Genomic DNA, 72,089 nt, shown 5'->3' on the forward strand with positions numbered 1-72,089 from the left:
AATACATATTTATCTCCCTCCGCTCCCTTGTTTTCATTTGCAATTTATTTAATATACAAAGCAAAAGACAAAAATGAAGTTTTATTTAAAAGTTTAGTCTTTTATAGAATGCTGAAAATAATCATCTTTGATTTTTATTATACTAAATTAGACAAGATATTAATTTATTTCTATTGCTCTTTATTTTAGCCTTTAAAGAGGAACAATAAAATCCTTTATAACATTTTTCGATTTTAATTTATTCCTATTTTTAAGTATGTAACTCGTTATTCAAGTTAGGTGCCCAACCTGGTCGTGAGCATATTACGGCGTCAAAGAATTTCATAGACATATTAAGCATTGATTACTTATTATTAAGCCACAAACGGTTTATTAACAATTATATACTGAAACTCACTTGTAGCAATCGGGAGAAAGCTCTCTTATAAGAGCACACCGTCTTGTTTTGGCTTAATTATTTAAAAGGATAGAGCATTCATTCTTTTATTTGATTGACCAAGATAAGTTGATGGCTTGTGAGGTGTGTAGTAAATATTTACAAACTAAATCGTGTTATTTATCTAATTTTGTTATATTAAATTCCTAATTTAATCTGGAACCAGCATTAATAGCTATGGCCAATTGAATTCTATTTTAATAATGAATTATAAAATAATGCATAAAATGTAAATTAATCAAAACTTGACTTTCATTTAAACGAAAATGCTTTTTTTGAAAAAAACCAATAAATAAAAATATCTTAAATGATAACCCTCAAGAAGTATCGATATGATATTCTCTATATGTTAAAAAAAATATGAATAAAAATAAAATATATATGAATTTGATATTCATAACTAAAATTATAAATTTTTTGATTGGCATTTATTTTTTTGATCGGCCTCAAAAAAAGACATTATCTTGCGCCTCGAGGGCAAAATACCCAATTGGTCTTATGGCCAGTCCGCCTCTGGTTACTAATTGTAAAAAAAGAATTGTAATTATGGAACTAATTATTGCCTACCTGATCCATAGTAATTTGTAAAATAAACGCTTGAATAATATATAACAGAAATCTGATTAGTTTAATAAAATAAATACTATTTCGATGACAAATAGCTAAAAATTAATGTTCAAAATAATGGTTTGATAAGTACACAATTATATTACATTAAGTATTTGGCATATAAAAATAAAATATTTAAAAAATTTATTAGTTACAAGTCGAAAAGATATACAATTTTAAACTTATTAATCATTTATTTGACAAAAATGTATTTCGATGTCATAAGAATAATTTTTATTAATTAAACAATATGAAGACTAGCAATACTATAAAAGTTATGATTAAAATATATAAAATATCTATATACCTAGAATTTTATATCTAATCAAGATAAAAAATATATATGAATTAAAAATAGGTGATAAGATAGGATTAATATCTTCAATGCACAATAAAAAAATAAAATAAATAATCTTAATATACATGGTAAATTATATTTGAAATGTTTCAATAATATAAATAAATTATGTTTAAAAAATTAAAATCTATAGTAAATGTTAAGTTTAATTTCAAACAATAACGTAAGAATTGTAATATTGGTTTAAAAAGTGGTTATTGCCTTTATTAATTATGATAAATATTAAAACGATTAAAACAAGTAGGCATATGTATATAAATGCCCTTTTAATATATATCGGCGTTGAATAAATACGTAAATTGTCCTTATAAATATTAATTATAGTTATTTGGCTTTTAAAGTCTCGATGGTTAAGGTTTGTGTCACAAGCCTGGCACAAAGGAAAGTATAAGGAACTAATATGTTCCTGATCTTTAGATAAATTAAAGTTGGCAGCCATTTTTTCAGATAAATTTGAACCGCTATAACCGTCCGTTACGACATATTGAATGTATTGTAATATATCATTATTATATAAGATGTGAACATGTTCAACTCCAGGAAATGTTTTGTGAATAATCAAATTTTTATGCTCTAAAAATTTATATTATTTTATAATAAAATAGATTTTAATCAATATTTAAAAAAGCAAAATAAAAGATGCAACCTATACCATTAACACTATAAACTAAAAAAGTATTTTCGACGATCCTATTTAAATGGATGAAACTTGTTATTATAGTTATATATGGTGTAAATTTTATTATAATCCAAATTTTAAAGAACTAGCTCAAACAGATCCATAGATATTGGCCTTAAAAATGTTCAAATATACGTTATCTAGCTTCAATTATTTCTCAAATTATTAGGTAAATATTTATGCTAGTCAAAAATTATATATTAATTTGTAGCCCTTAAAATTATCCCTAAATCTTTTAGTAAAATGTTACTTCGGGTAAAATAAATTTTTTGAGAGGAGGCGTCTTTTAAATTTGAAAATCTGATTTTACAGGAAATGTATTCTATCATATTTGGAATACCTGCCCTATAAATGTCAGGCAATTTCGCCATGAAGTTTTTAACCTAATATAATTTACATTTGTTTTTCGTGATAGGTATTTCAAACATGCTAGAATACATTTCCGGTAAAATCCGATTTTTGATTTTAAAAAACGCGCTCAAGAAATGATTTAAAGTTGAAAAAATAACAAATTGCAGGAAAAAACACATTGACGCTAACATATATAATATAAAAAAATTGATCTCCATTAATTTTATTTTGCAGATACCGACTATGAGTCAAAAGTCATTTTAGGATCACTTTCCGTTATTATTTTGAGATGTTTAAAAAAAAATTATTATTACTGTTATTTTGATAAAAGCATGTTTTGGGATATGGAATCTCTCAGGATTCAGAATGCCAAGGTGAGGATTAGAAATCTCAAATTCCCGTGTTTTTTGGAATCTTTTAAAACCCATAAGGATTTGGCGTAGTTATAAATGAAGCTTCTTTTGCATGATAAAATGAAAATTTTATTTTTTCTTTGATAATTTACAGATTTTTATTTTATATATTAGTATATTTTAAAGTTTTTATGATGAATCTTAATGGACAAATTTATTTTTTTATGTCTTTAAATTAGAAATAACAATATATTTTTTTATATTAGCAGATAAAAATTTGTTAAGTTTGCGATCTAAAGTTTTTTTTAATTTGTTTTTAAACAAAATTTGAATAAAATTATTGATGTTTTCAAATTATGTAATCTATTTTTCTTAAGTTATAGAGGATAAAAAAATTTAATTTTATGCGCATTGTGGTGTAAAAAATTTAAAATATAATATACGATAAATCATTGAACTCAGAATAAATATGTAGATTCCTAATAATATGTTAAAAAAAATTTTAATCGTGGAATATTAAATTAAGGAATGTTTGATGTTGCTTTATATTCAGGAGTTAATATAAATGGAATGGATCTCTGGGTTTATTAGTGAGCAGTGGTGATTGTTTAGAGAGGAGTAGAAGGAACAGAGCCAGAGAGGATACATTTTGTCCGTTTACACTATGGGATTTTAAAAGACCATCCAAGTATTAAAATGGAATTTTTACATTGAGGGGAAAAAAAATTTCTATCCAATATAAAATACAGATTTACATTATGAGCTTATATTGTATTTTCATTATATCAACTATCTCATGTAAATGATTCAAATGAAGAAGTGATAATAGTGTATTATGTAAAAGATCAATCATGTTCACCCACTTTTATGACACCTTTTTTATAACATTATAATAATTATTTTATATTCGATCTCAATTAGGTGCTATTATTCTAAAAATTTTTATCATCTACATATCTATATTTCATCCCTGAGAATTAGATTATTCCATCTTAGAACTTGAAAAATTTTTAAAAGAAATATCTTCACATCAAAGATTTTTCTTTTTAAAAAATATTTATTTCTACCAAATACTTTACATATTTTTACATCTTCTTTCTTTTTTTTAAAAAATGAAATTATTATAATTGTTTTTATGAATTTTTTAAATATAAAATTGGAAATTTTAACTAGGGCTTTTAACAAATATCCTAGAAAAAGGGAGGTTTAGATTAATATCCATTCCATCTTATATTTTTTCTTCATTTTTGGCATTACGTTTGATGAACAACGCCATGATATCTTTCACTCACAAAGATAATCTTTTAAATTTGAGCTTGACTGCTTGGATATCTTTAGCTCTCCCTGTAGCAGTTTTACCCACAGTTTTAAAACATTAATCAATTCTTGAATCTTTAATTTAAATTTTTTTTTAAATATTCTCATCAAACCCCCTTTGGAATATATTCGACTATTGCGAAATGCTGAGTGTACTAGTGGTTATGAATGGTTGGAAGCATTAACAAAACCTATGTAATTTCTTATCAGATGAACAATCAAGATTTGCCATAGGCCATCGAATTGGATGTAACATAGTACTACTACATACATGCATAATGTAAAATATCAGTATTGAAAAGAGAGACATCTTACAAAGCATCCTGGATCCTGCTAATTTATCATCAAATGATGGCCTAAGGCCAGATTTTAACTTCTGGTCTTTAAGTAAATCCTTAATTTGGGACTTCACATGCGTCTCTTCATTTCCAAAAACTGTAAATTCTGACCTGGTTGATATACCCGAGAAAAGAAACAATTAAATATACGAAATTAACAAATTACATTTTTTTTACCAATTGCAATCTCTTCCCCCTTGGACATATGTCAACGGAACTTTAAAATATTTTAAAAATATAGGTAGTAAAATAAGAGGCCTTATATCAGAACCCAAGGAAATTTATTTTTCAAACAAAATATTTAAATTACCATTTTAAAATATAATTATTGGAATTGGTTATATATATTATAAATTAATAAGAAAAAAAAATGAAAGAAAAAAAATAATCATAAGAAAACAAGATATTATATTTTTTAAGCAACTCATTTTGGCCAGAATCAAGAAAAAGGTAGATAATAATTTATGATTGTTTTAAAAATGTAATTATTTTACAATTTATGATAATAAATACATCAAAACAAGTACTCATCAGTAGAAAAATTCCATATATTTTAAGTAAGATATAGAAGAAAACAAGATAGGGCTAATATTATAAATATTTATGATAAAATAATCAATATTTTCCAAAAGTATATTTTATAATAAATTTTATTTACATATCAGTGTGAGTAATCTATCAAATTATAAATTAAGAAAACTTTTTCATCAGAGAGTTGTGATATGAATTTTTTTTTAAATATGATATTTAATAATATTAATGATAATACAGATTGATACATAGTATATTTTATAATCATAGCAAATTCTTATTAAAAGAGCGAATATGTTTGCGCGAAGTCATTATCGCGAGCGCATTATCGCGAAACAATAACTATTTAAAGGAAAACAACATATTATTTATTATTTGATGTTTTTTAATAAAAATTGATATGCTACTATTGTAATATTATTTTTGTTACAATTTATTAGTGATTTTCAGGCCCAAGATTTTAAGTAAAAAATATTTCTTGAAGTTCAATTTTTGAACATATTTTGATAAAAAATTTTAAATCTTCTTTGTAATATATCTTTTTGGAAGAATTCTTTTGTGAAATTTATTATAAATATAACAATTTTTAGGTGAAATCTTTAATAGTTTTTTTATCATTTTTGTAAAATTATCTATTTCTTAAGTATACTAAAAGAGGTGGGTTTTCTAAATAATTCTTTTTTAAATATTTATATTTAACTTATTTATCTTATTTTATATGATTTTTTAAGGATAATATTTTAATGTGACAATTGTCATATTCGTTATTTTTTAAAAATATCATTTATATTGTAAAGATGTTAAATAAAATTCAATGAAGATGTTCCTTGGAAAAATGGCAATTATCATAATCGGTATTTTTAAACATATTAGATTTTTTTGACGCTAATATAAATTATGTATTTTTAACATGTTACATTAAAACTTCAATTAGGATGTACCATATAAAAGCGACAATTGTCATAATTGTTATTTTTAAAGTTTTTTACATTTTTTTGACGTAAATGGGCAAAAATAAAAAATGTTACATGTTAAAATAAAATTTCAGTGAAGATGTACCATAGATATAAGTTACAGTTGTCATAATCGTTGTTTATAAAGTTTTGTGAATTTTTTTTGTTGCAAATGGGTAAAAATATAGATTGTAAACATGCTAAATTAAAATTTCATGAAGATGTACCATTGAAAAGTGACAATTGTAATAACCGTTATTTTAAAGTTTTTTGACCAAAATGGGTTAAAATAAGTATTGCTAGCATGTTTATTCAGTGAAGATGTACCCTAGATAAGTGACAATTATCATAATCATTATTTTTAAACTTTTTTTGACGTAAATGGGCCAAAATAAGTATATAATAAAATTCACAAAAGAATTCCTCTAAAAAGATTTATTTACAAAGAAGTAGGGCTGTGCCGATCCACATATTTTTCACCGATCCGATATTTATACTGATTTTTAATCACCTCCGTTTGAACCAAATGTAATTAAGAAATCAATATTTTTTATGCAAAAAATCGAATTATGAATTTAATTTAATTTTTTTATTTCTACAATTAAAACTATAATAAAAAAAAATATATTTAATATATCCATTTTATATTCGTATGAATTATAAAATTGTAATATTTAATATATAAAATTATAATATATTAAATTTTTTAATAAATATGAGAGCCTCCAGATTTTCTGGGAATAAGCTTCTACGATATGGACTATCTATATCTCCTGCCGTACTGAAGGCAGACTCTGATGATTCCGCAGATAACGCATTTTGCAAAATTATCTTTGTCTTTTGTAAAATATTTTCATAATTCAGATACCATATTTAAAATAATTCTTTTATTTAAAGTATAAATAAAAAAATTGGCGTTATTTAAAAAGATTTAAAATAAATAAAACTTTGGGTGTTCCTTTCTATTTTTATAAAAAAATAATTTTAAAAAAAAAGAAATTAAATTTAAAAATGTTTTTTAGAAAATATTATAATAATGTAAAATAAATATACATAACATAAAATAACAAAAAAAAGAAAAGTAAAAAAATCGGATCGGGTTTTTACAGGTATCGGTCCGATCCGATATTTTCGGAAAACGCTAAATATCGGTACCGAACCGATCCGATATTTAATATCGGCACAGCCTTACAAAAAGATTTAAAATATCTATCAAAATATGTTCAAAAATTTTTTTGAACTTCAAAAAATATTTTTTGTTTAAAATTTTGGTCGTGAAAATCACTAATAAATTATAACAAAAATAATATTACAATAGTAGCATATCATTATTTTATTTAAAAAACATCAAATAAAAGAAATCCATTTTCATTTTATATTCTCATTTCATTTCAATAAAAGTTTCGATGAATTGACATGGAACCACAATATAATCTTAAAAAACACAGGTTTTATAATATATGGATTGGATAGACACATTCTTGCCCTGAATTCACTCGTGGAAAATTCTTTTAGATTTTAGGGTCCAAGAAGATAAAACCGTCAATTTCTGAGAATGTGTTAAAATTTATTTTTCAAATGCTTAATAAAAAAAAAAGATTTTACATTCATGTTTTCAAAACATTTTATTAATTTTTTACTGAATTTTCAATTTTTTTGAATAGGATATCTTTATTAGTTTAAGCGTTTCTTCTTAATTGGTGTCTGGACCATTAATGGTAATGAATAAGTTCCAAAGCAGCATCATTAATATATTCCTCATGAAATATTAATGTTGAAGGAAATATGATACTGGTTGGAGCATGTAATTTTATATAGCAGATAATACAAATTTTATCGTCAATTGTTACTGATTCATTCAAGTAAGTATATTCTTAGGTTTTCACACCATATATGTTTATCCAAATTAAATGGATTGTAATCTACTGTTTAAATAAATGCTTTTAGGAAACGAAATAGAAAAACCAACCCCAGAACCATTCACTACTCTTTTTCTCCACCTCCGCAAGGAATTACGAATTTCTCGAAGCCTTCACATGTAAATATTTTGACCAGATGTTAAGCAAATATGAGTTATGTTAGTCACGCTATAGGCCAATCGTGCCGAGATTAATTCCTCGGACACTCAAGGTCCAATAACACTATAGTCAGAGCCTTAAAATCTGCCGGTATTTTATCAACCATTGAGCCCAGTGGACTATGGCCCGATGGCAAACGGCCAGATAGATCTACATTGAACCCTTGGAAAAAGGCGAATCATAACCTAGGATTTTTCTTACATTGATCCTCTAACGCCATCAATGGCGATGCTCTAGAAGGCGTTGAGTTGATTAAACTGGCCAAATTTATGTCAGCATTACCTAGTAACTTAACATTCTTACCCATAATTGCGAGATTAACGTCGTTTTACCTTTGTCTCTTTTAATTAGGGCAACGAATTACATCTGCGAGGATTTCAACGAGGGAAACTAGATATGGCAGAAGATATCGCTATCTTATATTTATATGATCGATCAATTAATCCATAAATAAATATAAAGATATTTATAAACCAAGGGGAATGGAATGGACTGTATAATAAAAATAAGCATATCAATTTTTATTGAGCATCAGAATATAGAATTTTCTTTATCTCCATATCATGATTTTTATTATCTTTATGGCAATCAAATTCATATTTACCCGATCGTTGAGAAACTTCAACATTATTCATATAAACTCAATCATGAAATTATCATAATATCATATAATAAATTTTGGCTGGATATTCTTTGATAATTATTATATTATTACTTAAAAAATGAGAATTTTGATATGAAATTAGTAAAATTATATTAAAATATGTTTAAATAAAAAAGTTTTTAAAACAAGATTTATTTGCCATCTCATTTCCAGGGATATAACCCTCCTTCTAAAAAAATGGGTTCGGGTTTGGATTCAGTGAAAAATATCTGAACCCAGTTCGGATTCAGGGTTCGGAGACCAGAAATATAATGACTTATTAAAATTAGTTAAAATAACAGAAACATCATTTTTTTTAAAATTTATTTTAATTAGTATTGCCATAATGTTCTTTATATTATATTATTTTTAACATAATTTAAAATAAATAAAATGAAAGTTTAAAATAAAATTTTTTTAAAGCTTGAACCCTGTACCCTAAATTTTAAAAAAGGGTTCGGATTTGGGTTCAGCGAAATATCGAGGGTTTGGGTTCTCATTTCAGCTATTATATCAGATGTCAACAAGAGATTAGCAGGGGTTGCATTTCCATTGTCTTAAGCTGTGGATGACAAACATTTACAGGTTCTAAAAGATATAAAAGGAACGTACAGTGTGAGGGCAAAATTTGTTCTCACAAAACAAATTTGTCTTCTTCAACTTCTATAAGTAATCATTCAAACCTAAAATACATATCCGTAATTTTATTTGTGTAATGGCTAAGGCTTAAGTATATCCTGTTTATCTACCTCTAAAACCACTAAACCTAAGTTCTCTGTGATTTCTTATCCTGTACTAATATCGGTAATATTAAATAAATATTAAATATTGCCATAACCACACCAGTTCCGGCTCTAATGATAAATAAAATGGTCTTTTAAAATGAGAACATTTAAGTATGAAATCCGTGTGATTTGTTTTACGTATAAAAGTATTCATAATTTTCGTAAGTTTTTTCTGACCTTCTTGAAGTTTTTTTAATGAGTATTCGATAAGTTTTTTAATTGGGGAGGGAGGGGGGGGGGTTAACGAAATATTTTCTGGGGGTTTATATTCTAAGGTCTTTTTTGATTTTATCGTAGAATATGACTTATTTTAGTGATATAATTACAAAATCTAAAATGGTTAATAAATATGAAGAATAGATAAACGCTAACGCCATTTGGATTAAGATTAGAATTAAGTATATATTACTTTAAATACATAATATATACCTTAAAATTTATTTTACAAAAAAATTATGTATACCATGTCTAGATCCGTAAAAATTTAAGCAAGCAGAAAGGCTTCTTAAATTAACCGACCCATCACCATCGCCCTGTAAAATTAAAGGTTGTTTATCAGGAAAATCTTGAGGTTTGTTCCATTTTAGTAGTTCTGGGGTAGGTACAGATATACCATGTAGGCAATGTAACATGACTCCTATACTTTTATCAGAATTATGATGATGTGAGCCATTATAATCCATCAAGTCCATCAAGTTTTTATTATCAAACCACATTTCATAAGCTATATTAAAAAATATTTTATTATTTCGTGATTTTGTATTAAAAAAACAATGATATTACTCAAATCCATATCATCTAAAAAGTCAGACAAGATATTTTTGAAAAGATAATTGATTACGTGAAGCATTATGCATCCCCAAACTCAAAGGATGATATTTAGCATAAGAGAATCGATAAAAGATAATCAAAAACAAAATTTAATATTAATGGAGTTTAAGATAAAAATTAGAGATATCCTTAAATTCAACGATTTCATAACAAAGTTAAAAATTCTAGTGAAAAATTAAAGTTAAGCAAATCCTATATACCTAAATTTGTAAGCCATTCTTGGCTTCAACAAATAATTGTTTTTAATGTAACATTATAAAAATAAATAGAATAGAAAAGTAATGTATATATGCTATTTGAATTTTAAAACCAACTGATAAATTTGCTACATAATCTTATGCATCATTTTAAATTTAGATTTAGTTAAAATTAGTGTTGTATAAATTAAATAAAACCATTAGGTAGTCCCAAGTCAAAGAAAAAGGTTTCTATATTATCCAGAGAATAGTTTTTTAGTGGGGTGGATATTAAAGTTTGATTCGGCTGCCAATATCCAACATGAGGTAACAGCCAGGATAAGCTAGGAAATGTTCTCTGGCAGTCTCTTATTTTTAAAGCATTCAATGGATACGCGTCTAAATTATCACCTAATTTTAAAAATAATTGTAATATAATTAAAAAATAGTATTGGAGATGAATCTACCTGATGCGTAAATTTTTAAGGCCTTTACAGTCCCAGCCCACGGAGCAGAGAGTGTTACCCAAGCTTTCAAAAAAGTTTTTTTCCATATTAAACTTTGAGTTTGCAAAAAATACTTTGTATAAGAGCATCCCATACTATGACATATTATAACGACAGGCAATTTACCATTACTATTATACATTTCTTCAATAAGAGTCTTCATATTATGCATCATTTCCACATTTTCAACTATTCAATGTTAAAAATATTGTTTAATTAAATATCAAATAACAATTTATGTCTCTTTCGCCACATCACTTTTCTTACTCACTATAAGAGATCAGCAAAGCCTGTGCCGATAAAAAAATTGCAAAAGTTGTCCGGTCTATTAAATATTTTACCCAGCCCGGCCCATTATATTTTTTAAAAAATTTGCAGGCCCGTTAAAATTTTACGAAAAGGCCGCCCCGATAGGTTAATTTATTTGAAAAAAATTTTTCAGCCATCACATTTTTATTATCTACATATATTTTTTCCCCAATGTTAATTAAGGCTCTTATATCTTTCTTATATGGCTATCTAGGCCGAGTTTCCATAAAATTTAAGCTGGGCCTTATTTATCGTAATTTTATAACGGGCGAATCGAGCCTCATTTTAGTAAAAATGAGTCGGGCAGGGAAATTAGTAAAAAAAAAGTATCAAGCTAAGCAGGGCCAGAGAAACATTTAAATAAAGGTCTGGGCAGGGTAACTTTTGTTTTATAATATCAGAACTGTTTTTAGTTATTAAGTTTAAATAAAATATGGTGTAGTTAATGATACAGTGATAAGATTCAAAATAGGAAGTTAAAAATATGAATATTACTGAAGAAAATTTTTTAAAAAATAAACATTATTAGCAAACATTGGTTCGGAAGCATATAATATTATATATAATTTGACACATTCTCAAAAATTTCAAGAAATAATTGGCATCCTTAAAAAAATATTAAGTTAAAACAAATCAGAGTTCGGCTAAAATCATAATAAAAATATTTCCAATTTGGAGAACAAATAAATACTGTGTAACTAGATACATTTATAACAGGGTTAATAATTTCGTTATTAAATAATTATATACCGAAAACCTAACATGGAAAGTTGCAAAATAGAAAATATAAATCAAATGAAAACGGTCATTTTTAAAGGATGAAGGTGTAAGTACTGTGGGAGAAAATCACGTGAAAGCGATATGTAAAATAAAATTCTTAGCTTGCTATAAATGTGGATTTAAAGATTTAAAATGACATTTATCCACTGTGTCGGTTGCAGGGAAATGGGTATAAAATAGGAAAAAAGGAAGGGGGTGGAAGACAAAAAAATGAGAGTATAACATGTTATAAACAAATTTGAAATAAAATTTATTAATATTGTACATTTAGTAAACTGGAGAGGCTGTATCGTTGTTAAATATTAAAACGTTGAGTTTATTACTGCACATACGTTTACAAGACAAATATTATTTTAAAACTTATAAAAATTCTAAAATAAATGTGATAATTTTAAAAATAAAAAACGTGATAATTTTTGTGGGAAAAATTTTAGAGATAATATTAAAAAAAAATATTTCAATATTTTAAAACATATAATTGATAAAGCAAGAATATGGGAAACTAATGAAATTGAGAATAAATTATAAAGAAAAATTCGACGATTTATTTAATCTAAGCGTAGAGAAATCAATCCTTCGTAGCACAGGTAAAAAAAATAACATAAAATTATAGATGGAATTCCTTCGGAATTTAGATATGCTATATCTCCGAATTAAATTTATTTGTAACGCTTTCAGATTTAAAACATATATTAAATAAACTCTAATAAAAGTGACTTTACTGTTATTTTAAGATTTTAGACAGATATTGCCAAAAGAGTCAAAAAAGTTACATATTTTAAATATCACTATGATATAAAAAAAATATATAGATAAAATTGATTGATGTGTAAAAGTGTTTATATGCTTGGTATATCGATGCTAAAACAGATGACCAGGTGGGGTCTATGCAGACCTCAAGCTCCAAAAAACCATTATAACTCATGAACTACCTAATAAAATGAAAAATAATTTTGCATATTACCTAAAAATATTAAACTACTAAAAGATCTAGACAAAAATATAGAAAGAATTTTGAGTAAATGATTGTGGTTTGCCTAGTCCTACCTATGCTATGAAGTGTTAAAGAAAAAAAATAATCGTAAAAGAAGACGCAAAAGAATGGCTTTTTACAGACTGGCCATAAAACTAAGTGGGCATTTTGCCCAAGAGGCCGCGAGAATGTCGATTTTTGAGGTCGATCAGTAAAAAAAATGAAAAAAAGAGGTTTATCAGAAAAAAATACATATAAGTTATGACTTTCCTCTTATGATAATATTTTATATAAAAGTAATATTTCCTTTTTTAGCATTTAGATCATATTAATACATTTTTTGAGGATTATCATTTAGATATTGCTATTTTATGGGTTTTTTTTCAAGAGAGAAATGAATGTTAGTTTAAATGAAAGTCAAATTTGTTTGATTTATATTTTTATGATTTATTTTTATAATTTATTATTTAAATAGATTTCAATTAGCTTTAAAATAATGAATGCAATAATATCCATGTAACATTATGCATATTTGAGATAATACAGTTAAGCAAACAAACCCTACAGAGGAACAAACCATAATGAAACACTTATCAAATTTGAAATTGAAAATTTAAAACAAGGGAATTTCCTTGAGATGGTAAAAATCATATCAAAAAGGATAAAATACTTAGACATCATTTAGAAAAGGCTTTTTTCAGGAGCAAAAGTAGAAAAGGAAAGCTGAAACTTCCTGATAAATAAAAAATTCAAGGGAAGAAATTCTCTAATAATTTTATGTTAAGGCAAATTAATAAATTATTAATGCTGTTTTAGTTAAAATTTGGAATTTAATATTATAAAAGGGAGATAGGTAGCAAACTATTAGTTTGCAAATATATAGTACAAGAAAGCAGCTGATCTTGGCGAAAATAGGTAAAACAGATGGTGGGCACGTGAAAAAGACCTTAGATAGTAAGTTATATGATAAAGTCTTACACCCGATCTTTATAAGGCAAAATCCAACCTTATCATTGGCTAAATCTTTAATTGAGAATCTGAGCAATTTAAATGTTAAATCCTTTATAATTTTTTTAAAATAATGGGGCGGCTCTCATTATATCTTCAAACTAAAAATTTAGAGATTTATCAACTTGGGAAATGAATGAAGATGCCAAGTCTGTATTTTATAACGTTTACCTCCATTCAAAATGAAGCTAAAAATAGCTACATATTTAAATAAAAATATTCCTGATTTAAAATTGCCAGATAATATTTGAATACAAAATGAAATGCTAAAAACCCGAATAAGTCTAACAAAGAGTATGTATAGTGATAAATGCAAAGATGAAAGTCCGAATTATTTCTATATTTTTAAAGCATTTCTTCCTTACAATTGATCAAATTATAAATAGTTTAATTTAACAATCATAAGATTTTTGGTGAGAGAATGTGCAATATTTGTATCCGAAGAATTTTGATGAAATAAATATCTAAGGTATTTCTGACCCTTAAGAGAGTTTCACAATTAGAAAATGTATTCAGTGACAAATTACGACATGAATTGTCTTTATTAGCCCGTATTTACAAAGATTTAATAATCAGGTTAATGAAAATATTCAATGCTTAATATGATTCTATGAGACTCTTTGATGCTAAAATATGCACACAACCAGAGTTGGGCACGTTACTAAATAAAAGTTAACGATTATAAAATATAACAACTAAGTTAGCATAGTCACATAAAAAAACTATGGCTTATGTTACCTTAATTTAGAACATGTAACCGTTACAAAAAGTTCTTCGTTACATAATTAAAAATAAGAATAAATGAAAATAGAAAAATGCGATAAAAAATTTTATTGATTCATTTTTCAGTTAAGTCGAAAATAAAAAAACAGTAGTAAAGAAACGAAAACTAATTTATTAATATTTTATTGTCTGATTTAATAAAAATCAAAGATTATCAATTTAAAGCATTCATTCGACAAGGGCTATAAGGGATTGGTAAATAAGTATTGTAATCAATAAATATAGCACTAATATCTTAAGTTCTATAAAAAATATGAATGATATCTCCCAGGTTAATAGTCAAAATTTTTCAGAATTGTTTTAAAGTATTTAGATAAAAAAAAATGTTGTAGGGGAGACTGGGGTTAGTTGAACCGATTTTTACAAAATTGGCTATACTGGTTTTTTTAGATAATACAAAAAATAATATATTAGATACCAAAAACTATACTCTATAAAGATGCCTTATAAAGTTTTATAAGAGTTTAACCATTTTAAAAAATTTTTATTTTTTGTAAAAGTGGAAATTTTGTCCAGCAAGCCCCAATAGCGGGGTGAGGCAAACCATTTCAAGGGGCTTCCTAAACCATTAATGTTTTTAGGGCCATAATAAATTGAAATGAATTTTTATTTATTAATAATGATACGTATAGAATAATTTTATTGTTCAAAAATATCATAATACATATAAATTAATAATTATATATAAAAATTGAAACTTAATTTTGATTAATTTAATAAACTTTTTGGGCATAAAAAAAATAAGGATCTTAAGGAGAAATTGTGATTTCTTAGCATAAATCCTAAATACCAATAAAAACAGCCATAAAATTGCTTTTCAAGATTTTGAAATTTTCTCCATTATCTGCCATAATTGAGGTGCATGGTTTATAAATACTCATAAAACTTTCCCAAATTAAAGACGAGTGTTTAAACTTTGCTATAAAATTTAATTTACATGTAAATGATTATATATTTTAGGCTGTGTCCTAAATATCAAAAATTGTATCGCGCAATTTGCGCGAATCTAGCGAAAAATATAATATAAGTCATTTTTAATGGAAAATTAAAATGATGGCCTAAATGATTTTTTCGATTTTGGGCAAATTATGTGATTCTTAAAAATTTTACGATTCGTAAAACTTTAATCTTTTTATCATTAAACTTTTGCAAATTGCGTGAATAAAAATGGCGAACGAATTTCAATTGATGGAAAATATAAGACCTTATAGATATTTGTGGTGTAATAGTGACCATAAATATAGAGATACAGCTGCAAGTAAAGTCAAATGGAAAGAGATTATATAAATATTATTTTATATTTTAGGTTCAGGTGATGCTATGATGAACAACAAGCACTTAAATTTGTTGAAGATTTTTACTGGCTAAAAGAAAATGTGGAGGATATATGTAAGCACACTGAAGCAAGTTTCAGTTTGAAACAATCTAAGGATGCTATTAACCCATTAATGGTCAAGATTTTTCTAGTGGATAAAAATGCTCAATTTTTTCAAATTATATTGATTAATGCTCAAATATGATATTCTAAAAAAATCAGCCAAAAAAAATAATCCTAAATAGAAAATCTAGCCTGGTGCATATATGCACCGTTAACCATTAAGAGGTTAAAAAAGATAAAAATTATATAAAATACTATAAGATCAAAAAACAACAAATATCTTTATTCTTTTTTTGTAATTTATAATAAAAAGGAGAAAATGTTTATATATTATGAAAATTCTTGAAACACTTAATATGGAGTGCGATTTGACATGTTTGACACATATATCTTGAGTGCGTATGGCAATATCTGCATCTTCGTCTTTTTCCATCTATAATTTTGGATAAATAATGTCCAGATGAATCAATAGGGTTTTCACACTGTAATGCAAACTGGCTGGCGTGACCTGTACTTGTAATTTTTTCAATTTTTACTGGCGTTCGAAGGAGGTAGTTAGTAACTTCTCGTCTAAATGCAAGCAAACTCTTCTTGTCATCTCGATTCACGAATTTCCAGATTTTCCATGAATTTACCAAAGCTACATCAATAAAATTGGTGAATATTGGCCACCACCATTTTTTTCCTCTTATTTTTATTCTATATGTAGATATTAGATTATCACATAGATCAACTCCACCCATGTGTTTGTTATAAGCAGTTACCATATTTGGCTGAGGAATTTTTATTTTAGAAGATATTTTCTTAGAATACCTTGAAACATTAGAAAGCAAAGAGATAGTGTGGCATGTCGATGCAACGGTCACCATCGAATTATCATTCCAACGAACTACAAATATTTCGTTTAATTTTTCAAACCTATAATCATAATATCCTCTATCTTTTTTTGCTACAACCTTTATAGATTCAACTGGGCAATGCTCTATTCTATTGTCCCTCACAGTTCCAGTTGCAAAATATCCCATTTGTTTTAAGTATGACAAGAGTTTAAATGATGTAAAGAAATTATCAAAATATATTTTATGATAATTTGGTTTTTGCAATGCCTTTAATAATTTTATGATTACATTTCCACCTAATCTATATTCATATTTATTTTCGCTTTTTCCTTGATATATATCAAATGAGAATACGTAACCGTCGGAAGAAGCCAATATCCAAGACTTGTATCCAAATCTAATTGGTTTTCCTTTTATGAACATTTTGCAAGAATGTCTTCCTCGATATGGTATCATCTGTTCATCTATTGATAAATGATGTTTGAAAATTCCAAATTGCTGAAATTTATTATTCAATATATTAATATAAGGCCTAACTTTATAAAATCTATCATGTATATCTATTTTAGTATTGTCTGCCAAATGGATATTATATTTCAAATTTCGAAATTGTAATTGGGTCATTTTATCCCGGATTATTGGAATAGAAATATCGCTATCATTAGACCAGTACATTCTTTCTTGTGGGAGAGAATGATATCCAGTAAATAATAGAATTCCAATAAATCTCTGAATATCTTGGATGGTTATGCATATGTTAGGTCTATTCATTTGTTTACATAAATATTACTTTGTTCTACAATTAGGGAATATAAATCTTTGTCGAAATTAAAGAAAATATATCTGATGGACCATGTAAATCATTTTCAAGTTTTATTACATCTTCCTTTTCTCCATCGAAAGGGCTTGAAGAATATATTGCATCCGTTTTTCTCCATTTTAAATTGTGAGAAATTCGAGAATAGCTTCTTGTAGAATATGGTTCTGGAAGGTCGTCATCGACTGAATTATGAATCTTCAATTCTCCAGCTGTATCTGAAGGCAAAACTCCGACATTTGTTAAGTCATTTTCATCGAAATCTTCTTCATCACTAACTGCAGAGGGGTTTGGCGGAATTATAACCATATCTCTTTCTTCAATTGGTTCCTCTTCAAAAAGTTGAGCAAGCGCTTGTTCAATTGTTAGAAAACGTTTCATTAAAAAAATTTATTAAAAATTAAATATCTAGACAAATTATTTTCGTAGAATCTTGATTTTTTTATTAGTCATCTATTATTTTGATAATTTTGATTGAATTGACAAAACAAGTGCATAATATTTTATATAAATAAAATAAAATCTTCAGAAAGGAAGAGGCTAAAAATAATTTTAAACTTTTGAATATTTATGAACCTAATAATTTCATATAATTTGATCGGGATAAAAAATTATAATAGGAACAATATATTATTCGATTTAATCTCAGGGGGCTAAAAATTTTTTTTTAATTATTTTCAAAAGGTCTTTTTTTGGGTATAAAATTTTTTTAAAAAAATTCTTAGGGGGCTCGAGCCACCCACCCCTCCTCCCACCACCTTAGTGATGGTAGTGGTTTTAAGTATAATATAAAAAATTATAATTCATTATGTTAAATTTCATTTGTTTGAATTTTTTTAAATAATTTATACTGCTAGATGGTTAACGGTGCATATATGCACCAGTCAACTTTATGTGGTGTGGTTATCTATAAAAATTTTAATTATTTAAAAATTCAAAAATGATTGATAAATATTGATATATCTATAAAGAATATATACACACTAGTTTTCATCGAAATAATTTTATAATATGCTTGTGAGATCACTTAGAAAATTTTACATTTTAGACCTCATAAATTCGCAAAGTTTGAGGGTTTCTTAGGGACATAAAAAAATATTTTTTTCATATTTTTCTTTTCCAGTTTTGAAGTACAATGTCTGAACTATATAAAAATCTTTTTTATTATTTTTTAAAATAAAAACTACTATGTTAAAATAAGGTATATAGGAGGTGGTGCATATATGCACCGTTAACCAGTAACGGGTTGTACAATTCCGCATGTATTATAACATGAAATTAGAACTATATAATAATCTATATTTTAAGATTATGAGCCAAACATCCAAGATATGTTAAATGTACAAATATCATCACAAGTATTATGTTGTAGTTGGACAGACAGGTCCCACCGTTGGGGAGAGGAAGATATTGTCCGAGTTCGGAGGTAAGGGATGGTGGATAATCGGGACAGGGGGACCGAATTTGGATATCATTTTCGTCATGGAATCACAGGAACTGAGACGGGAAATTAATGAAACACGAATATTATTTTAATAGGGAATCAATCAGTAAAACATCCATTTCATTCAATATCATAAGCAGCAAAACAAAATAATATTTCATCCACAATTCATTTTCCGAGGTCTTTATATAGCCCTCTTTTTCAATCAAACAATAATAATTCAATATGCATTCCATGTCCTCGTCCATCTCGAAAACTGGTTAGAACCAGTTTTGAGGATGAAATCAAAACAGGCTCGGTATAAGTGAACAAATAAAAATATAAATCGTAATATAAGAAAAACATATCACTTATAAACGAATATCGTATAAACAAAGGAAAAAAATATATAAATGGCAATATAAGAAAAACACATCACTAAGCGAATATCGTCAAACAATATAAATTATAAACTAGTTAAAAAACAACATATTATAACATTAAATTAGTACTATATAATATTCTATATCTTAGGATTTAGAGCCAAACATACAAGATATGTTAAATGATAGTCAATCAGATACAAATTTTTGAATTTAAAATGAAATTTCCCTTCATATTTATAATTTTGTATATTATTTTCATATTCAAGATATGTTAAATGATAGTCAATCAGATACAAATTTTTGAATTTAAAATGAAATTTCCCTTCATATTTATAATTTTGTATATTCTTTATAATAAAAATTATTATGCTTAATAAATTTTTATAAAATGTGATTTAAGTCATTTTAGCAGTCTTCCTTAAATTAATACAAATCAAATCAAAACAACACTTTTTATTGAATATTTATAAATAAATGCTATAACTTACACAAATTTAAAAGTAATGGTAACTAAAAAATAAATGTATATAAAAATTTTGGAATAAGGGTTTCATAATTAATTTGTGTACAATGATTGCCCTCAATATCAATAATAATATTTTGTAATAAGCAGTCAGCCTTAACAATTTGTATAGTATTAGTAATATTAGTTTCTGAGGATTTATATAAGTGTTTAAATTTGGCACTCATGAAGATGATTATCTTCAAATAATATAAAATATAGAATTAGTAAATCATTCACATCTCAAACATTTTATATATTTTAAATTGAAACTAAATGTATGATTCGGGAGTCGGGACATGTTTCGTATCTCTCAAAACTCAAAAAAGTTTTGCATTTTGCAAAATTTTTAAGAATTTTTTTTTTAATTTAGGACACAGCCTTAATAAAAATTAAAATTCTGTCATGTAAAAATCTTTTGAAAATTTCATCAAAATTTTATATTTTTAATAATTAATTATTTCAAAAGATTTTTTGTCTATAGATGTAAACTAATAAAAACTATATTGATAAAATTTTAACCTTCTGTTGTATTTAATTTTAAAATGAGATTAAGTGGTTTGCCAAGCCCCGGAGTTTACCTAACCCCCGTCTCCCCTACCTGCATCTAGATACTATTTTATAAAAACATTTTGTTTTTAGATATATTTTTTAATACATTTGGTAAAATTTTATTTTACGTTTTTTAATATTAAAAACATTTGAATTCAATTCATAAAATATTATATCCGAATTTATTTCATAACAAAAATAAACTAAGCAAATTTTATTTTATGGAATGAATGATGACGATATAATAATAAACTATAAATTATATTTAATATTAAATTTTTAAATGATTACCACTACTAGTAATGATGAACAAATAATCAACCCATTATGAACGGATTCAAATATTGAATTTACTAGGCCTATTTATTTATAAAGCTTATTTTAAAATAATCTCTACAAAATAAAGCCAAAAAAAATTTCAGGAAATGTTTACCATGTCTTACATAAATTATCCAAATTTCATTAAGCATAAGGGGAGACCGGGGTTAAACGATTGCTATTTTACATTTTTATCAAAATATTTTTTAAAAAAAACAGAAAAAATTATAAATTTATATGTAGCCAATCCCTTGTCTATAAAATAAAAAGGTATAGCTCTCTACCTATAACACTTTAGGAGTTATGATCAATTTGTGTTAACCCCATATCCCGTGTAAAATGGTTAAGCACCAGGGTAAAGTGATAAAAATAAAATTGAACTTAACTTTATAAACAAATCAATACAATATGGGAAAGTTAAATATTTTATTAAAAATAGCACATTTTGAGTGTACATTTTAGGCATATCGTACATTTCAATTATTTTTAAAATTTTATTCTAAATAACAAAAACTATTTAATGTTCCTTTTTGCTCAAAAATATCTTTTAATATAATGTAGACGTTATAAAAAAATTATCTTCAACTTTAATCAGACAGAACATTTTAACCGTTTTACCCATAACAACCTTCCCCAAGGTGATATATTATATAAATCGTTATTGCTTGACTTCTAGTTAAGCTATTGACTTCCTTTAAATTTTATTTTGTAGCCATGACTCTAAAAAATCATAAAATATTTTGGTAAAACAAAATAAATTAGAGAGTGATTTTTAAAATTTTGGGTAAAAACGGTTTTTTGTCAAAATATGTCAAATCAAGAAAGTTTTCCAAAAGATAAAATATAAAAATATATCTTCTTAGCAAATTTAAGGCCTTTATGCTAAAGGCCTTAGAAAGTTATTAGCTTTAACATTGTTAAGCCGTTAATTACTTAACCCTGGCCCCTACTTCAAAACATTGTACCAGCACCTCATAGAGGATATGAATAATAATAAATTTTGACACATCAAATTTTGAATGATTTTTTATAAATGAGTATCGGGATTTTCATATATTTAAAGATTATCCCAAAAATAAAATTGTTATTCATAAAATATATAACCACTCTGCCTTCAAGTTACTTAGTAGAAAGGCTCTTTGGTGTAATATTTAGAGAAAGGGGGGATGCCACAATGATAAAAATGAGTGTTATATTACTAAAATCTAAAAATTATTATTTATAATATCAACTCATAATTTTTTTTTAGCTTACCTCAAAATTTGAATTTTAAAACAATAGAATCCTAAATTAGGCATTATGCACACCTCATAATTATAATACAAATGTATACTTGAGAAAATTAAAAATTAAATCTGTATCTATGTTCATTTGTAAGATTTATAAAGATACAGATACATTTTTTGAAGATAAATCTGTACATAAATACATTTTAGACCATGTATTAGTATCTAGATATATTTGAAAAATATCTTTTAACAACTCTTATTTCTAGCTAATTTCGATTATTCATTATTAAGAGGAGTCAAGAAACATGGAAATTGCGACATGCTATCATGACTACGATTATCTTATGAATCAATAAGTGAATGGGAACGATTGCCTGATATCAACAATGTGGTATATGAAAAATTAAAAGCTATATATAAAAATATAGAAGTTAAGAAAGAAACAGAAAGGGATCCAATTTTGTCAAGAGTGGTCAAATATGTAGCAGGCGGTTGGCTAGAAGATATATTAAAATTTTACTTGAAAAAAGGATTAGGAATCGTTCAAAAAATAATACAAGCATCTATATTAACACGCCATACGGGAAAAGTATGAAAACATTTGCCCTGTAACATGCAGTGGCCCCTACACTTTTTGAGCGAATGAAGCAGAATACCCCCATGAAAAGTATCCCCCCCCTTCGAAAAAATGATAATTATGACACCCATAAATAATAATTTTTATTGCATCAATTTTTAATATATAACATAAATAAAATGCAAAAAATATAACTTTATAAATATTATTTTTAAATTAATAATTTAGATAAATTAGGGGAAGAGAAAGCGAAAGAATTTATAATTTCATCAGTATTTAATTGTTTAAATAAAAAATTTCCCATTGATAATATGGTTAAATTATTGAGAAAAGAATCTTTCATGGTATGGCGCAGTCTTGTTTTAATTAATTTAATTTTACTCATGACTCTTTCGGCAGTATATGAGGCTGTGGGAATGGTTAATAAATATTTACATAAAATTCTTAAATTAGGGAAAGCAGAAAAATTTAAAAGTAAACGATAAGGTAAAATAAATGAATAGTTTTTCCAATATGAATCGTAAGTCCCTGAATTATCATCATCATCAGAAGAAGCTAAATAATGTATTGGTAAAAATATTTTAATATAAATTTACAATTCTCAGAATCTGACAAATCTTTAGATTCTTGAACCTCTAGGTCAGGAGTAATAATTACATTCCCCATTTTGGCCATCTTATAAATATTTCTAAACTTCAACATTTCTTCGAAAATTTGACTTGAATTTAAATTGTAAAATTCACAGATATCCTCGATATCTTCTTTAATAATTGATTTTTCTGCCATTCCCTTTGGCGTAAAAATGATGTTTGATGTAAAAATTTCATTGAATCATCATTAAATCTTTCGTTAAACTGCATAATAATTAAATCGAGTGCAGCATAAAAAAAACCTATTTTAAAGCTAAAAAAAATTTCTATATTTAATGATGAAAGTATATATACCTCTCCTTTTTGGATTGTAATGTTTGAAGTCTAGAACTTTCAAAATCAAAAGGTAGATTTCTCTCCTTCATAAAATCTTGCGCCTTTGAAAAAACATCCAAAAATTCAGTGTTATATTAAAAAATAATTAAGACATAATTTATATTATACTTCTCAAATTAATCAAGCAATCTTTTGCCAATTGAATTTGATTTATTGCATACCCTATATCCTTCGAAATGGTTTGCAATTTTGTACAAGCCAAACTTGTTATCAACAATATTTTATCCAAAACACAAAGTGATAAGATAAAAACAAATTTTTCTATTCTAAAGACTATAGCACTAGCCATAGTGGAAGTGGCAGGATCTTCAGAATCCTTTAAATTTGTTAAAGCTACCCTCAAGAAAAAATTTACAATAGCTTTATATGACGATAGCCAGCTTCTAAATAAAAAAAAACATTTAAAATTTAAATAAATAAGGAACTATTACCGAGTGGTATTCTTGACGCGTAGAAATCGTTGCGATTTTTTCAGATCATTACACTGAAATTTTTTGAGTACCTCATATCTTTTTACACCATTAAAATAGACATAAATCTCATCTAGTATTCCTAGAACATTTCGAAGTTCTTTAATTAATTGGCATAATTGAACAACTATTAAATTTAATCGATGACAATAACACCAAATAAAAGCTGCCTTTGGCGCCTCTGCTCTAATCAAGGCTTGCACACCATTGATTCTTCCACTCATGTTTGAGGCGCCATAATAACTTTGCCCAACTAGATATTCAAGGGGTAAATTCATCGAGCCAAGTTTGGATATTATATTATGCTTTATATCGAGACCTGTGGTATTTCCCGTACAATATATGTCAATCAGTCTTTCAACAGGCTTCGGCGTCTCACTATTTTCAACATATCTTACTATCAAAGCTATTGCTTCTGATTTCGAAACATCGTATGTGCCATCAACTATGATTGAAAAGCACCTGTTAAATGTAATCTCATTTTGAATTTTTTTTATAACCATATTTTTCATGGTTTCAATGAGAATGTTTATGTTATGATAATAGGTTTGAATATAATTTCGTTTTTAATCCCTTATTTTTTTTATCCTTTTTTCTTTCTTCATTTTGCTGTATATGCATTTTTATTATAGGTTCAGAATCTGCAATAAGCTTAATAAGGGCCATCATATTGCCTTCTTGTTGCCTGTTCCCCCAGAAGGCTTGGTTACGAGATATTTAATAAAATTTACTAAACATCGACCAAAATTTCCGTCAATATATTAAATTAAAAATTAAGTGGTGGGGAGGGGGGTCTTATTATAACATTTATAAACCAGAAATCACATGATCATAATGGATGTAAAAAAAAATTTTTTTTTATTAAAATAAAAAAATTTAAAAAAAAAAGTACCACCACTCAAATTTACTGAAGCAGTTGCTTCGGACCCCCCCCGTTGTAGGGGCCCCTAGTAACATGTATGGTGGCCAGCAGGGAATAACGATATTAAGAACTTTATAGGGACATGTAACGTATATCAAAGATAAGGAAATTCCCCCAAACCGATAAATCCAGGTTAATGTGGGAAAACCACTGATATAACTACACCTTGATTTTGCAGGATCATTTCAAGGAAAACTATGTTATTTATAGTTATTGTAAATAACAGAGATAAATTTAATCAGTTCCAACAAATAGTACGGGAATATAGTGCTTAACCAAATAATTTGAAAGATTAGCAATCTAGATTTATAATGAACCCAAGGAAAAACATTTAAAATTTTGTAATAACTCACTAATAAAACAATTTTAATCTTGCTATATCACCCGAGATCGAGCGGGGAAGTGTAATTTGTGCAAACTTTAAGTTCTCTTAGAAGCCTAACTTAAAAGAAGAAATAGACATATTTTTATTAGCTAACTCTTCACCAGAGCCTCATATATAGGCCCGTTAAATAAATTGTAAACACATTAGAAAAGGAGGAGGAAGATTATGTGGAAAGTAAAAAAGGTTTTGATATATAAGAAAAGTATGGACCCGAGATTTTCATGTAGAACCATGTTATATTCCATCAAAAGTTATATAACATCGGTTTTAAATTATATAGTAAAGGAGACAAAGAATTATGGAGGATATTCCGATTACTTACAGGGTCTCCCATTCAAAAAAAGTCCCAAACAAAAAAGGATAAGGTTCAATCATAAAAGGAAAAGTTTCAAACAAAAAAGGAAATGGTCCAATCAAAAAAGAAAGTGTCAATCAAAAAAGGAAAATCGTTACTTTTTAAAATAATTATAAATTATTTTCTTGTCAATTTTTCTTAAATTTTTAGCTTTTTTTATTTTATTTCTAACTTTTTCCGATTTTTAATCCTTATTTTTCATATCTTTTCTCAATTTATTTTTTACTTCACATTTTTGATAATTCATTTTTGTCTTTTTAATAATAATTTAATAATTTTCTTGTTATATTTCTTCAATTTACTCTATTTTATGCCTTCATCCTACATAACAATTTTTTGACTTTTTATGATAATTTTCTCATATTTTTATCTTTTATTTCACTTAATTTTTATTTCGCTTTTGCGATCAAATTTTATTAATATTTTTTGCATATCAAATTATTTCATTACAATTACGATGTAAATAATATGTCGTAATTTTTAAAGGCATCAGAACTATTCGGGATCATCATGGGATTTAAAAAGATCCCTTTAAGAATTCAAATTTTTAGAGGATAACAATCAATAGCTAATCAAAAGATTTATTCAAATGGAGATCAATCTCTCTCCTTTAATGGGCGAGTTTAGGCCTAGTGGGTCAGGAATTTTTCATCAAAACAAAGTATCGATATGGGTATCAAATAATAACTAATTTAAATATCTTTTGACTGAAAGTATTCATTCTTGGTCTTGATAGGTAGGAATTGGTCTGGGGGGTGGAGAGGAGAGGAGAGGGTAAAAAATAAAAAAATATTGATATAGATATCAAATAAAAGGTAATTAAAATATCTTATAATTGTAATAATAAGTATGCGGGTGGAAATAATTTTTATTTTTTACCCCCTCTCCATCTACCCCCCCCCCCCGGACCAAGTCTTACCTATCAAGACCAAGAATAAATACTAGCAATCGAAAGATATTTAAATTACCTATTATTTGATACCCATAACGATATTTTGTGTTGATAAAAATATTCCTGACCCCCCAAGATCTCAACCCGCCTACTTAGAGTGATAATTATTATTACAATCAAAAGATATTTTAATTACATTTTATTTGATATCTATATAAATATTTTTACCCCCCCCCCACATATAAATAATTTTAAAAAAAATTTCTAACCATAATGAACCTTTACAATTAGCTGAACCAACCCGAAACTTTATAACTTTTTCTTAAGAACCGTAACCATTATAATTTTTTGCACATTGAACAGTAACATAACTAAATCGTTATAAATAAAAGTTAGGGTCCCTGAAAATAACTTCATATTTAGACCCTCTATTAAGTTCTGTTAATTAATGAGAAATAATATGAGTAAAAATCAAAATTCTTTATAAAAATAATGGATGCTACCACATCTTCTTATTCCATAATTGGTTGCGATAATAATAATACAGTGAAACTAGTGTCATTATTAGATATACAATAAAAGTGGATAAACAAAGTAAGATTTTATTTATCTTTAATACATATTGAAATTAAATATGGACAAGTAATTATTAAGATTAAATCATGATTAAATAATAAAAAAAATTATATTGTAAATATATAATTTGTGATGAAAATAAAAATTATTTTATTATCTTTGAGAATGCTCAAGTAAGATTTTTGATCAAATTTTATCCAAAATTCTAAAACTTTTTTGTAAAAAGCCTTTTTAATATTTGAAAATTATCTAGAATTTCTTAAATGTAATCTATTTTGTTCCATTTATTTCGATAAAAATATGATAACACTAAAAACTTTTACAACAATTTTGATAATAAATATATAAATCTGCTTATACTATCAGCAATATAAGATTTGCAATCTAATTTTTAAATAATTTAAAATTTTCAAAAAATTCTTAGTTGCTTCAAAGCCATGCTTTAAATAATATCCTGATATTTACATTTTGTCGATATAGTTTGTTGTAATTTTTCAAAAATTACCTGATATTGACATTTTGTCGATGTAGTTTGTTGTAATTTTTCAAAAATTATAAATATATTTTTTTAATTTGAAAAATATAAATAGGAAGTTTTACTAGGAAGGCTAAGATAATAAGGTAAAAAAAAATAATTAAAATTTATCAAACCAATCCATTTGTTCCTCGAACACGATAATGGTTTTAGAATATAAAAGAGTTAAAATTAAAATTATTAATACAAATTAATTATGAGGATTACCTAATTAATCAGTTGTCCACGATAACTACCAAATAGCTTTGCATGTGATAAAAGTCAAATGCATGTATGAGCTGAATAATATTTCCAACAATTTCATCGCTTGAATTTGGTTCGGGATTGATTGCTCGATATTTATTTTTCAAAACTCACAAAAATTTTCGATAGGATTTAACTGAGGTGAATATGGTTATAGATATTCTTTCCTACTTTTATAAGCATCGATACGATGACTTCTATGGGTAGATACATTAACCATTATAATGATTGCATCCGGTGGTAAGATACTAATAAGCTCTTTAATGGGATCACGAAATAATAACCCTATAGGCTCCTTCGATTATTTTATAATGGATTACCCCTCCAATTCCAATTGTACAAAGTATGCTTACATTTTACCCTTGGAGGATGGGATTTTTATTATTGGCCGGATATTGAATGGCGCCCAGGCGTAGATTGGTACAACATGCAAGTTTATTCCAGTGTCATCTAAGAAATATAAGTTTTCTCTTGGTATTTAAGATCTTTACACAATAGATTAATATTAATTGCAACGGGAGTATTTCTATCAAGCTCTTTGCCAGCTCTATTTTCCAACCTATATTTTTGATATATTTACTAATGGTTATTTTCGTTTTTGGACTACCAGTGGGCAAATTTTCTATTTTCTTGTGGTTAGTAAGTTTGCTATTTTCCATTAATAAGCTAACGATGTATCTTTCAATTATGGAAATCTTTTTTCTTCCTCTTTTTTGAATAATGTATTCTTTTAGAGGATCTCCATTTATTTCTTGGAATGTGTCGCGTCTAAATTTATGAACCGATGCCGTATACATTTCAACGTATTTTGCGGTGTCTTTAATTTTCATTTATTGTTTTTTAGGCATTGATAACATTTTATTAACTATATCCAATTCTTTCTTGTTCCAATATTTGTGTATTCTTTTTGGTCTTTGAATTCTTGACGATTGGAAGTTTTCGTTTTCATTTTCATTTAAATTGGAAAAATTAGTATTACTATTGGATAATAAAATTTCTATATTAAACATTTTTTTGATTTATTTTAGAAAAATTTATAAATATTTTAACACAATTTTTTATTTTAAATTAAATTTCCAACATAATTTCTTTTTTTTTAAAATATAACGTTTAATCTTAACTAAATGCTTGATATTTAATTCAGTTTTATATTACTTACTTTGTCTACCCCATTTTATTGTATATACACTTGTTTAAATGAAAAAAAAATCTATTTTATTAATGTTATGCCAATATTTCTTTGTGCTCTCCAAATCCTGAACCCAAACCATTTTTTTATTTCCGAACAGGAACCCGAACCCTTGTTTTTAGATTATATTTAATAAATTTTAAATTTGGTAAGTGTCACATAAAGATAATGAATATCTAAAATTCATAATAGCTGTATTGGACCCGTAATTTCACTAACAAGAGAATAAATTTAAAATAGCTATTTTTGTAAAAAATTGATAAATGGAAAATAAATTTTACTTGGAGTTTTTCGAAAATCATAAGGCGCTCCTCTTATTGTTTTGCCTCGGATCAATCCCAGCGATACTAGTTTTTGAGTTATTGTGGCAAAATATCTACCTAAAATTAAATAACTTTCAACAAAAAGATTAGCAAAACTTGCTGACAGATCTTTTCGTTGGATCAAGCCATTCAATAGATGTGGTATTGCCAAAATTTGGAACCCTTATATTTACTCCAGGAGTATTGCTTGTTAGTCGAGTGTCATTGTCATAACCTAACCTTGTATTTTGGATAAATATTTTATTTTTTAAAAAAGCTAAAATATGTATATTACTTTACATTATCTACCCAACAATCAATAGCATAGGGCATGAGCAGCTCTAAATTTAGCCATATATTGTACCAACTTTCTGTATATTTTTCACATAAATATCTGGGAGAATAAGATTTATTTAATTTGGCCTCTAGGTGACTTCCACCATCGCCAGGAACTTTTAAATAATTATAAAATTATTATAATATTTTATACACTATTAAAACTATTAGGATAATGTAAAAAAAATTGTAGTTGTACATAAATAATATTCAAAAAATTCCCAATAAATTTATATAAATACCTTTTTATATTTCTTTTCAGGTATTTAGACCGTCTCCTGGTTCAATTTATTTTTAATGCTTATTTCTGTTTACTTTTGAACTAGCAAACTCTATTTAGGTTAGTTTTATGTATGTACAAACTAGTTTTTTTAAAAAAGAAGAATAGCCATTGGATAGTCAACTTTTTTCTAAGTGTGCCGCTTAAATCTAAATAGTGAACATTGAGTAAATAGTATATTTTTAAAAATCAAAATGTTGTTATATTCGATAATAAGAAATAAGTATAGTAAATAATATTTTTGTAAAGTTAAAGTTATCGCCGGGGTGGCGTAGTGGTGTATGCTTGGAAACCGAAGGTCCTAAGTTCAATCCTGGTAAGGAACTAAAAAATTTCAGGTTATTCTTCGAATGATAAGATAAATTTCTGAGCTGAAAAATGACACCCCGGTCACCGACAGGCTTCAACAGCCGGGTGTTAGGATACTTATCCAATAAACCAAATAAGATGGCCAGCTAAACTCGTGGGTCATTCAAGGATGAACGATCTCTTGGCTAGCGCTAGAATAATGGTGACCTGCAATGTATAACAAGCTATAAGGGATTTGATAATCCGGTGGGAGATCCATCAGGATTGATACTCCGGTGGAAGATCAAGCTTATGGAATCGATAAGAACGGTGGGCTATCTATCGATATTTTGATACTTCGATGTGAAATCAAGATAAAATGGCCTCGATAGCGATACTCCGGTGGGAGATACAAATGGAATCGATAAGAATACAGAAATATAAATTAGATAAAAATAGATAGCATGATTAATAAAGTGGAGAGAGATATTGAAGGAGCTTACCACCTGAAAAGGTGAAAGCTAAAAAGAAAAAAATTTTTTGCAAAGTTAATTTCTACGCTTAAACATTCATTGATGACTGCCTAGTAATCCGAAGATTTATGGTTCAAATCTAGATTGGCGAAAATGATTTTTTAAATGAATTTGATGCTTAATATGGGTGGGAACTGTAAGAAAAATTTATAGTGTTATTAATTAGAATTACCGGAGATATAATTTTGCAAAAAAATAACTATAACTAGTTACTTGAGAATATAATTAGTTGCATTTTTTTAAATATAATGACAAAATTAACTCGTTACTTTTCAGATTACTTTTTAAGATATTTTATTCATAATATTTATATGATGATATTACCAATTAAAAATGATCCTCAATTATATGCCTCCCTTACATGTCATTTTTATTTATTTTTGGAGAAAAATGAGAGCATCTTTATGTTAAGGTCAAATAAAAATTTATTACATATAAATTTAAATAAATATTATTTGTTATTTATATATATATCAATAAGATCAGGGATTCGAACCGAACCCGAACCCGGAGAAGTGAACCCGGGTTTTTAGAAAAAAACTCTGAACCCGAACCGAACCTGAACCCCATTTATAAAATTTTCAAAACCTTGAACCGAACCCAGGAATTTTATTTGAACCCGGGTTCAACCGGGTTCAGTGTATTATTTAAAATCATATATTAATATATATGTAAATACAAATATTATATTTTCAAATTTCCAATTAAATGAAGTGTTAATAAATTTTACAACTTAATTCATTTATGCCATTTTTAAATTTATTCTCGATTCCTATTGGAGTGTTAAAAAATTTTAAACAATTGAATTAATTTACGCCATTTATTTTTAAATTTTTATCTTATTATTCTTAAAGATTATTAATTAGAAGAAAATGGTTAACAAATCAAAGTAAAAATTATTATATTGTTAATTAAAAAAATTCTAAACATATAACTTAAAAATTGTTAAATGTAGGGCAGTTTTTGTGAACTTATTAAAATGATTTTAAAATTTATATATGCTAATCATTTATTTTTGGTTCAGATTAATTTTTACAAGATATTAATGAAGTGCATATTATAAATGAAATTTATAAATATCTCTTTTTTAATTCTGAAATCATTGCTATTTAAAAAAATTGTTCTCTTTTTATAGATTTAAGATTAAAGATAAAGTCATATTTGATAAGCATTTTACCCTTAATACAATAGAAAAAAAATCAATATGCTCATATTGCAAAGTAAAAATGTCTGGTAATCACTTGTCAAATTTAGAAAGACACCTGGAAAGAAATCACAACAATGAATATTTAAATTATTTAAATGAAAAAACCAAATATCAGGAATTGTTATTGGCAAAAAAACCTAAAATTAATATAGAAACCTTTTTTCCAAAAAAGCATATAAGTATAAATATATCATCTAATGATTTGATGAGTTCTATACTAGAACTTGTTACTGTAAATGGCTGGCCTTTATCAATTATTGAAGATTCGGGATTTCAAAGAATTATAAATCCACTCCTATCTGGGCTCAATTTAGTTATAAACAAAGAAAATTTATCCAGAACTATTAATAAAACAGCCCAATCAATTAGAGACAAAATAAAGAGAGAGGTAGAAGGAAAATTAATAAGTTTAAAAGTTGATGCAGTTCAACGACTAGATAGGTCAATTCTTGGTGTAAATATTCAATTTATATCAAAGTCCATTATAAATTTGAGGACTCTTGGAATTGTAGAGCTGAAAGAGAGATGTACAGGAGAATATATTAAAAACTTTACTAAAATTTAAAATTAATATTGAACAAATATACACAATTACTTCTGATAATGGTTATAATTTTTTAAGAGCTATAAAGCTCCTGCAACCTGAAACTGATTATGATATAAGGAGTGAATCAGCAGATGAGGAAATTATGGATATAAATGTATATAAATATGATATTGATGATATACAAAATACTTTTTTATCAACTATTATATCCTATCCGATTTATAGTGTACAGTGTGCAGCTCACACACTTCAGCTGGCACTTCAAGATGCTATAAAATTATCACCTATTGTGGAAACCATTGCAAAAGCTAGGAGCCTAAATTTAAAATTAAGACATCCCACTTACCAAAAGTTATTAAAAAATATGAAACTCCCTAAGCCTGTGTTAGATTGCCACAGATGCCATTCAACCCATGATATGTTAGAAAGGCTGATTTTACTAAAACCCAATATCGAAGATTTTTTTTCAGAGCAATCTGATTATTTATTGACTGAAGATTGGAAAGAGATAATAACGATTGTTGAAATTTTAAAACAGCTAAAAATCGCAACCAAACAATTTCAATCTGAACAGTTAACACTGACAGATTTTTATGCAGCATGGTTAAGATGCTGCATCGAACTGGAAAAAAATCCAAACCATTTTGCTCAATTACTATATTCTTGTCTTAAGAACAGAGAAGAAAGGTTTATAAAGAACGAAATTCTCTTAGCTGCCATATACCTGGACCCAAGATACAAGGTTAATTAAAAGCTTAGTAAATTAATTATTTTAGATTTATATTAAAATTGTTATTTTATGGAATATTTAAATATAAACAATATAAATCCTTAAATATTACAGGTATTACTTAGTGATGATGATAAGATTTGTGCGAAAAGGCATCTTGTCAATTTATGGAGACGAATTAAAAGCTTAACAACGCCGATTTTATCTGATGATATTAGTTCCGATGAAGTTATTGAACAAGAAGATGATTTAGAGAAATTGATACAACTTAAAGAAAGGCAGGAGAAAATACTTAAAAGAGGGCCAACGATTGCTGAGAAAAGTATTGGAACAATAATTACTGGATTTAGCGATTATAAAAGATTAGATAAGAAGGAAAATATTTTGCATTTTTGGGAGTCTGCTAAGCTGGAACACCCTGAATTATATATTTTATCTAAAATCTTATTTGCTGTTCCTGCAACCCAAGTTAATTTATCATATTTTCACATATAAATACATTTAACATAGGTTAGCGTTGAAAGATCTTTTTCACATTTGAAATTCATTCTTTCATCACATAGATCGAGGATGAGTGAACAACTCTTGGAAGATATTATGCTAATACGTCTAAATAAAATTTTTAAAATTGATACATGACTATATGCTTTGTATAACTATATTTGCCTATAAATAAATTAAAAAATTTATTTTTTATATCAAATTTATGTCTAGTTTTTTATTATGATTTAAATATAGAATTTTTTTTATCAACTCAAAAATTCTTGAACCCGAACCGAACCCGAACCAAACCCGGGCAAAAATTTTGTCGGGTTCGCATCCCTGAATAAGACTACATTTCTAGCCTTTGCACATAAATTTTTTCGTCTGCTTTTGTAATTTCCATATTTTAAAATAGGTGTATTTATAATTTAATAACTATCTAACCCTCATTTTCTTTAAATTTACCTTTCGGACTCACTTATTAATTATATTTATATAGTGTGTACTTGGTTTATTATACTGATACGACCAGTCTTATATTTAGAAAATTAAATGAGTGGCACACTTAAATCTAAAAAATCTTCATAAACCAGTTCAGACCGATCTTTAATTTGCATAAATTTGCTAATTTTTTTTAAAAAATTATCATTTTAAAAAAATTCGCGATATTAGAGGTGCACCGATACCACTTTTTACCGATAGCCTGACACTTAGAAAAAACAAACACAATAATTTATTAAGAAGATTTTATTTTTCTTGAATTATAAATGTAGTCTTCACTTAATATTGTTCAGATTTCGCGGTTCGTCAATGATAAAATAAAAATTATGAATTCGATATTTTTCGCGTAAGGCGCTATCAAGAAGAAAAATATATTACATTTCAAGGACTCTCTGCCATTATTAAATAATTTATTCAATTAAATTAATATTTGTTAAAAGTATGAATTAAGTATTTCAACCAGGGTTGCCAGATGTCATGATTTAGCTGTGATTCTCCCGATACCAAATTTTTTATTCAATTATGTTTTCTCACATTTCACGCTTGTCTCTGGTTTTTTGGGATATTAAAATAATCACACATTTTTCTCACGTTTTATTTTCAAAATTTAAAAACAATATAAAGTTTTAAAATATTTAAATTGAATTGTTAATATTCCAGCCAAACAATCATATTCATTGATCAATATTTAATTTAATAGACATATTTAGGCATTGTCCTTAAGGTGGCATTAAATAACATAAATTTATAACCATAATCTGATGATATCTTAGCTATATATATACGCTTTTATCAAAAAACTTAAAATTCAACAAAATATTTATGGGAGCATTTCCAAAAACATTTTGCAACGTAATAATGATGAAGAAAAGGCTTAGAATTTCAAAAATAAATCAAAGATATTTGTAAAAATATTACAGAATATATAGAAATATGCTATGATATTATAGATAATATAAGGAAATATCTCAGCCCCATGACATTAGAAAATGCCCGTATTAATTACACATTCCAAATATAGTTTTCGATATATTCTTTAAGTAATATCCACATTTTCCAATTAAGAAGACAAATTATCTAAAAACAATCAATGTGCAGGAAAAATAGATGGATTTCCTTACATATAATAACTCTCGCTCTTTAATAGAGAAAATATCAATTTTCCATTCCACATTCAAATGCGTCATCAGAGAAAATATTCAGCCTAATGAACTACTGCTTGGCGAAAAGAACTTAACAGATTACATATATATTCATTGGAAGATGGAATTATGATATAACAAGATTATAATTATTCAGAGTTTTCAACCATAGCGCCGATGTAAAATCTTTATTGCTCCTTTTAAAATCCTCCATAAAATATAATAATTAATATTTTACTTCATTTATAAACTTGGGAAATAATACATCTTAATAATTGTCAATAGTTTATAAATTAAAAAAGATTAAATTTAATATTGTCATAAAAATCTTGTATTATAAAATAGTATGAGTATTCTATATCGATAAACCTGTCCGAAGGCCGGACAAAAGCGGGCGCAAATTGGAAGGTGTGAGGGACAAAGTCTCCCCCCCCCATAAATTATTATAAAAGAAAAACTCATGTTTTCAAGTGAAAAATATCTCAAAGGATGAACTTGGAAATGAATTTGAAGCATTGGCAGAAATATTTGAAGAAATGAATGTCTCCTCTGAGCTTATTTCCTATTGAGAAGACCTTTATCCGAAACAGCACCGTACTGATACTTTTGGCGGCCAAGGATAAAAAATAATTTGGCGACCCCTTAAAAAACATAATTTAAAGCTTTTTGATAATTTCTCGTAATGGGAATTAAAAGCATATATATTCTATTAAATTTTAATCATAAATGAGTAATGCACATTATAAAAATGAATATAATCCTAAATATTGAAATTTTATTTATTCTCCTCGCCTTTTTATATTCAAAAGAGGATATTATGTCATAATAATCAAAAGATGAGTCGATATCATTTCGTATTGAAATTAAAGAGAAATTCACAAGTCGGCCCTTGCCACGCAGGATAATAGGTAAGTTTTCATTAATTTGAGCGAGAAGCTGTGTTCTGAGGATGCCACGGTAGTTGGAATGGTTAAAGTAATCCTTAATACAATTGATATATTTGGTAAGACATGGAGATTTAATAGGATGCTTGCTTAATATATTCACTAAAATTTTAATTCAATTAGTAGATCTTGAGGATTAATATTGCTTCCTAACGTACCCTAATCTGTAAATAAAATATTTACTTGACAGCATTTTTCCTTTAGCTCTCTTTCAGGCACATTTATCATTTCTGGTATATTAAATAAAAATCCAAAATGATTTTAGAGCTTAACTACTGGAAACATTCCTCCAACGAATATCTCGCTTGTTCTAGTAATGCATTAAAATTCAATCTCATATTCTTTTTGAGGATCATGTATAGGCGTATCATCTCCTTCGTAAAAAAATTATTTTTCAACTTTCCATCTACGGATGTTATTGAAGGAAGGCACTGATCTTCTAAACTCATTTATAATTACTGTGCAAGCTCTTTAGCTAAGTCAAGAGAATTCTGAAGACCGTTTTTCTTAAAGCGATTTTAAATATGCATACTTTCTATAAGTGTAATGACTCCTTCCAATCTAATACTTTACTTACAAATTCATCTTGGCTAACATATCAGACCAGATGACAAGAGTATCAAAAATGGAAAAAGGTTTAATTCTTTAGCCAATGAAATGGCTTCTGTGCTTTATGGTCATTAGTTTTTTCGGATACGTCTATTAGCGCATCGTAAATATCACCAACCTGATTTCTAATGACCTTTACACTACTATCGTGTTTCAGGTAACGGGGTTAATTTACAATTATTGATAGAACCTTTCAAATTTGCCATCGCTGAGTCAAAACAAAAAAAGAGAATATATATTCGTTGGACACCGCTAAAAATTTGTGACTAATGATCATGCCATGTCACCAAGTAACCGATTTAAGCTTTGACTATCACAAGGCATAAAAACGCTCTCCGATTTATTTGTAATATTCGAGCTTGAACCTCTATCCTCTCATATTTGATTCTTTAGATAATGATAAATTTTTAGCAGGCCTGGCCAGTACTGAAATCGATATTTAGATGCCAAAAAATCGCTCATTTATTTTAACGGAGTTGTAAAATCCTAAGTAAATTATAACTACGGTTAATTATTTATGGTGGCTTGTGCCTGGAGTGCAATCTAATATTACGAGAAAATATATTGTTTAATAGCAACAACATTTCTACTATTTTATCTCCTATCAAATTAATTTCAATTTTATTTCCAAGGCAATGTTAATGAAAACTTCATTATTCTTTATTCGATGAATGTGGTAGAATAATATTATATCAAATTTTGATAAAAAAAATCAAAAACTGAAAAATTAAATGAAGTTTTTTTTTTACTAAAATATAAATCAATTTTTTTGTTTTTCAAAATTCATACATAGACTATTTTATAAAAAAAAGAATAATGCCTTGCTGTAGAATATATAAATAAATCTTATTTTTTAAGAGCTAAAAATAATTGAGTAAAATTACAAAATTTGACAGCCCCTAAAATTCTCTAATTTCGGGGGCCCGGGGCGGCTTCTCCGTTCGCCCCCTCCACTTGTCTGCTCGACCTTGATCCGAAGACGTAGATATCCTAGTAAAACTATATTTTTTGATATAAATTAAATAATTAAGTTAAGCAACTCCTCTCTATAATGTAAAGTCAAACACAATTATACGTTAAATGCTATTGCCCGAACGACAAATTGTGTTGAAGGCTGGCATTATGAAATTAAATTCCCATGCCAATGTTCTCATCTGACTTTTTGGAAATTAAGAGGGTCATAAAGATATGCACAAACAAAAGGCCCTATATCTTAAAGTCGTAATGGGGAAAACACCGTACCTCCTAAAGAAATATAAATATATTAAAAAGCGAGTTCATTAATGAGTTTTAAATAATGAAACGAACGAAGTTCGTTTTTTTGAAAAAAGGTGATGAACGGCGTTCCTTTTTTTTGACGAACTTTGAACGTGAACACGTTCCTTTTCTTTGATGAACGCGTTCAATTTTACGTTCGTTCAATTTTAAAAACACTTTTTATTTTTATTTATTTGAAAAATTAATATTAATCCGCATTTTTTAACAAAAAAGTCTTATATTTTTATTTATTTGAAAAATTAATATTTAATCCAATTTTTTAACAAAAAAGTCTTATATTTTTTAATCAGCTGTTTTTACTTTTTCCTCTTTCATATTGCAATTAACGTACCATAACGTGCTACTGCTAGAGAAGATAAGATTAAAGTTTATTAAAATAGCATGGCTTTAGAAAATTAAATGTCATTCCTTTGATTACTTTGGCTAGAACAATGACAAATTCTTTACAAAAATTGGAAATAAGATTAGATTTTGTAGCTTGAACGTTGATCAAATGCAGTGATAGAACGGTAAATATTATTTTATTTTAATCATATTTATTTACAGATTCTATGAACATTATATCTCAATATTGATAGCAATTATAACTTACACTAAAGAAATTAAGCTTAAAATCAGCCATCACCCACCTTTAAAGTAATTAAATTATACTGTAGTTCTCGGGTATAGGCTTTTTCTTTGTCCCACTCCTTTTAAATTAAAGCCTATAGAGGTTTAAGCAACATTTTTCGAAATGTTGTGCCTACAAGTACGTGCGGCTTGCCCACAAACGTGTGGAGGGCTCCTCATATTTTTACTTTTATACCCAAATTAAATTGTTCCAATTAGATGGAAATGAGGAAAACCTAGCGTAGCTCTGTTGTGTATTCAACGTTAGAGGGCGATGCGATATATATCACGTATATCACGTAATTTGAATATTTTATATTTTAATTTAATAGATTAGCATTTGCATGGATATAAATATTTCATCATCAGATTCTGAAAATCAAAATTCAATATTAGATGAATTAGAATTACCATGGCCCAAACAAAAATATTTCACTGTTTTAAAATCAAAAGGTAATTCAATAGTTACCAAAGGTAAAATGTGTCCAAAAAGTATTATATCAGTGTCAACATCTTTAAGCTCCAATTTAAAAAGACATCTGATTGTAACATTAATTATTTTATATTATATAATATGTATAACTATATAGCCAGTTAATAATTTATTTTAATTGTTCTAAGTAAAAATAATTACATAATATATATATATATATATAGTTAATTATAATAAGGCATTTTAATATTAGTATTTAAGAAAAAAATTTTATAAATTTATTTTTTTATCGCTCTATTATATTGTATTTATAATTATATTATCAAAATAAAACTATTATTTTTTTATCATGACTAATATATTGTGTTGAAAAATATAAGGCATTTATTTATATTAAATTAAATTTTTAAAAAAATTTATCATAAAATTTTGAACGCATGAACGCGTTCATGAACTTGAACGCGTTCCTTTTTTTGAATTTGAACGTGAACGCGTTCGATTTTTGTCAATGAACGTTGAACGCGTTCGATTTTTTTAAAAATGTTTACAGCACTAGTTTTAAATTATGGAATTTCGGATTATTTCACTTTTTAAAAGCGACTGCCCATATTTCCTGCAATTAAATGTTTTATTTATAATTTATATTTGTCATATATTTTTTAATTACTCACTATATATTAAATTGAAGTACAAATTCTGGACACTTATCTATCCTCAGCTGAACTACGGTGGCTTCCATAGAAAACAAATATAGTCACCCCATACATCTGCAGTTTATGCATCCAGGTCGATATTTAAGAACACCATTCATTATATTGCTGATAAGGCAGACATTCGTACAATCTTGCGACAAATGCTATCATACAAAAGGTTATACTTACTACTCTTAATCAACCAACGCTAGAGCCTGTAGGACTCAATGCCTTAGATAAAAAAACTTCCAGATGGAATAAAATCTACTCCTTGGGGTAGAAGACTACCTCTAGTGTAGGACTATACCTGCATAGACTTAATCACTAAATCAAATCAACATATCTCTTCAATCATGGCCGCCGAAACTTCGACAATGCAATATTAAATTGAATATACATATTTTGTATATAAGAAAAATCATCAAAAGTATTTTTAGATTTAAAAAATGCGTCTAGAGGATTTTAAGTAGTATTCAAAATAATCATCTATAGTAAGTGGCGTTTTTGCTCTGGCTAGAGTATTCTGGTTTGGTATAGTATTATTTAAAGTTAACATTAGTCTATCAAGTTGCCCTTTGAATTCAGTCAAATTAATATGGTCAATTGAACTTAAAACTAGGGCGAACAAAAGCAGCTATGTTTAACATCTAATAAAGATAATAATTTATAAAATATTATCATTAAATGGATGAGTTATTTATTATAATTTTTAATTTATAATATAATTCTTAAATAATATCTTATGGGCAATTAAAAATACCATGTTTAGACTGGGCCATAAGATCAACTTTCATCTAGCTCAAAAACTATTATAGATAAAGCTTTGATTCACATTTTATTTTAAGGATTAAGAATTTGGGCACACATTGATATTAAAGTTAGATTTTTTTATTTAAATCGCGATATTTTTGATTTAAGTTGCGATTTAAACCATATAATAATATTTCAATTAAAGAAGTTAAAGATTTAGATTGAAATATTAATTTTTTCCCTTAGATAATCTTTGTAAGCAAAAAGTTAATGCTTCAGGAGATTCGGACAACAAATTATTAAAAAAATATAAATTGATAAGTCATGAGTTAATTTGATATTTTGTCAAATGAAAAGTTGACTGTCAATAATAATTCGATATTTGCAAAATGTTTAAAAAAATTTAACTAGCCGATATCAGTGAGTCAGAAAGAAAATTATTTTATTTTCTAATAAAAATACTATTATGAATATCCTCAAATAAAAATGTTAACCAAATTTTTTGACTAATAAAATAATTGTGGTTTTATCAAATTAAATTTTAGCTGCTGTTTTCTCAGTTAGGTGTCCTGATGCATTAATCAAATTTAAAATATTCAGTTGTGCCCTTTTTAAAATAATCTTGATTATTAATTTTGCTGCAATTATTTAGAATGTCCCAAAAATTAACAAACTCTCCCCCTACTTCCTTTTTCTAAGAGGATAGTTTTTAAATTATATTATAATAAATATGGTTTAATTAACCTTTTCCAAGCATAAATCAATTGCTTATAATAAAATATTACACAAATCAAATAAGCAATCTAATCATTTTTAAAATGTTTGGTTATATGACAAAATTAAAAAAAAGTTTAATTATATCTAAATTAGATTAGTTTATTATTTAATTAATATTACATGTTTTAACACACCATTCTTAAAATCAACATTATAATAGTTTTGCCGGCACATTTCTTATCCCATCTCATAACCCCCAAAGTTTAAAATTTAACAAAAATGAAACCAAAGTGACAATGGAACGTGGACAATTTTATATCTTCAACCAATCTCCTATCTATCAATCATGGTAAAATTCCAAGCTATATCTGACCTTTTTAATAAAATTAAGTTTTCCGATGAAATAATTAATGATGGTTAGTAGGACTATTTAATTCATATTAAAACAATCAACAGCTTTGGTAGAGAGTATTTTCATCATAATAGTGTATTCCAAACTTAGGAATTTCTTTTAAGCAACTAAATTCAAATACCAATATTGAGTATATGAAATGTTGCAATTCACTGTCAAAGTAACCTATGGGTTATTCCATGTCAAATGAGCAAAAAAATCAAGATTTTCGGCCGACCCCTTTCAATTTCGATAAAAAGTTGTAGACTGGTTATATATGTTCCCATTAGATTATAAACAAAATTTTAGCACATTAGCAACTATATTAGCCGAGATAATCGGGGTTAAAGGTCCAAAAAACGTCTTTTTTTGCTTTTTACTGATGTCAAATAATTAGTTTTTAATTTAAAACTAAATATGATCAAATATTGAATCTAATATCAATAGCTAAGTTAATAATTTATGATTATGACGAAAACATCAAAATTAATTTTTTATAAAATATGGGTCATCTTATGGTCAGTTGAAAACTTGAAATTAATATTTCGAAATGTATATGATCTCCGATTTTTATTTTTTTTAAGAAATATTATCCGTTTACTATTTTTTTAATAATTTCTTCAACAATTAGCATGGCTGGATATTTATTTTAAAAAATATTACGATTTTTATACTTTAAAAAAAATAGATGGCGCTATATATAATAGTTTTAATATGTTAAAATTTATTTTTTTATTGATTAAAAATATTTTAATGTATAATATATCATAAAATTAGATTATATAACTTTGTAAACCTTATTCCCTTGAGATATTCGCAGGATAAAAATTTTTAATAATTTTTTTAATATTTCAATGTAAATTAAAAATAATTAAAAAATCCGACTAACATGCGAACAAAAAAGCAGGATTAAAGGAGTGCAGGAAAATTATTAAGGGAAAAATCGAAAATCATATAATTACCCGGCCTACCCCCCATCCCCCCCCCTTCCAGACTAAGTCATACCCATCAAGACCAAGAATGTTATAAAATTGTCATTAACCAGAAAATTTCAAAGATTTTTAAAAAAATTTTAAGCGATATAATTAACAAAAAATTAACTAGTTATAAAATTTTGGGTATCAAATGAATTTGAGCATTCTCTATAAAATTTTTGATCAAAGTCTTTGAATTTTGAGCATATGTTTAACACTGAAAAAATTAATAAAAGTAAGTCAGCTGTTTTTATCTTTTCTTAAAATTATTAAAAATAAACTGATTAGCAAAATTAATTAGCGAATTTAATCGATAAATCACAGTTGCTAAAAATACAAATTGATTTCTTTAATATTTTTTCACAAACACCGATTCATATCTTTTACATATAAATATTTTTACTTGTCGTTTAAAAATAAATAAGTTTTTTTAAATGAAACCCTTAAAAGATAAGATAAAATGTTGCAATCCACTGAATAAAGTTAATCATAAAAATTTTTAAAAAAATTTAAGATCAGTTCTTCCATGGATGCTTAATATAAATAATCATTTATATCTTCAACAAAAAATATGTAATTCGTGCCGATACCAGTTAAGTAAAATTGGTCCACATATTCCCGAAGAATTTATATCCCCAATAACCCATAATCAGGATGCCTTTGAATCGATTAATGAAACATTACACAATATTGGAGAATCACCAATTAAAAGAAAACGTTTAATGGAGAAAAAATATCCTAAAAATAAAATTCAAAAGATTGAAAAAGCAATAAAGAGTAAGGTTTTAGAAATATCTGATTCCGAGATTGATAGTCCAATGAAAGAGGAAATTCTTATTATATTAAAGGATAACTTTGATAAATTATCAAAAAATCAACAATATCAAATTCTTACAATTTTGCCTCAAGGATGGAGTGTAAATAAAATTCAAAAGGAATTCAACGTAACATCATACATGGCAAGAAAATCTAAAATGATGGTAAAAGAAAGTGGAATTCTTTCATTTCCAAAACATAAGGCAGGAAAGACACTAAACGAAAAAACATTTAAACTCGTCAAGGATTTTTATAGTTCTGATGAAATAAGCCGACTCATGCCAGGAATAAAAGATTGTGTATCTGTTAAAGGCGAGAAAGAACCAGTTCAAAAAAGACTTATATTAAATAATCTTAAAGAAATATTCAAGATGTTTAAGGAAGAATACCCAAATATATCAATTGGATTCTCTAAATTTGCCGAACTTAGACCAAAAAACTGTATTTTAGTTGGAGCTAGTGGCACACACACTGTTTGTGTCTGCGCTATTCATCAGAATGTGAAATTAATGACAAATGTAATAGCTGAAATTACAGCAGGAGAAGATTACTGTATAAATTCTTACAACTATCTATTGGCGCAAATTATTTGTAATCCATCTCAGCCAAAATGTTATTTAACAAATTGTGATCAATGCCCTGGTATAGAATCTCTTAAGGGACAATTATACCAATTGTTTCAAAGAAATCGTATAGAATATGTCACGTTTAATCAATGGATCACGGTGGATAGAACAAATCTTGAAACTATTATAAAGTCCGTTGATGATTTCATCGATTATTTATTAGAAAAAGTTCAAATTTTATTGCGTCACTCGTTTATAGCTAAACAACAAAGTTTATTTTTGAAGAATTCCAAAGAAAATTTAAAAGATGGGGAATTTTTAACAATTCTAGATTATTCTGAAAATTATTCCTTCATTTTACAAGATGAAGTTCAGGGATTTCATTAGAACAACGTGCAGGCCACTATACATCCATTTGTAGCATATTATAAATCTGGAGAAGATTTAAAAAATATAAATTTTGTTATTATATCCGAATCATTAAACCATAATACTAGTGCAGTCCACCTTTACCAAAAAAAATTTCTTAATTTCTTAACAGCCAAATTTAATTCTAAACCAGAAAAAATAATATATTTTTCAGATGGAGCCGCGTCTCAATACAAGAATCGCAAAAATTTTCTGAACATATGCCTTCATAAATATGATTTTAATATTCCTGCCGAATGGCATTTCTTTGCCACTGCTCACGGCAAAAATGCATGTGACGGTATCGGGGGAACTGTCAAAAGATTAGTTGCCAGAGCTAGTCTTCAAAGGCCAAATAAAAATCAAATCCTAACCCCATTAGAATTATATAATTATGCTAAAGAAAATATTAATGGAATTCAATTTGAATATATATCCAATCAAGAATATATCGAAGGGGAATTAGCCCTTCGCAAAAGATTTAATTCTGCGCTGCCCATACATGGGACCTTAAAAATTCACGGGGTTATTCCCATTGATCAAAATAGACTAAAAACCAAAATATATTCAAATTCTAAAAAATATAATATAAAACAAGTTTCGTTTTTAAATGAAAAAATTATATTTAAAAATATTAATGGATATGTAACATGTGTATATGATGATAAATGGTGGTTAGGATATATAATCGATAAATATGATACAAATGAAGAAGTAAAAATCCGATTTTTACACCCTTGTGGACCTTTAGCCTCATTTAAATTTCCCCTGAAAGATGATATTTTAGTGTTACCTAAATATCATATTCTTTCGCTGGTCAATCCTTCTACTCCCACCGGTCGAACATATATATTATCTCCTGAAGAAATCTCACAAGCTAGCCAGGCTTTGTGTTCCTTTAGATGAAGTAAGATTTAATTAATTTATAAACTATCTTAATTAGGCTAAATTTGTGAAGATTTTAAAAATTTATGATCTGAATTACAAATAAATATATATAATGGACATTGTAATCGATTTAGTATGATATATATACATTAAAATATTTTTAATCAATAAAAAAATGAATTTTAACATATTAAAACTATTATATATAGCGCCATCTATTTTTTTTAAAGTATAAAAATCGCAATAAATTTTAAAATAAATATCCAGCCATGCTAATTGTTGAAGAAATTATTTAAAAAATAGTAAGCGGATAATATTTCTTAAAAAAATTAAAAATCGGAGATCATATACATTTCGAAATATTAATTTCAAGTTTTCAACTGACCATAAGATGACCCATATTTTATCAAAAATTAATTTTGATGTTTTTGCCATAATCATAAATTATTAACTTAGCTATTGATATTATATTCAATATTTGATCATATTTAGTTTAAAATTAAAAACTAGTTATTTAACATCAGTAAAAAGCAAAAAAAAGACGTTTTTTAGACCTTTAACCCCGAATATCTCCGCTAATATAGTTGCTCATCCGCTAAAATTTTATTTCTAATCTAATGGGAACATATATAACCAGCCTACGATTTTTCATCAAAATCGAAAGGGGTCGGCCGAAAAGTGATTGATTTGACATGGAATGACCCCTATTTCAAGCATAAATCAATTGCTTATAACAAATGCAATAAGCAATCTAATCATTTTTAAAATGTTTGGTTATATGACAAAATTAAAAAAAGTTTAATTTAAAACGATGATTTGTTTTTCTTATAATATAAAAGTCCTAGAATTATTGATATTTAGTAGATTATTCTCAATGACTATAATAATACTATCCAGAATAATTTCAATAGTAATATAATATCCTTCCACAAACATCAAAACCAGAAAAATATAATTCATGGTATTTTTGATATAAAGTCACTTATGAGTCTTTTGAACCTATAATCTAAAAAAATTGCTCTGGTTGGACCCTCCCCCACCCGTAGCTATGCCACTCATTAGGAATATTGTAAAATAAACAAATCTTAAAATTTTATATACAAACTATTATAAAAAAATATCTCTTATCTTTATCGTATTCCATTTTGTGCTTATTTATAGAATTTTCTGATGTCATAATTTATAGGTATATCCTGTCATTGTTGTGGATCTACTTTCGTTATTATTTGATGTCACTTGTGAAGTAAAAGAAGGATGTGATGGTCCATGGGGATGAAATATGTTATTGTAACAATTTTTTCAATTCAAATAATTTTAATTGCAAATAAATTAAAAAATATGTAAATGTTTTCCATCAAATATGCCCAACACTAATCATGGTAAATCCAACAGCGACAGGATCTACTTACAAATTGATAACCATAAAGAATACGATACAGAAAAGATATATTTTTTTTATAATAGTTTGTACATAAAATTTTAAAATAGGTTTATTTCACAATATAGTGTCCTAATAATAATCATATCTGTGTAGGCTGCCTAATTACTTATAGCCTCAGGACATCACATTGGTTATACTCAATCAATTTTTTTAATTTTAATACCAATACAATACATATTTTTATTAAATATATTATTCTATATTATATTATATTATTAATAATTATAATTAAAGATTTTTATAAAAAAAACAAAAATGGAAATTTTTTTTGATTAAACAAGTTAAATATGAAGGTAATAAATATTACTAGCTAATATAAACACCCAAAAAAATCCTTTCTCGGCAATGTCAATATTTTATTTATAACTGATATAAGAAAAAATTTAAAATTTTATAATTTTTTGAAATTTCAATGTATGATTTTAAGGGCTATAAAATTAAATACAATTTGTAACTCTATCTTAAGTAATTTTTTAAAAAAACAAGATTTAATGAAGTCACACATTGTACGATTTTTGACTTTGAAGGTGTATATCTTTGAATCTGGTTGAGCTAGCACTATAAAATTTACAACATAAATAACTAACATGATATCATATTTAAAATGATCGTCCAAAACACTGATTTGTAATGGAATTGCCCAAAATCTCCTATCAAACTCTTGTAAGTCTATTAATAATTCAAAATCTACAAATGGGGAATTTGCTTTTACAACATAATATTCAGTATTTCTTGGTTTGTTTATCAATGTGATTAAGGCAATTTTTATTCATTTGGTTTCATAGCCTTTTCGAGAAGCTTAGTGTGCATCTGAATTGTCATATTACCAAAATTTTTATGCAAATTTTAAAAATTACACTTATAAAATATTATGCATCCATTTTTTGTTCATAAAATTTTGGATCCATGAGTCAAAGTGTTTACAATTTGGGTAATTCCATACCAAATCGATAACTTTTCGGCCCAACCTTTTTAATTTCGATAAAATTTTGCATACTGAGAGAATATCATTAGAAAGCATCGAATCCAAAATTTTAGCCTCCTAGTATTTATAGATCCTGAGATATCAATGGTCAAAAGTGCCAAAAATGACCTTTTTTCGAAAAATATGATTTTTGAAAATTTAATATGTCATTTTGTAAATCTATTAAAGGCCTTTTATTAAATATTAAGGATTTTTTGAAATAATATTGTTGCGGTTTTTATTTACGTTATGAATTTTAAACATAAAAACTCCAGGTGTTTCGCTTTTCAAATTTTTTTGAATTTAATATTTTCTTATTCTCTAACCTTATATCTATTCATAAAAAAAATTTAAACTTGAGACAATGGGTTTTTAGTTATTGGGATTTTAAAAATTAAAAAATAATTTTTTTTTCAAAAATAGATGGCGCTCCTTTATAAAATAACGCGTTTTGTTAAGATTATTATTTTTTAAACTTTTTCTATTTTTAAACATAAATAGCAAGATTTTCCATCATTAATATCATGAAATGAGATTATTTAGCTGCGGTTATAATCATTTTTTTCTTATAAAAAATTTTAATTTTCGAAAATTTATAAATTTTGTAGATGTAATAAATAAATAATTCATGAAAGATATTACCTATTTTCGGTTTTTCATTTAATTTAGTTTTTTTTGACGCCATGATAATTTCGTGTTGCGATAAATTATATGTACGCCCATTAGCCGTTGATAGGCTAATTATTGTTAAAATATTATTTTTTGGTATGAAAAGGATATCTTGTAAAGCTAGATAAACAAAAGAATTTGCTCTTCTTGTACAAATCCTAACTACCAATCGTTTTCATATGCATATGTTACATATCCTCTAATCTCATAGATTAACAGATCCTGAATCAAAGGATCCTCACGTGGATATACTATATTCTCCACAATAAATGTCTGCGAATTAGAATATAGTTTAGTGTTGAGTTTAGTTAAACAATTACTCGCCTTAAAATAATTATATAATTCTTTCAAATTATTAAGAACTAACCTTTTTTGAGCATTCACTCGTTCCCCTTTCCAATGCTAGATTATGCAATCTTTTTTTCCTGGTAATACCCTACTAACTTCATCACTGTAAAAAAATTTAAAATATCAACTGTTTTTTGATATATTTTTGCAGGCTTTCGATTTGGAGTTGAAAAAATCCCCTTTTCTTCTAAAATGATTTTGGAATTATATGCCATATGATTATGTAGCGTTGAATGTCGTTTATTTATCTAAAAATAAAAAAATATCAATTGCTGACCATTCTTCCTCCTAATTGAGGGGCAATTTCATATATTTGAGTAATATCATTATTATCTTTTGTACCCGATCCTGGATTGTTAATTATTATATCTATCCTTTTTTTATTCTTAATAGGAGATGTTCCACTTTCGTTAAGGTTATATTGATTGTATCTATTGATGTTGATGCTGTGTTGATGTTGATATTATTTACATATTAGCTATCATAATAGTTATATTTTATTTGTTTATGATAACCGTTTACGACATTTATTACAAATATAGTGTTCCGCCTCAATGTTTGGATATTGGGTCATCCACGTCATGACTTTATGCGGGTTCTTTTTATAATGAAAGTGTTTGGATTTTTTAAAAAAATTTAACGCATTTATATTTATACATTATAAATAATTTTATAAAGAAAAATAATTAATATCAAAATATTTGTAAAATAAAAATTAATTAATATTAGGGCAGGTGCATGAAAACTTGCTTTTATCTTTCAACAATTAATTATTATATTTTCTTGTAGGAGATATCGGAATCTTAACTATCTTTTTAGGAAATTTAATCATTTATTATAAAAACAACTAATTTTTACAAGTTATCAATATAATAATAATAATAATAAGTAAGCCTATCAAACGATCTATATAATATTTTTTCATAATAGTAATGCTAGAAAATCTTTGAAAAAAATAATAATCTTAAAAAAACACGCTATTTTATAAATTAGCGCCATCTATTTTTGAAAAAAAAATTTTATTTTTTGATATTTAAATCGTAATAACTAAAAAACCCATGCTGTCTCAAGTTTAAATTTTTTTTTATGAATAGATATAAGGTTAGAGAATAAAAAAATATTAAATTCAAAAAAATTTGGAAAGCAAAACACCTGGAGTTTTCATATTTAAAATTTATAACGTTAATCGCAACAATATTATTTCAAAACAATCCTTAATATTTAATAAAAGGCCTTTAATAGAGTTACAAAATGACATAACTTATATTTTTACATTATTTTTTAACTTATCTCCATTTTAAAAAATTGTATTTTCTGGAAAAAGCTCATTTTTGGAACTTTTGACCATTGAACTATGAGTACTAGGAGGCTAAAATTTTGGATTTAATGCTTTCTAATGATATTCTATCAGCATACAAAATTTTATCAAAATTTAAAAGGTAGGGCCAAAAAGTTATTGAATTGGTAAGGAATTACCCATTTAATGATTAAATAAATAACAAATTAATATATTCCCATGAATGGCTTCCTAAGGCCCATTTGCGGATGTTGATGGTTTATATAAATAAATGAAAATTACAAAAGAATAATTTCAACATTTGTAAGAACTTAGAAAAAATTTATCTTCATATTGTTAGTATCATTATGATAATTTACCATTTATTATATAAATAATTTTATAATAAATATTAAAAAATATGTAATTTTTATTACTATTATTATTAATAATTTTAGGTTCAGTTAAATGTTAATTTAAGTAAAATTATCCTGCACATAGATTATAAAAGTATGATCCTTTCTTAATAATTGTAAAGTAAAACTAATAAATGATAATTAATTATATTGTGTAAATACACATAACTCACAAAAAGTATTTTATATTACTTAAAAATCCAACAAGGTAAAATAAAATATTAGAGGTATGTAGGTTTATAAAGTTTGTATATAAAATAATTAATCAAGTAATAATATCATCATTATAGACAAGTGAAAAAAATCATAAAAAGACTGAAAGGTTTTCTGGGCCCCACTTTATATATACTATATCTTAGAGTCAAATTTATTATTAGCTTTTATATTTCAAAATATTAAATAAACTCTTTAGTTACTTTAACTGTTATTTTAAGATTTTATTATTTTAAAATTATGACAGCTTTTACTAAGAGTTTAAAAAAAACATGACAAACTATTTAAAAATGCCACAAGTAAACTTAAAAAATGATGTATAAAAATGTGTTGAAATAAATTAGATATATTGGGGTCTATGTGAAGCTTTAAAACATAATAACTTGTGAACTACCAAATAAAAAATTATTTACAGATATCTAATTTAACTAAAAATATTAAGTTAAGCAGAAAATAATATGAAAAGAATTTTAAGTAATAATGTTTTTTATATTACTGGTTCATCACCCTATGATATGACAGGTTAAAAGAAGTTTTTCATATCTCTTGTAAAATTTTAAAAAAGGGGTTACAGTTTTATGAGATTGACAATATGCAATATTTTAAAAGATGTGTCCCATTTAGCAAAATGAAAATATAGACTACTCTAATCTAGTTACCTTTTAAAATCTGCTCATCCTTGAATAAGGCAAGGAATTAAGATAATGGTATCACATTTCTCATAAGAATATTGAAAATCCTATTCCCTTAGTATAAAAAATTAATTAAGATAAAAAGTGATTTTAATTATTCTTCTAAAAAAATAATCATTAGCAGTGAACTATTAAAACCTACTTAATTATATGTAATTTTAATAAAACATAATTTTTGGAACAATAAAACTATCTTGTAATATGAATATTTATAAATTTTAATAATAGCAAGAAATATACATACAAAATCAAATTACCTAATAAGACAGGATAAATAACAGACCAAATCTTACCAGAGAGTATTATATATACTACTATTTTATATAAACTGAACGGATTTTGATAAAATGTCATAGTCTATTTATCAAATTATTAAAATACCGCCAAACGTACATAATCATTTATAGTAAAGGCGGTGAACGCTGCGTTATTTATTAGATTGATTAAATCATGTTTGAAAATTAAATTCTTGAAAATATAAATTTACGTGATAAGTGATATTAAACATATATGCTAGTATACTAAAGTAGAATATAAATAACCTTTATCATATCTAAAAACTATAATATAAGACCAGTACGAAAAATTGATTGATATTCGGACTGCTAGATGATTCGTTTAGTCAGCATATCCGACTGATGAGATTTTTATATTGTTCATACAGGAGATCAAAGAACACTTTGATCCGAGGTATGACGTAAAAAAAATTTTGTCGGATAATTATTTATACTGAAACTCTGTGACTCATTACCAGTGTCTACATGCATGGCCGGGGTGGGTAGGAGATAAATGTCTCCAAAATATATTGGTATTTAGAGGAGGGGGTGGTAGGTATGGTTCCACGTCATTACAGAGAAACCATTATAGAGAATGTATTTTACAAATAAACTTTTATTGAGAAAACAAAAATAGAGAATGCACTTATACAGAGAAAACAATTACGTTTATAGAGAAAGTTTTATATAGAGAATGACGTTTATAAAGAATGCACTTATAGAGAAAACAATTATAGAGAATGTCGTTTATAGAGAATAATTTTATAGAAAATAATTTTACAGATAATGATTTTACAGAGAATGATTTTACATAGAATTATTTTATAGAGAATGATTTTATAGAGAATGATTTTACAGAGAATGATTTTATAGAGAATGATTTTATTGAGAATGTATTTTATAGAGAATTATTTTATAATGAATGTATTTTATATAATTATTTTATAAAGAATGTATTTTATAGGGATAAATTTTATAGAGAATTATTTAGTGAATGTATTTTATAGAATTATTTTATAGGGATAAATTTTATAGAGAATTATTTAGTGAATGTATTTTATAGAATTATTTTATAAAGAATATTATTTTATAGATTTTATAAAGAATTTTATTTAAGAGTATGATTATATTATAAAAAATGTTATATATAGTCATAGAAAAATAAATTACAGTATTTGACATAATAAAATATGTTCGAATTACCTTATATAAGAGAATAATTGGGTAGTTTTTTAATTATTACAATCGGTACAGAAAATTATTTGTTTATCTTTGCACAAGGTTTTTCGATTATTAGATGAATTAATGGTAGAACAAAATTTTGGCATGATTTGTAAGGAATTTTACGAATTTTATTTTTAAAAATAAGTATAAAATAAAATAGATAGTGTTGTTAAGTGACTTTAGCAATGTAATGCAACTAGTTATGTTAATAGTTAAAATTATAAATATAACAAGTTACAGTTAATAGTTTTCTTTTTTTAAATATAATTATTCACTAGTTACAATTATCTTTAGTGGATAATATATTCAAGGCTAGCCGAATCGATTAAATTACCTTAAATAGAATATATTTATATTAATATAAATTCATTGGCTAAGACTTAAATCAGAGACCTCGGGCCGGGCCGTATTTTTAAATTTTTAAAATATACCCGGGCCGGGCCTGAAATTTTTTTTAAAAAAATACCCGAGCCAGGCCGGGCAAGGCCGTATTTTTTTAAAAAATTTATACAACATGAATTATTATATTCGTCAATTAGATATAGTTATAATGATTATATATAGTTATGATTAATATAATATTTGGTGAAAGTTAACACTAGCTACCACTCATAGTATCTATTACATAATAAAATTATAGTTTTCCTGCTATGGAATAAATACGCAAAGGATTAAATACATTATTATATAATATTTAATATATGTTATATTTTTTATTAATTAAAATATCATTTTTATTTTTTTTATAAATACATAGTATATTCTCAAAATACTATTTACACAAATTTTTTATAATATCAATTTGTAATATATTAAATATCTGTTTAGAATAAAAAAATATGTTATAGTGTTGTTAAACGGCTCGTTTTGATCCGATTTTAAAAAACGGCTAACTCAATTTTTTATCCAGAAAAATATTATGCAAGCCTGAAGATTTTGCTCATAGAAGGAGCAAAGGTCTAGACATATAGTATAGAAATTTCAAGGCTTAGTCAATATTTTTCTGGCAAAAATATTGAGTTAGCCGTTTTTAGAAATTGGCTCAAAACGAGCCGTTTAACAACATTAGCTAATATACTTGCTTATTAAATGATAATAAACCGTTTAATTGCGAAAGCTTGGGACCGAAATATTTAAAAATTTCGCAATTATCCGATTTTTCGCAATTATACGATTAAAATTCAACAATTTATTTATTAAAAATCAGTTTGTGTTTTTTATAAAGATATTTATCATCTATATATATTTTAATCATATAAGCCATCAAACTTTGCAATAAATACAATTTTTAATTAATGTAACCAACTATATATTTAATTTGAATAAGTTATGTAACGAATAAAAAAACTAAATTTTAAAAATTTATCTTATTTGTTGAAACATATGATCATAGATCAATCAAATAATATTAAAATATCTGAAGCACTTGAAAGTAATGTGATATATTTTGATATATATATTTATATTTTCTCTAGATCTAGACATGATTATAGACAGAAAGGAACAAAGAAAACAAGACTTTTAATTATAAAAAGATTGTAATTATTTATAGCATTATAGTTGTTAATAAATTATTTTTTATTGAATAAAATTATAATTAAATTTGTTTACTTGATTTTATCTCATTTTTTATTTAAGATATGTAAGAATTAAAGCAAAAAAAAGCTTTTGTGAAAGATAATAACATTTTTTCCTTTACAATACCCTAATATTTATTTCCATTAATTTTAACTACTTTTGTCATTTTACCTTCATTAAATTTACTGAAATATAATTTTACACAAATATATTATCGCTTTTTAAATTCTAATTTATTATTAAAGCCAAATTTTAAAATATTTTGCCTAAAAAATTGGAAACAATAAGATTAATTTAAAAGAATTTAAGTTTATTAAGTGTTTTGTTTTCATTCACATGATATTTGATTTAAAATCCTGTGCCTATTCAAATCTTATGAATTCTAATATTATAAATGTAAATGTATTAACAGACCATGCTGGAATGAAAGTTTATTAATGCTTTATAACATAAGATTTTATTTGAACTAATTTTATTATACATACATCACAATTATTATAAAGTAATGTAAGATTTAATAAAAATATTTTGTGATAAGAGTTTGGCTAGACTCTGGAGTAAATAATTCTTTTTCCACTATATTCTCTAGCTTTCTTAGTGAATCTTGATCCCTTAGATGTTTATGAGCATATTCAATAAAAGTATAATAACCATTAAGAGCCTGGTTTTTTGTAATTAAATGATCAGATATCTCTAGGTTCCCTTCTACATTCTCGGAGCTTTCATAACCTTCTATAAAAAATAAGATTAATTAAAATTTTAAGTAATTAAACCTTCCAACTCTAATCTTATCTGATTACAAATATCCTGATCATCTAAAATTCCATGGCAGCTAGCATCATCATCGTGTAACGCATATTCTTCAAATATGGGATCAAATTCATCTTCTTCGTTGTCAGTTAATGCTATATCATCCTCCGATTCCCAATCAAATGCCATAGACTTATCAAAAAATTTAGCTTCAATAAAACACTTTATGATTGTGGTACTTGTCACCTCACCCCATGCAAATTTTATAAGATAGAGGCTATCATAAAGTGTAAATCTTTTATAAAAAGAGGTGGTGTCATTTCCTTCCATCAATGTCATCATTTTTCTCATGATACCCTTTCTATAATGACATTTAAAGGATCTAATTGCACCCATGTCCAAAGGTTGAATTAATGATGTTGTATTTGCTGTTAAAAAAATTAATTTTATATTGTTAAATGTTAATTTTGTTTTGTGACAAGATGCATTGTCACAAAACAATAAAATTTTCTTCTTTAATGAGGAATCCCATTCTTTAAGAATATCTTCAAAAATTGAGGTTGTCATCCAGCTGCTTTTATTGGAGTAGTATTTAACTGGTAATTTTTTATTTTTAAAGCACCTAAGGTTTTTAAATTTCCCTACAACATATAACTTTTTATCAGATCCATCCCCATTTATGATAAATAGAACTGTGACCTTTTCCTTGTCTGGTTTGAAGCCCAGTGGTTGAGTTCCACTAAATTCCATTGTGCCCTTTTGTAATGCTCGGTAGTATAGTCCTGTCTCATCACAATTGTAAATATTACTCCTTTGATAATCTTTAATCAGGGATGGGAGTGTATTTCTGCTCCATTCATTTGGATTAATAATATCTGCACTCCCCTTTTCATTGCAAACATTATGAAAATTTATATTCTGTCTTTTCCTAAATCTCTGCAACAAGCTGCTATTAGGAATGCCTATAATTTATATATATATTATAAAAACTTATAATTACCTTCATTGAATGTTTGGCTAAAAAACATAGCTTTTTCTAACATCACTGGCCCATTTAGACTGCAATTTTTACTTCGCATTTGGGTAATCCAAACCAATAAAGCTGCTTCTGTCTTTGGGTAACAACTCATTCTAACTCTTTTAGTTGTAGGAGGTTTATTCCTTAGAAATTGTGAGCATAGATTTTCTTTATTCGCTATTAAACGGTAGATTGTCGAGACGTGGCAATTGTAATTTGATGCTAATTGTGTTTTTGATGTAGTGTTTAATTTATCAATTATTTCTTTTTTATGCTTCAGGGTTAATGTTTGGAATAATTTTTTTACCATTTTTATATTAATTTCTGGCGTGGTAATGAATGAATGAATGAATGAATGAATGAATGAATGGAAAAAGGTTAAATAAAAAAAATGATGAATAATTTTTTTCGATAAATTTTTTTTATTTTTTCACTTATCCGATTAAATTAACGTTATTGTTATATAAATGGGGCCTGAAAAATTTTGCAATTATCCGATATTTCGCAATTAACCGATTAGCAATTATAAATGTAATTTAACATTATACCATAGTAATTATTATCAAAATCGCGGGGTTTTTTCGCATTTAAAAGTTTTTGCACTTAAGCGATATGCAATTAAACGGTTTTGACTGTACTCGCCGAAAAATATGATAAAATACGAATTAAATAATTTTTGTATATACCAGGTCGAATATAATTTTAATTTCGAGCCGGGCCTAAAAAATTTTTTTTTAAATATCCGGGCCGGGTCTAAAATTTTTAAACCCGGGCCGGGCCGTAAAAAACTTTTGAAAATAAAATTCGGGCCGAAAATTTTTTAATCTGGGCCAAACCGGGCCGTACAATTGATACCTCTGCAGGTCTCTGATTTAAATCATATAGTAAAAGAATATAAAAAATTTTTACAAATTCAAATTTAATTATATTTATTTGAATTAAGTAACCAGTTACCTTTGGCAGTTACTTTCTATAAAATCTAGCCAGCTATAGTTACGATTTTGTAAATGCAACTAGTTATAAATATTTTTTAGCAAAAGTGTAGCTGTTAATGGTAACCACTTAATTTGACATAATTAATGTAGAGATTTTCATTTATAAGCTTTTTTTATCTTCAGAAAAATTTATTTAGTTCTTACATATATTATTATTCTTCCTAAAAATTTTCAATTATAGATGAGACACACCGATAATCCATTCTTAAGTTAAAAGTTATTTGTCACTAAGAGATAAACAAATTTTGACATGATTTATAAGGAATTTTACGAAATTTATTTTTAAAGATAAGAATACAAAATAAAATATATAGTGTTGTTAAAAGTTACTTTGGCAATGTGACTTAAAGAATATGTTTAATACTATTTGTATATGAAGTTTTTATAAGATAAACCTTGATAATATACTGAGTTTAGCAATATTCATTTCGAAATATCAAATAAATTTTTATTCATAAAAAATCCAAATAAACATAGTATAAATAATATAACAATATAAAAAATACAAATATGATTAAATTAAACCTTTAAATTTAAATTAAGGGATAAGGCCCTTAAATAATCCAGCATGGTTCTTGAATGAAAATCTTCAACAATTAGAAAAATCCTTTTGGATCTTTCGCGATATTCTTTCTTTGACAGCGGAGCCAATAATCCTAAAGAATATTGTAACCATTCAGGCTATCTTCGTCTTTGAGAGCGAAATATTAAAATATAATATAATATAATTACTAACTCTTTATAAATTTTCAGATCGTTGGATGATGGGAACTTATATGAGACTAAAAACTTTGATGCCAGTCCTCTACTAAATTATTTGTATTAGGTTCACGAGATAGTGTCGATTCGTAGCAATTCCATAGAGAAATGCTAAATATTGGCTATTTCCTCTCCATCGCTATTCCAATCCACGTCTCTTCAGAGTATTCTATCAAAGAGAGAGAATATCCTTTTTTTTGATAAAATTTAGAGGCACATAATTCCTCGAATCCATGAATTACATCCTCAATTGGTATATATTAGTGACATTAACATTTTTATGTACATAGCAAAATTTGTTTCGGTTTTGTATGCATTACAAATTAACGGATTTTTTTGAACCGTACGCCATATGCATTGAGACATATGAAACAGGCATCCGCGCAAAAGTAACTGGAATTTATAAATATATTTCAATAAATATAATTAAATAACAGAGTTGTTAAAAGATCAAATCAAAAGATCGCCGATCCTGGATTCGATCCTAAATTTGTCAATTTTCTCGGATTTAAGATCCTGACCTTAAATTGTGGATCGTGTTAGAGATCATTTTTTTAAATATTTGATCCCGATCCTTTTAAAATTATTTTTTTACTTAAAAAGCAATAAATAAAATAAAAATTTTGAAAATTAAATTAACATATTATCTTTAAAAAAAATCTATCTACATCATGTTTTATCTATCACCATTCCACCAGATTTTATATTTCAACAATTTCCCAAATTTTTTGTAAGAACAAGTTATATTTATTTATTTTTTTTTTTTCTTTAGCTTTCACCTTTTCTGGTGGTAAGCTCCTTCAACATCTCTCTCCACTTTATGTTATTCGTACAATCTATTTTATACTTCTTTATATTGGCTCTAACTTTATGGCCCCATTGAAGTTTTGGCCTTCCTCTTTTACGTTTGCCCATCACTTCCAATCTTTCAACTTTATTTCCTATGTAGTTCATAGGCCTTCTCATTGTGTGCCCATACCACCTAAGTCTGTTTACCATTAACTTAGTCTTAATGGGCACTACCTTTAAACTATTTAGTATTCTTGTACTGCGCACCTTATCCTTTCTTGTTACCCCAGCAATCATCCTCAGCATTCTCATCTCCATAGTTTGTAGACTTCTCTCGTCTGATTCTTTGGTTGGCCATGTTTCCGAACTATATAGAATAGTTGGTTGTACTATGGAACTGTAAATTTTTCCCTTTAATTTGTGTGGGATTCTTTTGTCAAATAGCACTCCAGATAAAGATCTCCACTTTAACCACCCTTGATTAATCTTATTCTTTATCTCTTTTTCTATTGTGCCGTTTGTTTGTATAGTGGAGCCCAAATATTTGCAGCTTTCAATTGCGGATATCTGCCAATCATTTATATCAATACTCTCCGTTTCATCTCCTCCTATCACCATATACTCCGTCTTTTCTCTATTTACTTTTAATCCGTGCGTTTCTAGGATATTTATCCAATTCACTAACCTTTTTTTCATTTCATCCTTGGATTCGGCAAGTATTACAATATCATCTGCAAATATCATATTCCACGGGACTGTTTGAGGTATAGACTGTGCTAATACATCTATTACTGTAATGAAGAGAAGTGGGCTGAGGACCCTTGATGAACTCCTTCGGCTACTGTGAAGCCTGCTGAAGTACCTGTTGTGCTACGGACCATTGTTGTATGTCCCATATACATATCCTCTATTATTCTTATATATTTTTCGGGAACTTTTTTGTGGCGTAGCGCCCACCAGATAAGTTTTCTTGGGATTCTATCGAAGGCCTTTTCTAGATCGAGAAAGACCATGTGTAGCTTTTTGTTCTTTTCCCTGTATTTTTCACTCATTTTCCTAATTGCATGGATAGCATCGGTTGTTGATCTTCCAGGCATAAAGCCAAACTGTGTCTCTCCTATTTCGATTATATCTCTTAATCTTTTTTCTATTATTTTTTCGTATAGTTATATCTCTTAATCTTTTTTCTATTATTTTTTCGTATAGTTTTAGACAGTGTGACATTAGTTTTATGCCCCTGTAATTTTGACAATTGTGTGGATCCCCTTTATTTTTGAAGATAGGAACTAGATAGCTCTGCCTCCATTTTTGGGGAACCTCTTCATTTCCAAGTATTTTATTGTTCAGATTTGTGAGGAGATGTATTCCATCATCTCCTAGTGCTTTAAGGCTTTCTATTGGAATATCGTCTGGACCCCTAGCTTTGTTGTTTTTCATATGCTTGAGGCATGTGATTATGTACAAGGTTTTGACAAGGGGAGTGTTCGTCGAGATGCAATATGTGGGAATTAAAGTTGAGAAGCTCCTGAAAATATTCTTTCCATCTATTCATTATTTCTTTTTCCTTTATTATCAATTTCCCATCTTTATTTTTGATTACTTTCGGAGCTCCGTTTATATCCCTAGAGTTCTTTTCTCGCTGTTTGGCTAATCTGTATATTTTATTTTGCCCTTCTTTGGTATGTAGATCTTCGTACATGTCATCGTATGCCATAGATTTGGCCCTAGCCACCGCCTTTGTAGCTAATCTCTTGGATTTTTTGTATCTTGACTTGTCATCTGCATTTTTGGATTTGTACCATATTTTATAAAGGGCTTTTTTCACCTGTATAGTGGTTTGTACCTCTTGATTCCACCACCATAGTTCTTTGTGTGATTTGTTGCCTCCTTGTCAAGCCTAGCGTCGATTTTGCAGTGTCTATTAATCTGGATGAAAGGTCTATCCATATTTTTTCACTGACTTGTGAGGAATCTATTGTTTCAATGTTTGCATTGATTGCAAAGGCATCTGTCATTGTTTTTAATTTGCCCCATTTGATGCATGGTTCCAGTTTTATCTTGTTTTGAGTGGATTTATTTGAGATGTGTAAATCCATGACTAGTAGCTTGTGTTGTGCGGCGATATCTTCTCCTGGGATGACTTTGCAGTCTATTACATCTTTTAATATTCTGCGAGAGATTAGTATGTAATCTATCTGTGTTTTCCTTGTACCACTTTCGTATGTTATTAAATGACTATCCTTTTTCCTATAGTAGGTGTTGGTTAAGGCAAGGTCGAAGGCTGGCGCAAATTTCAGTATATGCTCTCCTTCATCATTTCTTTCTCCATATCCAAAACCACCATGATGCCTTTTGTAGCTATCTCTTGCTTTCCCCACATGCGCATTTAAGTCACCACCAATTATGACTAGGTCATCCTTAGGGATTTCCATTACAGCTTCATCGAGGATACTAAAATCATCTTTCTCTTCTTCTTTGCAACCCGTTTGAGGAGCATATAATGAAAGGATGTGTAGTATTGATTGACCAATGCAGAGTTTTATCTTCATTAGTCTATCAGAGATCCTGTTGACTTCTACAACTGAGGAGGTTAGATCTTGGCTGAGGATGATGCCGACACCGTTCCTATTGCTAACAAGTCCATTATAGTACAATTTATACCCATCTCCAATCATCAAAGTTTTCTGTCCTTTCCATTTCGTCTCTTGTATGCACGCTATATCAACTTTTCTCCTGTTCAACATTGATGCCAATTCTCTCGTCTTACCTTTAAGCGTCCCAATATTCAAACTTGCCAGTCTTGTCTTCTTTGCTTTGACCTTTACTTTATTTTTCACAGGATGGAGGTCTACACCCTGCGCGTCGCATGGAGGGAACGCCCTAGCTTTCATATTCATATTTTCATTTGTGTCCTTCATTTTGTTTATTGGACAGGTATCCTTAGCACCCGGCTGTCCAGGCCTGTCGGTGACCGGGGTGTCATCTCTAAGCTCCGAAATTCATCATACCATATGTCTTTACACATCAGTCATCGAAGAAAAACTTGAAAGTTTTTATGGTTCTTACCAGGATTGAACCCGCGTCCTTGTTCATGCTCGTGTTTCCAAGCCTACATCTTACCCATTAGGCCACCCCGGCGATAAGTTATATTTATTTATTAATCATAATATAAATTCTAGGTTTTAATAATGTCCTCCATTATAGATTTAGAAGATAATACATCTACTTCTATTGATGTGACAGCAGATATAAGTGAGAATGAGGATCTTTTACCATTTCATAATTTACGTAAGTATTTTACTTTTGTGAAACGGATGGAAGTAACCAATGATCTATGCAAAATGCTTTTTATGCACAAACAAAATATCTTCTTCAAAGATTAGAAGTTCAAACCTAAAGAGGCATTTAGAAGTAATTAATTTAAAAATACAATTTTTATTATTTGTGAAGATCATAACAATATGCATATAATAAAAATTATAGATTTCCTTCACTATATGATGACAGGAATATATTGGCATCAATAATTTACCCAAAATTTAAGCTCAATTGGCCTTTTATTGATCTACCACAAAATTTGTTGTTAAAGAAAGGTTAATTGCCCATTTAGAAAATATACAGGATCAATCATATGCAGATCCTTCAAATGAATGCATGGATCGATACCTTTTTTGGGAAAAACTCGTCACAAAATGCTCTTTCCATTAATAATTTTTTTTATTCTAATGATGATTCAGTGAATATTTTTAATAATTATGTTAATTTGAAAGAAACATTTATTGAATATAACACACCTTTACCATCAAATTTATACCATATTTATTTATTTTTTATATTAGTTAATTTTGTATCGATCAGAAATTTAAATAAGAAAAGGATCGTGATCGTGATCGCGATCCTTTTTTTTAATAAGATCAATCCTGGATTTCGATGAATTTATATTAATATAAATATATTCGATTTAACGTAATTTAATCGATCCGGCTAGCCCTGAATCTACTATGCACTTAAAATAATTGTAACTAGTGGCTAGTTATATTTAAAAAAAGAAAACTATTAACTGTAACTAGTTATATTTTCCCAAATTTAACTACTAACTTAACCAGTTGTATTACATTGCCAAATTAACTTTTAACAACACTATTTATTTTATATTGTACTTTAAAAATGAATTTCGTAAAATTCCTTACAAATCATGTCAAAATTTTACCAATAATTCATCTAATAATCGAAAAACCTCGCTTATATAAGGTATAATTATAATATTTAAAATAAAATACTCTAACTTTTTTTTCTTATAACTATTTATAACATTTTTTTATAAAATATTCCTATCTTTAAGTAAAATTCTTTATAAAATAATTATCTATAAAATACATTCTTTATAAAATAATTCTTTATAAAATACATTGTTTATAAAATAATTCTCTATAAAATCATTCTCTGTAAAATCATTCTCTATAAAATTATTCTCTATAAAATTATTCTCTGTAAAATCATTCTCTATAAAATTATTCTTTATAAAATCATTCTCTATAAAATTATTCTCTATAAAATCATTCTCTGTAGAATCATTCTCTATAAAATTATTCTCTATAAAATCCTTCTCTATAAAATCCTTCTCTATAAAATCCTTCTCTATAAAATCCTTCTCTATAAAATCCTTCTCTATAAAATCCTTCTCTATAAAATAGTTCTCTGTAAAATCATTCTCTATATACGACATTCTATATAAATGACATTCTCTATAATTGTTTTCTCTATAAAAAATTCTTTGTAAAATACATTCTCTATAAAATAATTTTCTATAAAATAATTATATATAATCGACATTCTCTATAATTGTTTTCTCTGTAAAATTTCTCTATAATTGTTTTCTCTGTAACGAAGCGATACCGGTAGGTATTGGTATATGTTTGAGGGTAAATAATTTTTTGAGGGAGTAGGCATCATAGGCGTAGCCGGGGGGAGGGGAGGTCAAGGGAAATCTCCCCCCTTCAGAAATTTATCACTTTTGTGAATATCATTTTAAGCTACTAAAAAATATCACCCTTAATCCTCCCCCTACTCCCTGACTCCCAAAAATGTATGCATAAACAATAATTTGGAAGAAAGAAGTAAAAGTTGATATTTTTTTATATAAAACTAATCAATAATTTATACATTTTTGGAAAAAAGCATTTATATATAAAAAAAAGTGAACCAAAAATGTTTAAGAAATGGAATATAAAAGAAAAAAATGAAATGTATTAAAAGTATTAATAATAGATCCATAAAATTAATAAATAATATAATATATGAAATATATTTTTTTATAAAGTGAGTAATTTTAATTTATTTATCTTCAATGACATATATATGTCATTGAGTATATCTAATTTTATCAATTATCATAAGACAATCAAGTAATTTTTACCAATTTAGCGAATTATATATTTTACAGAAAACTATAAAATATTGATAAGGACATCAGAAAATATCTTTTAAAGACATTGTGGGATGAATAATGTGAAGATTAATTTTAAATATCGTTTATATTTAAAATAAATATTGGCGTTAAATAATTAAATGTAAATTGTTGCTATATTTATTATCAGAGCATTGATTAGTAAAATTTGTTAAAATATTAACTGTAATATATTCGCCAACTGTCAAATACGTCTGTAAAAGTGGAATTTTACCTAGTATTTTGTAACTAATTCTATATAATAGAGAAATATCAACTATATGTCTACTTTTTATAATTAAATTTCTTATACTTGTTTGGAATAAATTATTACCTTGCTATTTTATTAATGTATATACAAGTAATTTATTATATTTTATAAAAATTAATAAAAATATATTTCATATTTGTTCCAGGCTTATTTTTTTTTATTAAAATAATCTTGTAAAAAAATTTTATGACTATATATAGATTAAGGTAACCCGGCCGAAGGCCTTCCTAAAATGGAATCTGGGGGGAAGCCCCCAGTAATTTTTTAATTCCCCCCCCCCTTAGGAAAATCCTGGCTATACCTATGCTAGTAGGCATTAATTTTTTGGGGGTAGGTATTGATTTTTGGAGGGTATTTTTTGACTTAAATTTAGTGCTGTAAAGTAACGTCGTTATCTTTTTTGATAAAGGAACGCCATTCGTTACCTTCTACTAGAGCTAACTAGTAACGGTAACGCAAAACGTTTCTTGAAAAATATATTTTATTGTACAATAAAATTAACTTTATTTATTTTTTAATATAAATAATTTATGCCCAGTTTTTAATTCATATCGACCACCATTCCTTCATTTTTATTTTAAATTCTCGTTGATTTAATTAATATTCAATTAAAATTCAAAGTAAATGTTAGTAATAATATTATTATTCTATTTTATAATTTATTTTAAGAATATTATGTCCATAGTACTTATTTCTTCAGAAGAAGATGATTTATCACTTCTGGCCTCAATTTGAAACATATTTTACATCAATTAAGAAAATTAAGGGTATAAAGTCTACACTTTTTAAATATAAATTATGTACTACTTAAATATTTCAACCTCAATGTCCAGCACTTCAAACTTTATGAAAGTAAAAAGATGAATTAGTATATTATTATTAAATATTTTTCTAATAATAGAATATTAAATCATGGGTATAATCTATTAAAATAATCCTCAAAAAATGTCAATCAAATTTAGCCCAATAATTTTTTCTTTTAAAAAATATTTATCCAATAAAAATGATTATAGCGTAATCGGTCCAATGGTTAATCATCATACCAACTCAAAATTTATTCAATTTAGCTACCATTAATAACATATTTTACCATCTTCATAAGGTTAAATCTTTTATAGTTATTATTTAATCATATAATTTTTTTAAAATAATAAATTCATACTACGAAAATCAACTTTTATATACTCAACCTACAGAAGACGTTAATATATTGGGCTGCAGGCTAAATATTCATTTTTCATTAAAATCAAAAAAATCTGTTTAGATAATTAAGAATGAGTCTTTTAAAATAGCTTTAATGAAATTTAAACTTAAATATAGGCTGAATAAAGGAGAGTTTTAATGTCACAATATGTCTCTCGGAATTTAGGAGTAAAACAATTAATAAAATGTTCTCGAAATTTGTTATCAAAAGTATTTTTTGATAATATCCATGTTAGGAAGAGGATTCTGAATATAATACGAATGACATGCTATTTTGACTTCCCATTTAATACTTAATCCTAATTGCTATGTATACCTAATAAATTAAGACCCTGGATTTTGACCCATGGCAATTATTTTTGCTAATAAACTTCTTAATAGCCAATTGCAATGGGATGGATCAAAACAGAGTTTTTGTGACACAATCAGGTCGATCCTATATTTGATAGGAGGTTTTTGTTTAGGCTGCATCCAATATGTTTTGAAAAAATCCTTAAAATTTTAAAATTTTCATAAATTAACAACAAAACACTTTCTTCACATTTAAATTAAAAAAAAATTAAAATATTCAAATTGCTTGATATGATTCAATTATTAGTTATTAATTAAAAGTTATGTAAATATTTTTGTATTTATTACCTTTCAGTTGTTAAACTTTGTATTAATATTTGATAATGGTTATATTTAAATTTTATTTATATACTTAATAATACATTTATGTTGTAAATAATTGTATCAATATTTAATAAACAATTGGAAAGCCATTAATAACTTTTTAAAGATAATTTTTCCATAAAATTATTATATTTATTATATAATAAAATTGTAATAAAAATAATATAATATCTTTTAAAAGTAGGAATAGGAATATTTTTATTAATAACTATAGGGTTTACATTTTCTTTGTTGGCATTATCTTGATCTAGCTATTATTCAATAATAAATATCAAATAATAGTAATAAAATGTACAGAAATTATAGTATCATTAAAGGAATCAATAGACATATTTTGTTCAATACTATTTATATCATTAAGTGGGTTTGCATTTTATTAAGGTATGTAGCAGCCTATTAAAATATTTTAATTTTATATACAATAAAATAATTTCCAGATGTCAATTTTCATATTCCTAAAATAAAAAACTATTTTATAATTTTGTCTTTTAATATTTTACATTTGTCTGTTTTAAAACTTGACTCAGAATATTTCGTAATATCTTCAATATTTCCTTTAACCATATATATTGTTCAACATAAAGTTGATCCTTATTTTCCAGCACCTTTTAAAATAAATTATAATATAATTTTTTATTTTTACCAGATTTTGTTGGGTTAAAGAATATAATTTAGTAAATTTAGCCTTTACAGCTAAAAATTTCTTTTTCACTTTATCATAATTCAAGTTATATTTTTCCTATTTCCTCCCAAATTTTCCTATTTTCTACAGAATATCTAATTTTTAAGTCATTTTTGCACCAGAAGTTCCTGTGCACACTTATGCTTTCCATAAAATTATATTCAGAGACACTAAAAAATATATTAATATAAAAGGCTATAATTGTTTGGGTTAGTAAATTTATAAAAATTAACAGCATTAAAAATTGTACTTATTAATTTTTTTATAAAAATTTCACAAATGAATAAATTTTTATTGGAATTTGTTTTTTTAAATTATTTTCTAAAAAAAAATAAATTTTTATAAATACCGAAAAATGAAATAGGACACTATTTAATTTTTACATTAAAAATAGCTTATGTTAATTTTTTCTTAAAATTTATTTATTTATTTAGATTTTGGACACATCCTTAAAAGAGTATTTATGAAGATCTTAAAAGTATTTAAATGATTTTTTTGAGCTAAGTGTAGGTTTTATATGAAATTCATGTGTATATTCAGAGTTGTTAAAGGATCGAATCAAAAGATCGCCGATCCTGGATTCGATTCTAAATTTGTCAATTTTCTCGGATTTAAGATCCTGACCTTAAAATGTGGATCGTAATCGCGATCATTTTTTTTAAATATTCGATCCCGATCCTTTTAAAAATTATTTTTTTACTTAAAAAGCAATAAATAAAATAAAAATTTTGAAAATTAAATTTAAATATTATTTTAAAAAATATGTATCTCTACATCATATTTTATCAACCACCATTCCACCAGATTTTATATCAATTTCCCAAATTTTTTGTAAGAACAAGTTATATTTATTAATTATATTATAATATAAATTCTAGGTTTTAATTATGTCCTCCATTATAGATTTAGAAGATGATATATCTACTTCTATTGATGTGACAGCAGATATAAGTGACAATGAGAATCTTTTACCATTTCATAATTTACGTAAATATTTTAGTTTATGTAAAACTGATGGGTAATTAATTCTTTTAAAAATACAATTTTTATTATTTGTGAAGATCATAACCATATGCATATAATAAAAATTATAGATTTCCTTCACTATATGATGACAGTAGGCATCAATAATTTACCCAAAATTTCAGCTTAATTGGCCTTTTATTAATCTGCCACAAATTGTTGCTAAAATACAGGGTCAACCATATGCAGATCTTTCAAATGAAAGCATGGATCGATACCTTTTGTGGGAAAAACTCGTCACCAAAATGCTCTTTCCATTAATATTTTTTTTAATTCTAATGATGATTCAGTGAATATTTTTAATAATTATGTTAATTTAAAAAAAAACATTTATTGAATATAACACACCTTTACCATCAAGCGCTCCTGTAGAGCGCTTGTTTTGTAAAGCTAAACATGTACTTAATGAAAAACGTGGTTGTTTAAATGATGATAATTTAAAAAAATTTTTATTATTAAAGGCTAATTTAATTATAAATAAATATATTCTAATTGATATTATTGATTTACAATAAATTAATAATAGATTTTATCTGAACATCATTGGCGTACGCAGCGGGGGGAAGCAGGGGGACAGACCCCCCCCCCCCCCAAAGCTAAAAAATGCAGATGCCGGGTATATTTTTCAAAAATGTTTTTGTTTAGAGTGATGTGCAGATTTAATTTAAAACATATCCATATTTTTTAATTCGTTTGTAAATAAAAATTTTAACTTGTAAAAATTGATAAGAATATATAAATATGTTATTTTAACAACTTTTTACAAGTCAAATAATTTTATTTTCAAATAAATTAATAAATATTGAAATGTTTTGAATTAAATTTACACTATATTAATTTATATTTGTTAATATTTATTCCTATCTCATATTAAATATATATTTAATTACATTTATTATCACATTCATCGCTAAGTTTATCAATTAATTTCGATTTCAAGTTATCCGGCGTAATATTATCTTACTATTTTCAAATTTTTAGTGGCGTAATATTTATCTACCATTTTTAAATTTCTAGTCAAATAATAATTGAAATTCAAGTAGAAAGAAATTGCAACCTTGTTTTACGAGATAGAGTCTCCGCCATCAAGCAGTAACAGCTTTTATGGAGTTAGAAGAGCCGATTATTTGCTATTACTGACATATCACAATGGCCTGAAAGAAATTTTTCCTTAGAAGCAAGAAAATTATTGGATTCAATGCTTATTCCAAATTTTATTTCTCATTAGAATGTACAACTATTTTATGTATTACTTTTCAAAAACATGATGACTTGATTAAGAAGATGAGAATAGCGGAGAGCATTTTATTAGAATTCAAGGAAATTAGGGCTAATGTTTATGAAGAATTTCATATTTTATATGTTATTGTTAAGTCAAAAGCAGGGCTATACGTGTTTAATATTTGTCTCACTCGACTTGCAGCAAGGCAAGCTCATAGTTAAAACATTAATATAGGATCATTAGAAGAGTATATCTTAGATACAAATACATTTATAAACCAGCACTTACCAATCTGAAAATATTATTTCCATAAAAGCCTTCCCAACCTTTTTCAGATGGTTATAGAAAAAAAATATATTTGTTGGATTTTTATCATGAAGATGTTAAAGTATCTTATGATGCCTTATTAGCTGAATAACTATGTTTATAAGATTAACTATGGTTGATACAGTCCTAAAAAATGCTATGGATGCTCTGCATTATTTCAAACACATTTTAGATTATATTCCCAATGTATTAAAAGGGTTTATATATATTAGCAACTCTTCCCAATAGTAAACTAATGAGAGAACATTCTCTTTTTTAAGAAGAATAACAGAGCCCTGCAGAGGTACCATTTGCAGGGCACGACCAGGATTTTTCCGGCTAAGCTCAATTTTTAGTCCCGGCCCGGCCTATTTTTAAATAAAATTTTCAGGCCCGACCCGGATTTTTTTAAAATAAATTATATTTATTTTGATTTTTATAGCTACTAATAACGATTTCAAATATAGGCTGTTTTAAAATATACAGTCCAGCCCGGATATTTTTTTTAAAAAAATTCAGGCTCAGCCCGGGTGTTTTTTTAAAAAAATTTCGGGCCCGGCCATACGGCCCGGCCTGGGAGCCGGGCCTGCACGTCTCTGATACCAAGAAGTACAACTTTTGAAAGTAGATTGAAAGGTTTGGATCTTTTGAATATTCATAGGCATTTGACAACAAGCAAGGATGAGATAAATGAAAAATTAGCGCAATCCCAACAAAGATTGAATTTTACATTGTAAATATATAACTTACAAAATACAATTATTCCCTAAGCTTTTTGTGTATTAATTTATATTTCTAACATTTAAATTTTTTATACTTTATATATAAATTTGAAAGCTCAAAAAATTCAAATTTCTATTTTGGGTCATTTAAGTAATTCTTTATATATAATTTTTTTATAATTCACATTAATTTAAAAATGTGTAATAGAAATAGTTATTAGTCCTAATAAATTTATGCTTGATATTTTTAAAAAACAATAATATTTCTTAAAAAAATTTATTATACCCCCCCCCCCCCCCCAAGACCTAATTCCTGCGTACGCGCCTGCTGAACATTGTATATATATAATCCATACAAGGTAGTTTTAATAGTAAAAAAAATATAATATTAGTAAATCACAATTATATAAAGTTATTAATTCTTGCTATTTTTTACTGATTGAGATTCAAGTACATTTTAGCGTTAACATTATAATAGGCAGCAAATTGGCCAAAGTCTATTCTATGCATAGTGTTCAATTAGGGGGTTTCGGATATTGATATTTTACTATGTTTATAGCTAATCTTTGGCGTAGGTAGAATCCCTCGTCGGGATCCTCGGCCCTAGCAGAAATCCGTTTTCCCGGCTCTTTAAAGAAGGCCAGGACATGAGAGCCGAACGACGTTAGAATTGTGGCGATTAATGGTAGGAATGTATGATTAGCGGGAAGAGATGGCGAATATTTAGCTGGTTTATTCGCCTCGGCATCTAGTATGACATCTCTATTTATATTGGAATGGGCAAGAGGATCTATGCATAAGAAATCCCAGGTTAGAAATTCCCCCCTCTTCCAAGGGATCATAGTCCAACCATCGGGCCGCTTACCATCGGAATTGTAAAGGACAGTAGGTTCGAGGGTTGATGGGATGCCGGCGGATTTTAAGTTTGAATGCCTAATGAATCTATCTCTACAGCGCTTGCAGTGTAGAGAGTGAAGGCCTTTGGAGTTGACCGACGTTTAACAAAGGATACAGTGATAAGGCATTACCATATCGCGATTAAGTCTAAGACCTATGGTGTGACGTAGTTCATCATTGCTTAGGATCTGGTCAAGGCTTCGCGATGGGAAAGCCTCAAGAAATTCGTATCCACTACCTGTGGAAATGGAGAAGAGTAGAGAATGGTCCTCTGGTTGGCTCCGATTTAAGGAAAGCAACGGCCAACTAGAGGTTTATCCCAATCCTTCTGTAGTGCCGACGATGGAGGATCGACTAATGAGAGGGACTTCCATAGATCAATTGCCTGTAGGAGAAGGGGTCAGGATGTTTGGTGAGTTTTTGTATGATAGACTCGCAGG

At 26.7% G+C, this 72,089-nt stretch overlaps 3 protein-coding genes across 4 annotated transcripts; all 3 read right to left on the minus strand.

Annotated features, from left to right (window-relative positions):
• Positions 1-1,111: 1,111 nt before the first annotated feature.
• On the minus strand, positions 1,112-52,270 carry LOC135923827 (phospholipase A2 group XV-like). Of its 2 annotated transcripts, none has more exons than XM_065458785.1 (8): positions 34,094-34,162; positions 29,969-30,125; positions 29,791-29,913; positions 29,653-29,747; positions 10,906-11,133; positions 10,658-10,849; positions 9,895-10,155; positions 1,112-1,976 (listed from the first exon to the last, which is right to left on the minus strand). In XM_065458785.1, exons 1-8 carry the CDS (start codon positions 34,140-34,142, stop codon positions 1,555-1,557), a joined length of 1,527 nt encoding a protein of 508 aa, XP_065314857.1. In that variant the 5' UTR covers positions 34,143-34,162; the 3' UTR covers positions 1,112-1,554. The 2 variants fall into 2 exon arrangements, with proteins under 2 accessions (XP_065314857.1, XP_065314856.1); XM_065458784.1 differs by lacking the exon at positions 34,094-34,162 and adding an exon at positions 52,072-52,270 and having other exon boundaries at positions 1,113-1,976.
• Positions 52,271-55,404: 3,134 nt separating this feature from the next.
• LOC135924884 (jerky protein homolog-like) lies at positions 55,405-56,046 on the minus strand. The gene is made up of 2 exons (XM_065460012.1): positions 55,665-56,046; positions 55,405-55,623 (listed from the first exon to the last, which is right to left on the minus strand). The coding sequence occupies exons 1-2, from the start codon at positions 56,035-56,037 to the stop codon at positions 55,406-55,408; spliced, it is 591 nt and encodes a 196-aa protein (XP_065316084.1). The 5' UTR covers positions 56,038-56,046; the 3' UTR covers position 55,405.
• A 187-nt stretch (positions 56,047-56,233) lies between these two features.
• On the minus strand, positions 56,234-56,969 carry LOC135924229 (jerky protein homolog-like). The gene is made up of 3 exons (XM_065459281.1): positions 56,642-56,969; positions 56,297-56,603; positions 56,234-56,237 (listed from the first exon to the last, which is right to left on the minus strand). Exons 1-3 carry the CDS (start codon positions 56,967-56,969, stop codon positions 56,234-56,236), a joined length of 639 nt encoding a protein of 212 aa, XP_065315353.1.
• Between the last annotated feature and the right edge of the window lie 15,120 nt (positions 56,970-72,089).

Source organism: Gordionus sp. m RMFG-2023, chromosome 2 (genome assembly GCF_954871325.1).
Source record: "Gordionus sp. m RMFG-2023 chromosome 2, tfGorSpeb1-WG-v2, whole genome shotgun sequence".
In the NCBI taxonomy this organism is placed as follows: Eukaryota; Metazoa; Nematomorpha; class Gordioida; order Chordodea; family Parachordodidae; genus Gordionus; species Gordionus sp. m RMFG-2023.

Coding starts and splice junctions, on each gene's coding strand:
- LOC135923827 (XM_065458784.1), bottom strand. CDS start 52,168: ATGACATTTTATCAAAATCCGTTCAGTTTATATAAAATAGTAGTATAT. Junction 29,914..29,968: donor TGTTGGGTAGATAATGTAAA/GTAATATACATA, acceptor CCAAAATACAAG/GTTAGGTTATGACAATGACA. Junction 10,850..10,905: donor CTTAAAAATTTACGCATCAG/GTAGATTCATCT, acceptor TTTTAAAATTAG/GTGATAATTTAGACGCGTAT.
- LOC135924884 (XM_065460012.1), bottom strand. CDS start 56,037: ATGGGTGCAATTAGATCCTTTAAATGTCATTATAGAAAGGGTATCATG. Junction 55,624..55,664: donor GATAAGATTAGAGTTGGAAG/GTTTAATTACTT, acceptor TATTTTTTATAG/AAGGTTATGAAAGCTCCGAG.
- LOC135924229 (XM_065459281.1), bottom strand. CDS start 56,969: ATGGTAAAAAAATTATTCCAAACATTAACCCTGAAGCATAAAAAAGAA. Junction 56,604..56,641: donor TAGCCAAACATTCAATGAAG/GTAATTATAAGT, acceptor TATAAATTATAG/GCATTCCTAATAGCAGCTTG.